This window comes from Diceros bicornis, chromosome 28 (assembly GCF_020826845.1).
Source record: "Diceros bicornis minor isolate mBicDic1 chromosome 28, mDicBic1.mat.cur, whole genome shotgun sequence".
NCBI lineage: Eukaryota > Metazoa > Chordata > Mammalia > Perissodactyla > Rhinocerotidae > Diceros > Diceros bicornis.
In genome coordinates, this window is record NC_080767.1 from 30,826,450 (window position 1) to 30,898,538 (window position 72,089).

At 37.8% G+C, this 72,089-nt stretch overlaps 4 protein-coding genes and 1 pseudogene across 4 annotated transcripts; all 5 read left to right on the forward strand.

Annotated features, from left to right (window-relative positions):
* Positions 1-13,061: 13,061 nt before the first annotated feature.
* On the forward strand, positions 13,062-14,021 carry LOC131393319 (olfactory receptor 1J4-like). Its single transcript, XM_058523965.1, has one exon. The coding sequence runs from the start codon at positions 13,065-13,067 to the stop codon at positions 14,019-14,021; it is 957 nt and encodes a 318-aa protein (XP_058379948.1). The 5' UTR covers positions 13,062-13,064.
* A 19,608-nt stretch (positions 14,022-33,629) lies between these two features.
* LOC131393321 (olfactory receptor 1J4-like) lies at positions 33,630-34,577 on the forward strand. The gene has a single exon (XM_058523967.1). It carries the CDS (start codon positions 33,636-33,638, stop codon positions 34,575-34,577), a length of 942 nt encoding a protein of 313 aa, XP_058379950.1. The 5' UTR covers positions 33,630-33,635.
* A 12,260-nt stretch (positions 34,578-46,837) lies between these two features.
* Positions 46,838-47,837, forward strand: LOC131393315 (olfactory receptor 1J4-like; annotated as a pseudogene).
* A 9,323-nt stretch (positions 47,838-57,160) lies between these two features.
* LOC131393600 (olfactory receptor 1J4-like) lies at positions 57,161-58,163 on the forward strand. The gene has a single exon (XM_058524669.1). The coding sequence runs from the start codon at positions 57,231-57,233 to the stop codon at positions 58,161-58,163; it is 933 nt and encodes a 310-aa protein (XP_058380652.1). The 5' UTR covers positions 57,161-57,230.
* A 10,034-nt stretch (positions 58,164-68,197) lies between these two features.
* Positions 68,198-69,132, forward strand: LOC131393601 (olfactory receptor 1J4-like). Its single transcript, XM_058524670.1, has 2 exons — positions 68,198-68,483; positions 68,534-69,132. The coding sequence occupies exons 1-2, from the start codon at positions 68,198-68,200 to the stop codon at positions 69,130-69,132; spliced, it is 885 nt and encodes a 294-aa protein (XP_058380653.1).
* Positions 69,133-72,089: the final 2,957 nt, after the last annotated feature.

Sequence of the window (72,089 nt, forward strand, 5' to 3'; positions counted from 1 at the left end):
GAAAAGTAAGCTGGGGTAGCAGTACTCATATCAGACAAAATAGACTTTAAAACAAAAACTGTAAAAAGAGACCAAGAAGGGCATTACATAATGATCAAGGGAACAATCCAACAAGAGGATATAACACTTGTAAATATCTACGCACCCAATGTAGGTGCACCCAAATATATAAAGCAATTATAAACAGACATAAAAACAGAAATAGACAGTAACACAATAATAGTAGGGGACTTTAACACTCCACGTACGCCAACGGATAGGTCATCCAAACAGAAGATCAATAAGGAAACATTGGCCTTAAAGGACACACTAGAACAGATGGACCTAATAGATATATGCAGAGCATTCCATCCAAAAACCAAAGAATACACGTTCTTTTCAAATGCACATGGAACACTCTCCAGGATTGATCACCTATTAGGCCACAAAACAAGTCTCCATAAATTTAAGAAGCTTGAAATAATACCAAGCATCTTTTCTGACCACAACGGTAGGAAACTAGGAATCAACTATAGGAAGAAAATCAGAAAAGCCACAAATACGTGGAGATTAAACAAAATGCTACTGAAGAATGACTGGGTTAATGAAGAAATCAAAGAAGAAATCAAAAGATACCTGGAGACAAATTAAAATGAAAATACGACATGCCAGAATTTATGGGATACAGCAAAAGCGGTTCTAAGAGGGAAGTTTATAGCGATACAGGCCTATCTCAACAAACAAGAAAAATCTCAAATAAACAATCTAACAATGCACCTAAAGGAACTAGAAAAAGAAGAACAAACCAAGCCCAAAATCAGTAGAAGAAGGGAAATAATAAAAATCAGAGCAGAAATAAATGAAATAGAGACCAAAAAAACAATAGAAAAAATTAATAAAACCAAGAGCTGGTCTTTGAAAAGATCAACAAAATTTACAAACCTTTAGCTAGACTCACCAGGAAAAAAAGAGAGAAGGCACAAATAAGTAAAATCAGAAATGAAAGAGGAGAGGTTACAATAGACACCTCAGAAATACAAAAGATTATAAGAGAATACTATGGAAAGCTATATGCTAACCAATTCGACAATCTGGAAGAAATGGATAAATTCTTAGAATCATACAACCTTACAAAACTGGATCAAGAAGAAGTAGAGAATTTGAATAGACCAATCACCAGTAAGGAGATCGAAACAGTAATCACAAACCTCCCCCAAAATAAAAGTCCAGGACCAGACGGCTTCCCTGGTGAATTCTACCAAACATTCAAAGAAGACTTAATACCTATCCTTCTCAAACTCTTCCAAAAAATTGAGGAGGGGGGGAAGCTCCCTAACTCATTCTACGACTGACATTACCCTGATACCAAAACCAGACAAGGACAACACAAAAAAAAGAAAATTACAGGCCAATATCACTGATGAACATCGATGCAAAAATCCTCAACGAAATACTAGCAAATCGCATACAACAATACGTTAAAAAGATTATACACCATGATCAAGTGGGATTTATTCCAGGGATGCAGGGATGGTTTAACATTTGCAAATCAATCAACGTAATACACGACATTAATAAAATGAAGAATAAAAATCACATGATCATCTCAACAGATGCAGAGAAAGCATTTGACAAGATACAGCATCCATTAATGATAAAAACTCTGAATAATATGGGGATAGAAGGAAAGTACCTCAACATAATAAAGATCAGATATGAGAAACACACAGCTAATATCATCCTCAATGGTGAAAAACTGAAAGCTATCCCTCTAAGAACAGGAACCAGACAAGGATGCCCACTGTCACCACTCCTATTTAACATAGTACTGGAAGTCCTAGCCAGAGCAATCAGGCAAGAGAAAGAAATAAAAGGGATCCAAATTGGAAAGGAAGAAGTGAAACTGTCACTATTTGCAGATGGCATGATTTTATATATAGAAAACCCTAAAGAAGCCACCAGAAAACTTTTAGAAGTAATAAACGAATATGGTAAAGTTGCAGGATAGAAAACCAACATACAAAAATCAGTTGCATTTCTGTACACTAACATCGAAGTAGCAGAAAGAGAAATTAAGAATACCATCCCATTTACAGTTGCAACAAAAAGAATAAAATACCTAGGAATAAACTTAACCAGAGAGGTGAAAGATCTGTACACCAAAAACTATAAAACATTTCTGAAAGAAATTGAAGAAGACACAAAGAAATGGAAAGATATTCCGTACTCTTGGATTGGAAGATTTAACATAGTTAAGATGTCCCTACTTCCTAAAGCCATCTATAGATTCAGTGCAATCCCTATCAAATTTCCAACAACATTTTTCACAGAAATAGAACAAAGAATCTTAAAATTTATATGAAACAACAAAAGACCCCGAATAGCTAAAGGAATCCTGAGAAAAAAGAACAAAGCTGGAGGTATCACACTCCCTGATTTCAAAATATACTACAAAGCAATAGTAACCAAAACAGCATAGTACTGGCAAAAAAACAGACACACAGATCAATGGAATACAATCGAAAGCCCAGAAATAAACCCACACATCTATGGACAGATAATCTTTGACAAAGGAGCCAAGAACATACAATGGAGAAAAGAAAGTCTTTTCAACAAATGGTGTTGGGAAAACTGGATAGCCATATGCAAAAAAATGAAAGTAGACCCTTACCTTACACCATACACAAAAATTAACTCCAAATGGATTAAAGACTTGAATGTAAGACCTGAAACTGTGAAACTTCTAGAAGAAAACATAGGCAGTATGCTCTTTGACATCGGTCTTAGCAACATCTTTTCAAACACCACGTCTGACCGGGCAAGAGAAACAATAGAAAAAATAAACAAATGGGACTACGTCAAACTAAAATCTTCTGCACAGCAAAGGAAACCATCAACAAAACGAAAAGACAACCTAACAATTGGGAGAAGATATTTGCAAACCATACTTCTGATAAGGGCTTAATCTCCAAAATATATAAAGAACTCATGCATCTCAACAACAAAAAAACTACCAACCCAATTAAAAAATGGGCAAAAGACCTGAACAGACATTTCTCCAAAGAAGATATACAGATGGCCAACAGACACATGAAAAGATGTTCAAAATCACTAACTATCGGGGAAATGCAAATCAAAACTACAATGAGATATCACCTCACGCCCGTCAGAATGGCTATAATTAACAAGACAGGAAACAACATGTGTTGGAGAGGATGTGGAGAGAAGGGAACTCTCATACACTGCTGGTGGGAGTGCAAACTGGTGCAGCCACTATGGAAAACAGCATGGAGATTCCTCAAAAAATCAAGGATAGAACTACCATATGATCCAGCTATTCCACTGTTGGGTATTTATCCAAAGAACTTGAAAACACCAATTTGTAAAGGTACATGCACCCCTGTGTTCATTGCAGCGCTATTCACAATAGCCAAGGCTTGGAAGTAACCTAAGTGCCCATCAAGGGACGAATGGATAAAGAAGATGTGGTATATATACACAATGGAATACTACTCAGCCACAAGAAACGATGAAATCCAGGCATTTGTGACAACATGGATGGACATTGAGGGTATAATGCAAAGTGAAATAAGTCAGAGGGAGAAGGTCAAATACCAGGTGATTTCCTTCATTAAGTAGTAGATAATAACAACAATAAACAAACACATAGGGACAGAGATTGGATTGGTGGTTACCAGAGGGGACGGGGGGAGGGAGGAGGGTGAAAGGGATAATTCGGTACATGTGTGTGGTGATGGGTTGTAATTAGTATTTTGGTGGTGAACATGATGTAATCTATGCAGAAATAGAAGTACAATGATGTACACCTGAAATCTTTACAATGTTATAAACCAATGTTACTGCTATAAACAAAAAATTAAAAATAAATAAATAAATAAATAAATAAATGTAGAGATACACTGTGATCATGGGTAGGAAGACACAATATTGTTAAGTTGGTAATTCTCCCTAAATTGGTCTACAGATTCAGTGCAGAAACATTCAAAATGTTATCAGACTCTTTTTTTGGTGGAAATTGATGTGCTAATTGATTCTAAATATTTTTGGAAATGGAAACAACATGGAATATCCAACACTGCTTTGAAAAGGGGAACTAAGTAGGAACATTGCCTGATTTAAAACTAGATCATAAATTTATAGTAACTGAGACAGTATGACACTAGAATAAAGGTAAAAAGCACATCAATGGAACAGAACAGAGTCCATAAATAGATCCACTCTTGTGTGCACAATGGATTTTCCACAAAGGAGCAAAAGTAATTCAGTGGAAAATATACAGTGTTTCAGCAAATGATGCTGAAAGAATTGAATATCCATAATCAACAAGATGAACTTCTAGCCAAACCTTGCACTGTATACAAAAAGTAACATAAAATGGATAATCCACCTAAATATAAAATCTAACACTATAAAATTTTTAGAAGAATATATGGAGAAAATCCTTATGGTCTTGGATTAGGCAAGGTTTCTTATAAAAACACAAATATCACAATTCATGAAGGAAGTTATTGAAAATTGGACTTCTTCAAACTGGACTTTGTCATGTTTTTTTGAATAATACTGTTAAAAGAATAGAACCATAAGTCACAGATGGAGAGAAAATATTTGTAAGTAATATATCTGATACAAGATTTGAAACTAGAACATAAAAAGAAATCTCAAATACATAGTAATGTGTAAAAACCAATCTAATATAAAAAAATGGGCAAAAGATTTGAATAGATGCTTCACAAAAGAGAATATGCACACATGAATGCATGCTTGACATTATTAATCATTAAGGATATGCAAAATTAAAACCCTAAAGAGATATCATTTTAGCATAAGAATGTTAAAATTAAAAGACTGATCATACAACATGTTGACTGTTTATATCAGAATGTTAAAATTAAAAGTCCTCATCACAAGAAAAAACAAATCTTTTGTAACTATACATGGTTACAGATATTAACTAGACTTATTGTGGTGATAATTTCACAATATATATAAATATTGAATCATTATGTTGTACACCTGAACTAACATAATGTTATATTTCAATTATACCTCAATAAAAACCAAAAAAAAACCACAACAAAAAATCACTGACGATACAATGTGAGGGAATTCAAATTCTCATACATTATTTGTGAGAGTGAAAAATGATATGACAACATTGAAAAACACTGTCAGTTTCTTACAATGTTGATCATATACTTACCATATGGTTCATCTATTCCCCTTTTAGATGTTTATCCATGAGAAATGAAAACATATGTCCATTCAAAGACTTATTTACAAATATTCAGCTTAATTTTGATAGATCCAAACTGGAAACACTCAATGTTAACCAACAGGTGTATATAGAATGACTATTACTCAGCAGTAAAAGGAATGAATTAATGATACACATAACAACCTTGATGAATCTCAAAGTAATATGCTAAGTGAAAGAAGTAAGAAAAAAAAAGTGCGTACTCTATATTTCCATTTACATAAAATTCTAGAAAAGGCAAACTAATCTATGGTGACAGAAAGTAGATCAGTGGTTGCCTGTTTACAGCAAGGGGGTAGAGAAGGGTAGTATGGGAATGGGAGGTTACAAAGTGAGACAAGGCAATATTGTGTCGTGATAGATATTATCTCTATTTTTATTGATGTGATAGTTTCATAGACGAATACATATGTCAAAACTTATCAAATTGTGCATTTTAAATATCTGTTGGTTTGTGTCAATTATATACAAATAAAGCTGAAAAAAGAAAAAGGATAGTTAACTTGAATAACCCTATCTCAATTACACAAGATTAATTTTTATTTTTTACAGAAGAGTATTTATAAAATTTAGAAAGGCATGAAAAAAATAAATCAACAAATATTCTGCCATCAAGTATTCTCATTAATACTTGGATTGTAGTCTGGTTTTTTCTCTGGATCTAATTTTTTTTTAACTTTTTTTTTATTGACGTCTTAATATTTTATAAAATTGTGAAATTTTGGTTGTACATTGCTGTTTGCCAATCACCATATACACGTCTCCCTTCACTCCTTGTGCCAACCCCCTAAACGTCTTGCCCCTGGTAACCACTATACAGTTTTCTCTGTCCGTGTGTTGGTTTACATTCCACATGTGAGTAAGATGATGTGGTGTTTGTCTTTCTCTCTTGGGCTTATTTCACTTAACATAATACCATCCAGGTCCATCCATATTGTTGCAAATGGTACGATTTTGTCTTTTTTATGGCTGAGTAGTATTCCATTGTTTATATATACCACAACTTCTTTATCCAATCATCAGTTGATGGACATTTGGGCGGCTTCCACTTCTTGGCTATAGTGAACAATGCTGCAATGAACATAGGGTTGCATAAGCCACTTTGGATTGTTGATTACAAGTTCGTTGGATAGATTCCTAGTAGTGGGATAGCTGGATCATAGGGTATTTCTATCTTTAATTTTTTGAGGAATCTCCATGCTGTTTTCCGTAGAGGCTGCACCAGTTTGCATTCCCAGCAGCTGTGTATGAGGGTTCCCATTTGTCCACATTCCCTCCAACATTTGTTGTTTTTTGTCTTGGTGATTATAGCCATTCTAATCAGTGTGAGGTGATAGCTTAGTGTTGTTTTGATTTGCATTTCCCTGATGATTAGTGATATTGAACATCTTTTCATGCGCCTATTGGCCGTCTGTATATCTTCTTCGGAGAAATGTCAGTTCATTTCCTCTGCCCATTTTTTAATGGTGTTGTTTGTTTTTTTGTTGTTCAGTTGTGTGAGTTCTTTATATATTATAGAGATTAACCCCTTGTCAGATATATGTTTTGCAAATATTTTCTCCCAGCTGGGAGGTTGTCTGTTCATTTTCATCCTGGTTTCATTTGTCTTGTAGAAGCTTTTTAATTTGCTGAAGTCCCACTTGCTTATTTTTTCTTTAGTTTCCCTAGTCCGAATAAACATGGCATCCAAAAAGATTCCTTTATGACCAATGACAAATAGTGTATTGCCTAAATTTTCTTCTAGGAGTATTATAGTTTCAGGTCTTACTTTCAGGTCTTTGATGCATTTGAGTTAATTTTTGTGAATGGCGATAACAGACGGTCTACTTTCATTCTTTTGCATGTGGCTGTCCAGCTTTCCCAGCACCATTTATTGAAGAGGCTTTCCTTTCTCCATTGTATGTTCTTGGCTCCTTTGTAAAAGATTAGCAGTCCATAGATGTGTGGTTTTATTTCTGGGCTTTCAATTCTGTTCCGTTGATCTGTGTGTCTGTTTTTGTACCGGTACCATGCTGTTTTAATTACATTGCTTTGTAGTATGTTTTGAAGTCAGGGATGGTGATGCCTTTGGCTTTCTTCTTTTTTCTCAGGATTGCTCTAGCTATTCGAGGTCTTTTTTTGCCCCATATGAATTTTAGTATTCTTTGTTCTATTTCCATGAAGAATGTCATTGGGATTCTGATTGGGATTGCACTGAATCTGTAGATTGCTTTAGGTAATATAGACATTTTATCTATGTTTATTTTTCCAATCTATGTCCATGGGATATCTTTCCATTTCTTTATGTAATCACGGATTTCTTTCAATAATGTCTTATAGTTTTCATTGTATAGGTCTTTCACCTCATTGTTAAGATTTATTCCTAGATATTTTTATTGTTGTTGTTGCAATTGTAAATGGTATTATCTTTTTGGGTTTTCTTTCTGTTAGTTCATTATTAGCATACAGAAATGCAACTGTTTTTTGTAGGTTGATTTTATACCCTGCAACTTTGTTGTAGTTGTTGATTATTTCTAATAGTTTTCTGATGGATTCTTTAGGGTTTTCTATATATAAAATCATGTCATCTGCAAATAGTGAGAATTTCATTTCTTCATTGCCTATTTGGATTCTTTTTATTCCTTTTTCTTACCTAATTGCTCTCACCAAAACCTCCAGTAATATGTTGAATCAGAGTGGTGAGAGTGGTCACCTTTGTCTTGTTCCTATTCTCAGAGGAATGACTTTCAGACTTTCCCCATTGAGTATGATGTTGGCTGTGGGTTTGTCATAAATGGCCTTTATTACGTTGAGGTACTTTCCTTCTATACTCATTTTGATGAGAGTTGTTATCATAAATGGATGTTGGATCTTGTCAAATGCCTTCTCTGAATCTATTGAGATGATCATGTGGTTCTTATTCCTCATTTTGCTAATGTGGTGTATCACATTGATTGATTTGCAGATGTTGAACCATCTCTGTGTCCCTGGTATAAATCCCACTTGATCATGGTGTATGATCTTTTTTAACATATTGCTGTAGTCGGTTTGCCAATATTTTGGTGAGGATTTTTGCATCTATGTTCATCAGCGATAACGGCCTGTAATTTTCCTTCTTTGTATTGTCCTTGTCTGGCTTTGGTATCAGGGTGATGTTGGCCTCGTAGAATGATTTAGGAAGTGTTCCATCTTTGTCTATTTTTTTTTTGACTAGCTTGAGAAGAATGGGTATTAAATCTTCTTTGAATGTTTGGTAAAATTTACCAGATAAACCATCTGGTCTGGGACTTTTATTTTTTGGGGAGGTTTTTGATTACTGTTTCAATCTCTTTATTATACAAGATTAATTTTTAATAAAATCTTCTCACAAAGAAAACTCCAAGCACAGATGGCTTCCCTGGAGAATTTTCTCAAACATTTTTAACGAAGAAATATTTCTAATGTATTATGTTTAGCAATTGGTCTAAAAATTACTCTGTGATTATTATTTCCTGGTTAATTTCTTACTTTACTTATCTTTTAGTATTGTTGGATGAACATTTGTAGAACTGGTCATTTGACTAATTTATCTTTAATGAATTACTCTGGTTCTATGTAAAGAAAGCAGTCAGAGTCTTGAACTGGGAAATATCCTTAATCTCTATTAGCGCCCTCTTTCCCTAACCCAAGAGTTAAAAGATGGAGAAAGAAAGGTATCTGTGAATGAGGTATTAGTCTTGGGGAGACTTAAGTAGACTTTCTGTCTGGAGGAAAGGGTCTGGGAATCAGAATCTGATATCTGAGGAGACCCTACTGTGTATCCAGACCTGTGCTAGGCTCTGAATGGTTAAGTAGAGTGGAGAAGTAAATTATACAACCTCTGCCATAAAGGTCCTATAACTTTGGAGGACATAGGAAAGAAATGTGTCCTAAATTGCAAGGCAGATTGTGTGTATAATAAAAACTGGAATTTGGGGCTGAGGTGGGCAAGGTGTATAAGAGGGAACTTTGAGATGATCCTGTCAAAATGGCCACTTTCTGAAGAGTCTGAGAGAAGCTTGGCAGCCACCCAGGTTTTCAGGGTGTCTGTTAACAGGTGTTAAACATAAAGGGAGTAAACTTGGATTGGTTGGTCTGTTGAATTTGTGTTACATAGTGGTGTTTTCCTGAGGGGACAGATTAGGTTTTTCTCAGGGAGAAAGTAGGTCTTTATAAGTTTGGATGAGTTTATAAACTCAGCTTACCTGTTCAGGGCAACAATGAATGACTGGCAGAGCCCCGCATCCAGTTCTGTCTGACCAGCGCATTGGCAACAACAGTGATGGAGGATGACTAAGCCATTTCTCTTTCCCAGCTGGAACTATGGTCAGACAGAGAGGAGACCAGGGTGTCCTTGACATCAGGGACACACTCTCAGATGGTTCCCACAGCTCAGTCCCTCCAGCCTCTGCACAGACGCCTCCCCAAGGTCTGATAGGAGTTGGAGGCAATTAGTCTACTTTGATTTTTTCCTTAACCAGGAGCTTAGGGACTTTTTCTGAGTCCTCTCTGTGGTTTGTAAGATGGCATCCTCCTGCTCTGGAGCTCAAGGACAGACATAAGAGCTCAGGAGGTCATGGGCTCACAGAGACTTTCTTCTTACATGTTTGTTCCTGGTGTTCTCAACAGAAGATGAGGACTCAGGAAACTGTTTGGATTAGAAGGTGCCTGAGCTCACCAAAGACGGGCACAGGTCTGAGTGAGCTGAGAATTCTAGGTGGGAAAGGTGTGTCTCTGTGTCTAGAGGTCTGCATATGTATTCAACGTGGGTCTGTGTGGTGTTCTTTTGTTCATATAATGTGGTTATAATGTATGTTTCCTTCATGAATTTGTCTGTGTGTGTGAGATATACATATATACATATTTTCACAAGTTAATTCTTTTCGTCTCTGACACAGAGCACACAGCACCAAATAAGACTCCCTTAAGCAAGTGCAGAGCATTTCTGCATGTGATTTTGGGTCTCCTAATCAGTCTTTTGATCATAATTATTTGCTGCACTCTCCTTCAACAACCCCCACATTTTCCTCCTTGAAAAGACTTCACAGTTAAATACATGAGAGTTTGGAGTCTGAAGAGAGACAGATGTGCTCTCCAGTCTGAAGCAGACATTTCCTGAATTGACATATGACCAGCATGAGAGAGTGGGCTTTAAATCTCTATTAAGTGATGTGGCCATGGGTGATTTTGAGTTTTGTTTTGGGCTTATATTGGCTTGTGATTCCATAGGTTTAAAGAACGTCCTGTTTGTGTGTGTGTGTGTTTACTTGATAATGTTTTATTTGCAGGTAGTGTTTGTGTTGTGTTTCCTACGAGTGAACAGGGCCCAAGGGCCTCACGCACTGACCACTGTCACCTATGTTGGGTGCAGGTCAGAGGGGACTGGATGACTCCTTCTGCAATGAGAGTGTACATGGGTGACCATGTGTGTTGTTTGTTGCTTGACTGTGAAGAAGTATGTATGTGCAATGGTGTGTTTCATGTACACTTTTTGTGTGATATATGTGACCCTGTGTGTTTTTGTTTTGTGTGTGTGCTTGCATGTGTCAGTCTAGACTCAGAATATGAGTTATGCACATGTGATATATGATTTAGATGTGTTGCTGGGTGTTTTATGTTTGTGTTGTACTGCGCACGCGTTTGTGTTTGTGTGTAGTTGCATGGATTATTTTCGTGTTGTGTGTCCAATCTGCGGAATTACTTGCAATTTGAGTTTATGTGACTGTACAGGTAAATGAATCACACATTTACCATCTCTTACTTACAGTTGCTGTAGGTCACAGTTGGCAAGAAATCACAAATCAAGAATTTAACAGTGCACACATGTATGTGTGTGTGTTTCATGTACTTGTTTTAGGGCCTTCTAGTTGGTTGCTATGACCTCATATGATTCCTTAGCTGTCTTTCCACAATGGCCGTATTACTGCCTTGAGCAGGCAGGTTCACGTGTATTTCCACTGTCGGGAAGGTGTCATACACTAATGGACACGGGCTCAGTGTCTGCAGTACGTCATACTGGGGCCCAGTCCTCAGTCTGGCCCTTATATGTTCTTGTGACTTTGGGAAATGACTTCAGCTCTCTGAGGTTCAGATTCCTCACTGGAAAAGGAGGGGTAACTATTCCTACTTCACAATGCTCTTTTGAGGATTAAATGAGGCAATGCATACAAATCATTCAGCACCATGCCTGGTGCATAATTGGTGCTCAGTAAAAAGGAGGAATTTTATTATCTTTCCCCACATCCAGTGTTTGTGTCACGGAGGTTCCTTACCTCACCATTGTCTGGGGCAGGACAGGCAGAAGTCAGAGAAAACAGGCCCATTCAAAGGCTCCCTCTCACACTTCAAGGTCACACATGACGTCTTTTCCACGGCTCATGGCCCAGCTGCCTCTTTCAAGAAGTCCTGCCGGAATCAAGGTTCCTGGTTGATTCTTGCCCTTTTGTTTTCCTGTTGTTTCTCAGTGGTGACTGACACAGCATATGTCAGTGAGCAGCCAGACCTCCCCATAAAGGTCAGCCACTGTCCTCCTTGGTGAATGTGGACGGAGATAACCACTGCCCATCAGCAAGTTCCAGGTCCCTGAGGAGGGCTTGGTGTCTTGCTCGTGTACCTGAGTGAGAATGTCAGTCTTGACTCCCTCTTCAGGGGCATGTAGTTGGTAACCCTTACCTCTAACTTTACTTCCAAAGAAATGTTAAATCTGGAATTCACTCTCAAACAGCTCAGTGACCTCAGGCTGGTCATTTATCTCTTTGGTCTGACATCTTTCACATCTATGAAATGAAGGCCATAATATTTGCCTTATGCATCTACTAGGCAGTCTCTAAATATATATTTATTATTTGCAGTTAAAGTGTGTGTAAACTCTTTGTAAATTGTAAGATCTATAAGTATGAGTGGTGACTCTTCTGGACAAAGGTGGCTGACATCATACTGCATATCTCCTTATTCTAATCAGGGAAGTGACTTCTATGTAGAGAGGTTACGAGATGGATTCTGGTCAGATATATGTCATGATTTCACCTGTTTTACTTGTGAGCAATGTATCTTTCCACGTTTAAATAACGCATCTTTTTGTTTTTCATAGTTAAAATGGGTATATAATACCTATTCATTAGGGTTATGGTGAGAATTTAAATAGAAAGTGCATGTACTACCCTTGGCATAGTGTCTGCCACAGTATATGTTAATTAAGATGAATAACTGGCCTTATTATTAATGTTGGTTTGGGACCTGGAAGGACACTTTTGGTGACAGGAAACATTAAATATCTCTTATTAGTTAGGATCCATCCAATTCCACTGTAAGCCTGCAACAAATCTCTAGTTATTCTATTCCAATTTAGACAGTTTCAGATCTCTTTTAAGAGGAAATGACTGATACCTGTCTCCTAGTGCCCATCTCATGTTTTACCATAGTAAATTCCTGAAGTTTGACCTGGCTTGGTGTGAAGGTGTAAACTCCTGAATGTAGAGACTCTGCATTTCTTGTTTGCTATTACATACTCTGTGCTTTGCATAGTACCCGGGACAAGGCTGTTGTTCAATAAACATTTGTGGAATAAAGGAAAAAATGCCTTCTTGTTCCCATGGAAGTAAACCTTCTCAGGCATTGTGAAAGTATGATGCATCATCGGAGTCTGAATGAGACAGACTTGTGATTCATGCATCAACAAGTGTGAGAAATAAACAGAAGTCTAGTTTAAAATTAATAATTTAAATATAAGAAGAACATTATTACAATGTTATGGTTAATTCGAGGTTCCTGACTTTTCCCACTTTCCTTTATTCCCAGCAGAGACAGGAGCAGCATGAGGAGGGAGAACGAGAGCAGAGTGTCCCAATTCCACCTCCTGGGGATCCCCATCCCCCCAGAGCAGCAGGGCATTTTCTTTGTCCTGTTCCTGGGCATGTACCTGACCACGGTGCTGGGGAACCTGCTCATCATCCTGCTCATCAGGCTGGACTCTCACCTCCACATCCCCATGTACTTCTTCCTCAGCCACTTGGCCTTCACTGATGTCTGCTTCTCATCTGTCACTGTCCCCAAAATGTTGATGGACATGCACATTAATCACAAGTCCATCCCCTTCACAGAGTGCATTTGCCAGATGTATTTTTTCATATTGTTTGGTTGTCTTGACAATTTCCTTCTTGGAGTGATGGCATATGACAGGTATGTGGCCATCTGTCATCCACTCCACTACACCACCATCATGAGGCAGGAGCTGTGTGTCTCATTAGTAGTTGGGTCATGGTTCTTCTGTTGTACTCATGCCCTGTTGCACACCCTCCTCTTGGTCCAACTGTCCTTCTGTGCTGACAATACCATCCCCCACTTCTTCTGTGACCTCACTGCTCTCCTGAAGACGAGCTGCTCAGACACTTCCATCAATGAGCTGGTCATCTTCACTGAGGGAGGAATGCTTTTCATCTTGCCTTTGATTAGTGTCTTGGGCTCTTATATCCAGATAGGGACCACCGTCTTGAGGGTTCCCTCTGTGAAGAGATTCTTCAAAGCCTTTTCTACCTGTGGCTCCCATCTCTTTGTGGTATCTTTATACTACGGGACCATTGCAGGTGTTTACTTTTTCTCCTCATCCTCCATCTCCAATGATAAAGACATAATTGCTTCTGTGATGTATATGGTAGTCGCCCCCATGCTGAATCCCTTCATCTACAGCCTGAGGAACAGAGATATGAAACATGCCCTAGAAATATTTGCTAATAGGGTTAATTTCTTTAAATTGCAATCACTAAATCTATAACAATTGCACATTCAAATGAATGAGAAAACTGTTAAACCTGGGCAGACATTTTAAGTATCTGGTTGAATCTGGGCTGCACATTAGCTCAGGGAGTTTGGCCTTTCCCATGTCCCTCTCTGCTGACAAGTACAAGCTTGCATTACAAGATGGACCTCAATTATTCTGCCACATAAAAATAACACTTAGAACATGTGATGCCTTATTCCAACATGAATAGGGCTTGGTGAGTATAGGGGGACAATGAGAATTCCAACTGGTAGGAATGAGGAAAGAAGCTCCTCTATTCTCCCCATCTCCAAGAGAATCCTGCTTTACTTCCCTTTGCTTCCCAGGGTCAAGGTAAGGAGCAGTTAAAAAGAGTATCACAGAAAATTTTGCTTACATAAATCAAATTTCCAATTTTTAAAAAGCTAGCATTCTCACAATCAACTTTCAATGACTACTTCAGTTTTAAGTAACTTAATTTACTTAAAAGTTTTGGCTCATATGAATTTGTTTACCTTTAATAATTGTGTAGAAATGACATAATTTTGAAAATGTGTTGTTTTATTCAATATATTAGTTACCTCTAAGAATAGAATGTGAGGAAACCTTCTGAGGTGCTAGAAATGCTCTATATCTTGATACAGACGGTAGTTACAATAGATGTACATGTAGGCAAACATTCATCAGACCAAACATTTCAGATTTATGCACTTAGTTTATGTATGTTAGTCACTAATACAAAAAGGGAAGAGGGAGGAAATATCAAAAACTGTTCAGAGGAAGTGAAAAAATATATATAACTAATGTCTGAATGTCTATATATGTGTATCCATATATTTACACATGTATATATATATATAGAAGATGAATGGCATTGTCTTGGTGAGGAGATGCTCCCATTTTACCTGTTTTCTTCTTTCCTCTCTAAATTTTTCTGTATTTTAATGAAATCACAATTCACTTAAACAAAAGTCTTCTTTTTTCTTGTATTACTCTCATACATTTACCAGCAGGTCCTCTCCAAATCCATCATCTTGGGGCTTTCAGAGGGGCACAGGTGTGGGTGTTGTGCAGAATGTGGTGCTGAGTTATCAGCGCCTACCTAGGATGCTCGGAAGCTGGAGGAGTTGGAATAGTAAATGCAACCAAGTTTTTGAGGGAGAGCTGAGGATCCAGAATGAGAAGTGACTGTATACACACAAGCATCACACTCAAATAAGCCCTAATAAGAATGAGAACTGACGTTTTAACAAGAGCAGCAACAAAGAGTGAAGGAAATCAGAGGACAAATGAGTGATATCTTTAGTAGAGTGAAAAAACAAAAAAAATCTGCCAACCTAAAATACTATGTTAGCAAATATATTCGTCCAAACGGAAGGTGAAACAAAGATATTTTCAGAAAAAAAAAAACTAAAAAAAAAAAAAAAAAAAACTGGCCAGCAGAACTTTATTATTAGAAACACCAGGGGAATTCTTTAGTCAGAAGGAAAGTGATTATACGACAAATTGAAAATTTGAAAATTGAGACATATGCAAAACTCAAACATATTCATAAGACTGGTAAATATAAAAATGAATATTGACTGCTCTAAAAAACATCAACAATAACAATATCCTAAGGGGATGATCTGAATATTCCTAATGTCATATTTCTGTGAAAATAAATTTGGAAACTCAATTGAATTAGATAATTTTCCAGGGAAATACGTGTTACCAAAATTGACTCTGTATCATATAGAAAGTCTAAACACTTCAATTTCTGTAGAATAAATGGAGAAAGCTATTAAGCAACTACTCCATAAAATAGAACAAGGCCCATATGGTTTCAAGGGGAATTCTATCAATGGTCAAAGACCTAATAGTCTGAATGCTGCATGAATTGTTCCAGAACATTGAAAAGAAAGGAAACCATCTTAATTTGTTTTACAGGTGAAACAAATTCAACATTGATGTGTAAGCATGATAAAGAAGTACAAAAGTAAAGTTTCAAGTTGATACTATTTGACTATTCATACAAACATAGTCAATAAAATATCGGCAAATAGAATCCAACGCCATGTTAATAAAATAATATATATAACCAAGTGGGATTTTTCCAGATATTTGAAATTAGTTCATCATTAGGAAATCCTTAATATAACACAACATATTAATAAATCTTAGGTTAAAAACCATATAACTGTCTCCACAGATGTGGAAAGAGATCACAATAGAATCTGATGAGAAAAAATAATTGGTGGGTCCTCTCAATAAAATATATATTACATGAAACCTATATGATATATAAAAATATATTTCTATTCTGTATAATGTTATATTACATTATTGTTATACATAATAAATTTATATTTATACATCATATATATATGATGTATATATATATTGTTTCACCTCTCAAAGACTAATTACTATCCATCACCATGCACATGTGCTTTCACCCTCCACCTTCCCTCCTTACCCTCTGGTACCTACAAATCTAATCTCTGTATCTATGTGTTTCATTGTTGTTGGTGGTGCTGTTTTTATATTTTATTTATGAGTGAGATCATACAATATTTGACTTTCTCCATCTGACTTATTTCACTTAGCATAATACCCTCAATATTCATCCATGTTGTCATAAACGGCAAGGTATCATCTTTTTTTATAACTAAGTTGTATTCCATTGTGTATATATACCACATCTTCTTTATCCATTCATCCCTCGATGGGCCCTTATTTGTTTCCAAGTCTTGGCTATTGTGAACAATGCCACAGTAAACACAGGGGTCCGTACATCTTTACACATTTGTGTTTTCATGTTCTTTGGATAAATACCCAGCAGTGGAATAGCTGGAACATATGATAGTTCTAGTCTTAATTTTTTGAGGAGTCTCCATACTGTTTTCCATAGTGGCTGCACCAGTTTGCATTCCCACCAGCAGTGTATGAGAGTTCCCTTTTCTCCACATCCTCTCCAACATTTGTTATTTTTTATCTTGTTAATTATTGCCCTTCTGATGGGCGTGAGTTGATATCTCATCGTGGTTTTGATTTCCATTGCCCTTATAATTAGTGATATTGAACATCTTTTCATGTGACTGTTGGCCTTCTGCCTACCTTCTTTGGAAAAATGTGTGTTCAAATATTTTGCCTCTTTTTAAATTGGGTTTTTTGTTTTTTTTGTTGTTGAGAAGCATGAGTTTTTGAGATATTTTGGATATTAACCCCTTGGCAGATATATGGTTTGCAAATATGTTCTCCCAATTTTTAGGTTGGCTTTTCACTTTGTTGATGGTTTCCTTTGCTGCATAGAAAATTTTTAGTTTTATGTCGTCCCATTTGTTTATTTTTTCTTTTGTTTCCCTTGCCTGATCAATCATGGTATTTGAAAATATGCTGCTAAGACCAATGTCAAAGAGCATACTGCTTATGTTTTTTTCTAGAAGTTTTATGGTTCCAGGTCTTACATTCAAGTATTTAATCCATTTTGAGTTAATTTTGTGTATGGTGTAAGATAATGGTCTACTTTCATTATTGCACATGTGGCTGTCCAGTTTTCCCAACACTGTTTGTTGAAGAGACTTTCATTTCTCCAATGTGTGTTCTTGGCTCCCTTGTTGAAAATTAGTTGTCCATAGATGTGTGAGTTTATTTCTGGCTCTTGATTCTGTTCCGTTGATCTGTGTGTCTGTTTTTACGCCAGGACCATGCTGTTTGGATTAGCTTTGTAGTATATTTTGAAATCAGGGAGTGTGATACCTCCAGTATTGTTCTTTTTCCTCAGGATTCCTTTGGCTGTTCTGGGTCTTCTGTTGTTTCATATAAATTTTAGAATTCTTTGTTCTATTTCTGTGAAAAATGTCATTGAAACTTTGATAGGGATTGCATTGAATCTGTAGATTGCTTTAGGAAGTATGGACATCTTAACTGTGCTAATTCTTCCAATTCAAGAGCACAGAATATCTTTTCATTTCTTTGTGTCTTCTTCAATTTCTTTCAACAATGTTTTATAGTTTTCTGTGTGCAGGTCTTTCATCTCTTTGGTTAAGCTTATTCCTAGGTATTTTATTCTTTTTGTTGCAATTGTAAACGAGATTTAATTCTTAATTTCTCTTTCTACTACTTCATTTTTAGTGTACAGTAACATAACTGATTTTTCTATGCTGATTTTGTGTCCTGCAACTTTACTGTATTCATTTTTTACTTTCAAGAGTATTTTTGTGGATTCTGTGGGGTTTTCTATATATAAAATCATGTCACCCACAAGTAGTGACAGATCCACTTGGTTCTTTCCAATTCGGATCTCTTTTATTTCTTTTTCTTGCCTGATTCCTCTGGCTAGGAGTTCCAATACTATGTTTAATTAGAGTGGCGAGAGTGGGCCTCCATGTCTGGTCCCTGTTCCTAAAGAAATAGGTTTCAGTTTTTCTCCATTTAGTATATTAGCTGTAGGTTTGTCATATATGGCCTTTATTATGTTGAAGTACTTTCCTTCTACACCCATGTTATTCAGAGTTTTTACCATGAATGGATGCTGTATCTTGTCAAATGATTTCTCTGCATCTATTAAGATGATGATGTGATTTTTGTTCTTCGTTTTGTTAATGTAGTGTATCACGTCGTTTCATTTGCAGATGTTGAAACATCCTTGCATCCCTGGATAAAATCCCACTTGATAGTGGTGTATGATCTTTTTAATGTATCATTGTATTTGGTTTGCTAGTATTTTTTTGAAGATTTTTGCATCGATGTTCATCAGTGATATTGGCCTGTAATTTATGTATGTATTATTATATACAATAAAATCTATATTCTTTAGTTATACAGCCAAAATCTTACTAATAGGGAACAATTAGAGGAATTTCCTTTAAGATCAGGATCAAAACCAGAATGCTCACTAATCAGCATTCTGGGGAAAATATTTGCCAATGCAAGTAGATTAATGACATCAATCAAAGTCAGAGTAATCAAGAAAAAAAAAGTAAAATCTTCGATGACTTTCTGCATACTTTAAAAACAGGGAAAAAAGACATTCTGAAAGCACAAATTATATCGAGGTACTGTAACTGCATTGTCAGTTCAAGAGCATGCAAGTGGTAATTAGGAGTTAGACATTTGTCAATCCTGCCTCATTTTCCCCGGTTCTCTCTTCACCAACAAATGCACATCTTGCCAGACTAAACTCCTCATTCACCAGTTTATCCTTTTTTAGAATTCAATCTGAATATGAAATGGATTATACCAAAACATATCCAGCCATCTCCAATCCCCTTCCACAAATGGACAATTGTGTGTCATTTTCAGAATTAAATTGATTTCTGTTCAATACCCTAGTTTCGTGTTCCTGTAATATAATCCAATTTGCAATATCTCTCCCATAATCTGCCACATTCACACAGTGCAATTACTGTTTTAAAATCAGGTTTTACTTTATTTCCTTGTTTAGGCCCTCATTCTAAGTTTCTACTTGTAGTACCTTATTGAGTTAACTTTCTACCTAGACTCAGCCCAACATTACTATTCAATTTTCCCTGCAAAAATATTCGCATTCTGACTCGAATTCAAGCTCATGCCCTGCTTCATTGAGGTAAGTAAATCTGCAGGTGTGAAATATTTCACTGTTTTCTTTTTAACCTTTTTTTAAACATAACAGTTTTTATGCCACACTGGGCATGGTATTGGGACCTGGATGCCAACTGTGTTTCTGAATTAACATGAGAGATTTCAGTCATCTTTGTAGGCCATTCCTGTTGCAGAGGAGTCTCTGCTACAATGAGGCTGCCTCTCCTACCTGTCAATAACTATTCCCAGGCCTCTGGCCCTTCTTTTCTCTCCTCTCTTGTCTTATTTGAGTAAACTTCCTTCAAATCTCCGGATAAGGCATGAAAACTTTTAAGGAATATTCTTCCTTATGGTGTTAATAATTAAAATCAATTAATTCACACCAGTCCATAATCTAAAGAAATTAATAGATTCTACTTTTATAATTTAGCATTTTAGCTCTTATATTGTTCTCCAGGTGGCAATGATATCTGTGAACTGTTATGGAATGATCTCCAGGATATATTGTTAATATAAGAAAGGAGTGTGTCCAAGAGTATCTGTAACATGCTACCCTTGTGTAAAAAATGAAGGAGAAATAAGAAAATCTATTTGTAGGTGCTCATTTGAGCAAAAAGGAGCACAGGGATAATTCAGAAACTCAGTTTGTTTTCCTATGAGGGCTGAGTGGGAATGTGTGGGAAGGATGGGGAGACGGGTGTACCCGTTTGTATGTTTTGACCAGGCTGTCTTTTACTTTCTCAGGAATAAATAAATAAAAAGAATGGGAAACAAAAAAAAATAGAATAAAAGCAAAATAAATTAGCTTAACCACATTTCAAATGAATAACAGGATTAGACAGAAGGAGAAATTAAAATAACTAACCCACATAATTCTTGAACACAATATTTTGTCTATAGACCCTCACAATAAAGAAGAAAACTAGAAAAAATATTGAACTGTAGTTAGAAATTTTGTCATTCACAGTGATATGTGTTCAAGTTTCTGAAATTACTTAGCATGTATTCCAGGATTCAGGGAATAAGTAAAAATATTGTTGAAGAAGAGAATGACTCATCACTATCAGGGAAAGGTGTCACATTCATGGAAAAGAAGAGGCTGGGAAGAACTCTGTGGTGTCAAACTGGAATTGGAGGTGTCAATTTGAACTCATGGTTTTTAATACATATGTAAATAGGTTAAAATTTATGTATTACATATCAATATTTATTTTATTCTCATCCCCCATTCTTCTCACCGTATTCACAACCCATGTCCTATGAGTAACCATTTCTACTAGTTTATTAGTTTCTTGTTTATATTTCCTGTTTATATATATATATATCACTCTTCTTTAAAAGGAACTCAAATTACTTTGAAAAATGGCTGATACCAGGGCGAAGGCCAGGAAATACAAAGATTTTGGAAAATTTTGCTGAGCCTGAGAGGAAGAAAGTGCTCAACGAATCATGGGGACACAAGAACGAGCTCAAAGGGGCTCCCGAATGCTTAATCTTGAATAATTTGAGTTTCAGAAAGAATAACAATGAACAAACACATAGGTGAGGCAAATTGATTAGGGGTTACCAGAGCAGAAGCGGGTGGGGCGAGGGTGAAATGGGTAAAGGGGCACATATGTATTGTGATGGATGGAAGCTAGACTATTGGTGGTGAATGTGATGCAGTCTATACATAAGCTGAAATATAATAGTGTACACCTGTAATTTACACAATATTATAAAACAATTTGACCTCAATAAAATAATTTAAAAAGAAAGAATAATAACCCTAATGGATTATGACTCAGAGATTAAATGAAAATCTATGAATCCATAATGATATAAATTAATTAATTAAAAAAAATGGTTGAGAAGAGAAAAGTCTCTCTTAACAGAGAACCAATACATGTAGAACAATACATGGAATGAGAAAAATCACCATTTGACAACCACAATTACAATAATTGTTTCAGGCAAGAATCACTTGATTTTTATTAAGTATGATGTTATATATAGTGGTTGCAATTTTAAAGAAATATACCATGTTTATATAACTGCAAAATATGTACACAAGTTATCTTTATTAATTTCAAAGATAAAAATAGTAACTTTGCTGGTCTATCTCTCAATTTAAATTTGGCTTCCAGTCATACAATTATGATCTTCCAAAATGTTCTCCATGTAGCCCCTGTCAGAGATAAAATATGAACTGCTGCACTATGGGCAGGGCACAGGAAGATAATTCTATAAAATGTCATCCCTGCTCTTTAAGAGATTAGTCACTATAATGAAACTGTAGAGACAATTTTACATCGAGAAAAGAACCATGTCTGTAGAATAAAACGTATCAGCATATGTCCCGTCCAAAACTGGTACACAAATGTGTAACTAGGAAATGTTGTCTATACCAATGTGTGCTAGATGGTCCCTATTTGCCCCTCCAGGTACATTCTCCAGCCGTTTCCAGCCTGTTTTCTCTCGGGAGTCTGACCTTTATAGACTGCATCAATTGGGCTCCCTGGCCCTTTGGATTTGGCCACTGGAAACACCAGCAAGAGATCATATGCAGAAGGAGAGAGAGGTTGAGGCATTTATTCTGTTTTCCTTCCTGCTGGGTGGTGGGTTGACAGTGGCTGTCCACAGTTCCTTTCAGGGGTCCTTTCCTATCCCTACAAGTCTCACCATGTTCTCATAACCATTCCTTCTCTTTGAACCTGTTTCCCGCTGCTGCTAGCACTGGGTGCCTCACCATCCTTTAATACTTTCCCTTAAACTCGCCAACACCCTTGTGAATAAGCCATTGTTACATCTCCTTTTAAAAAATTCTCTTCCAGGGGCCGGCCCGGTGGCGCAAGCGGTTAAGTGCGCGCGCTCCGCTGTGGCGGCCCGGGATTCGCTGGTTCGGATCCCGGGCGCGCACTGACGCACTGCTTGGCAAGCCATGCTGTGGCGGCGTCCCATATAAAGTGGAGGAAGATGGGCACAGATTTAGCCCAGGGCCGTCTTCCTCAGCAAAAAAAGAGGAGGATTGGTGGATGTTAGCACAGGGCTGATCTCCTCACAAAAAAAAAAAAAAAAAAAAATTCTCTTCCAGGCCAACCCAGTGGCGTAGTGGTTAAGTTTGCAGGTCGGATCCTGGGCGTAGACTGACGCACAGCTTGTCAAGCCATGCTGTGGCAGCGTCCTGTATAAAGTAGAGGAAGATGGGCACGGATGTTAGCCCAGGGCCAGTCTTCCTTGGCAAAAAGAGGAGGATTGGCAATGGATGTTAGCTCAGGGCTAATCTTCCTCACACACGAAAAAAATCCTTTCCATGCTGGAATCATGCCCAAGAAGAAAGGTATACCTGACATCAGAGACACCATCCCCTAGGACTCCAGTCCCCTCTGGCTTCTGGACACACAGCTCCCCAAAGGGCGGAAAAAACTTGGCCAATTAGCCTATGGTGGATCCTCCCTTACCTAGAAGCCTGGGAATATTATTTCTGTCCTCTTGCTGGTAATTAAAACATTATGTTTTTGCTCATTGCTCCAGAGCTGATTAAGGAATATGAAACCCTGTAGAAGTGCTAAGTCCACAGATATTTCTTCTATTTGTCTAGATACTGACTCTCCTGAAGAGCAGCTGATGATTTGGGCAGCAGTCTGGAGCAGAAGATTTCTGAGGTCACCAACAAGGAGTACAGGCCAGAGAGAGCTGGAAATCTGCGCCTCGTGATGGATCTGCCTATGCGCTTGTGGGTTTGTGTGTGAGTATGTCTGTGTTTATGTGTGTGAGTTTATTCCTTTGTTTGTGTTGTTTGATAGTTGTAGGGGTGTGTGTGTGTGTGCGCACATGTGTGTGTGTACTGTGTATCTGACTCACAGCCTGATTCTTTTTCTGAATTTGACTCAATTGGGCTGTTTTAATGAGTGTAGATCAAGCTTTCAGCCAGAGCAGTGTGTCTGATTTCCTCTTCCTTGGGCTACCCATCCCCCTGTTATCATCATTTAAATTTCACATTCACTTTTTTTTCTACCATATAGAAGTATAGTTGATTTTCTGTGTCAAAGTCAATATATCACTTTGCTAAATTCACTTTTTAATTCTTATAATTTGTCTGTATATTGTTTTGATATTTTAGGTAAATCATAATATTTTCAGTGAATAATAAAATTGATTTGCCCTCTCAGGGCTTGGATTCTTTATTTCTTTTTATTCGCTCAATGTACTGGTTAAGATTTCTGATACAATCTTTTATTTTTGCAACTTTATATTACAAAATTAATCTGAATTATTTTTAGTAAATGTCCTGAGTTGTTACCTAGAAGAAACTCATAAGTTCCCAGAAACATACAACCTACTAAGATTGAATCATGAAGAAATAGAAACCTTGAAGAGACCAATAACAAATCAAGAGATTGAAGCAGTGATCATAAACCTCCCAAAAAAGAAAAGCCCAGGACCAGTTGATGTCACTGATTAACTTTAGCAAATATTTAAAGAAAAATCAATGCCAATTATTTTTAAATTCTTCCAAAAATTGAAGAAGAGAGAACTCTTCCAAACTCATTTTACGAGACGAGCATTACCCTGATACCAAAGCCAGTCAAGACACTACATGAAAAGAAAATGAAAGGCCGATAATCTGATGAGCACAGATGTAAAAACCCTCAACAAAATACTAGCAAAATAAATTCAACATCACATTAAAAGGATCACACAAAATGGTCAAATAATATTTATTCCTGGGATGCAAAGATGGTTCACAACATGCAAATCAATTAATGTGATATACCACATTAACAGAATGAAGAATAAAAAACACATGATCATATCAACAGTTACAGAAAAATCATTTCACAAATTCAACATTTTTTTTATGATAAAAACTCTCAAAATCTGAGTATAGAAGGAATTTACTTCAACATAGTGAAAGTTATATGTGAAAATCCCAGAAGTAACATCATACTTAACAGGGAAAATCTGACAGCTTCTCCTCTAAGATCAGTTACAAGACAAGGATGCCCACTATCGCTACTTCTAGTCCAAATAGTACTGGAAGTCGTAATCACAGCAATTAGTCAAGAAAAAGAAATAAAAGGCATCATTGTTAGTGTACAGAAATGCAACTGATTTTTGTATGTTGATTTCGTATCCTGCAACTTTACTGTATTCATTTATAATTTCTAAAAGTTTTTTGGTGTGTTCTTTAGGGTTTTCTATATATAAAATCATGTCATCAGCAAATAGTGACAGTTTCACTTCTTCCTTTCCAATTTGGATCCCTTTTACTTCTTTTTCTTGCTTGCTTGCTCTGGCTAGGACTTCCAATACTATTTTTAATTAGAGTGGTGAGAGTGGGCATCCTACTCTGGTTCTTGTTCTTAGAGGGATAACTTTCAGTTTTTCACCATTGAGATGATATTAGCTGTGGGTTTGTCATATATGGCCGTTATTATATTGAGGTACTTTCCTTATATACCCATTTGTTTCAGAGTTTTAGTCATAAATGGATGCTGTATCTTGTCAAATGCTTTCTCTGCATCTATTGGGATGATCATGTGATTTTTATTCTTCATTTTACTAATGTGGTGTATCATGTTGATTGATTTGTGGATGTTGAACCACCCCTGCATCCCTGGGATAAATCTCAGCTGATCATGGTGTATGATCTTTTTAATGTATTGTTGTATGCAATTTGCTACTATTTTGTTGAGGATTTTTGCATTGATGTTCATCAGTGATATTGGCCTGTAATTTTCTTTTGTTGTTGTTGTCCTTGTCTGGCTTCGGTATGAGGGTAATTTTGGCTTTGTAGAACAAAGCAGCAGAAAGAGAAATTGAGAATACAATCGCATTTACAATTGCAACAAAAAGAATAAAATACCTAGGAATGAACTTAACCAAAGAGGTGAGAGATCTGTACACTGAAAACTATAAAACATTGCTGAAAGAAATTGAAGAAGACACACAGAAATGCAAAGATATTCTCTGCTCTTTGATTGGAAGAAGAATCAACATAGTTAAGATGTCCATACATCCTAAAGCAATCTATAGATTCAAGGCAATCCCTACCAAAGTTCCAACAACATTTTAGAAATGTTGTTGGAACTTTGAAATAGAAACAATAATCCTAAAATTTGTATGGAACAACAAAAGAGCCCAAATAGCCAAAGGAATCCTGAGAAAAAAAGAACAAAGCTGGAGTTATCACACTTCCAGATTTCAAAATATACTACAAAGCTATAGTAAACAAAACGGCATGGAAGTGGCACAAATACAGACACACAGATCGATGTAACAGAATCGAGAGCCCAGAAATAAACCCACACACCTACGGACAGCTAATTTTCCACAAAGGAGCCAAGAACATACAATGGAGAAAGGAAAGTCTCTTCAACAAATGGTGTTGGGAAAACTGGATAGCCACATGCAAAAAAAGTGAAAGTAGACCATTAACTTACACCATACACAAAAGTTAACTCAAAATGGATTAAACACTTGAATGTAAGACCTGAAACAATGAAACTTCTAGAAGAAAACACAGGAAGTATGCTCTTCGACACTGGTATTAGCAACATATTTTCAAGTACCATGTGTGACCGGGCAAGAGAAACAATAGAAAAAACAAACAAATGGGACTACATCAAACTGAAAAGCTTCTGCACAGCAAAGGAAATCATCAATAAAATGAAAAGACAACCTAAAAATTCGGAGAAGACATTTGCAAACCATATATCTGATAAGGGGTTAATCTCCAAAATATATAAAGAACACATACAGCTCCACAACAAAAAAACTAACAACCCAATTAAAAAATGGGCAAAATACCTGAGCAGACATTTCTCTGAAGACGATATACAGATGGCCAACAAGCACATGAAAAGAAGTTCAGCATCATTAACTATCAGAGAAATGCAAAGCAAAACTACAATGAGATATCACCTCACAGCTGTCAGAATGGCTATAATTAACAAGACAGGAAACAACAAGTGTTGGAGAGGGTGCGGAGAGAAGGGAACTCTCATGCACTGCTGGTGGGAGTACAAACTGGGAAAAGAGTGTGGAGATTCCTCAAAAAATTAAGAATAGAACTACCATACAATCCAGCTATTCCACTGCTGAGTATTTATCCAAAGAACATGAAAACACCAATGCATAAAGATACATGCACCCCTGTGTTCATTGCAGCATTATTCACTGTAGCCAAGACTTGGAAGCAACCTAAGTCCCCATCAAGGGATGAACAGATAAAGAAGATGTGGTATATATACACAATGGAATACTACTCATCCATAAGAAACAATGAAATGCAGCCATTTGTGACAACATGGATGGACATTGAGGGTGTTATGCTAAGTGAAATAAGTCAGAGGGAGAAGGTCAAATACAGTATGATCTCATTCATAAATAGAAGATAAAAACAACAAACAAACACATAGAGACAGACTTTGGATTGGTTGTTACCAATAGGTAACAACCAATTGGTTGTTACCAGGAAGAGAGGAGTGTGAAAGGGATGATTAGGCACATGTGTATCTTGGTGTACTGTAATTAGTATTTGGGTGGTGAACATCATGTAATCTATTCAGAAATAGAAGTATAATGATGTACACTTGAAATTTATACAATGTTATAAGCCACTCTTACTACAATAAAAAATAAATTAAAATGGAAAAAAAAGAAATAAAAGGAAACCAATTGGAAAGGAAGATGTAAAATTGTGCCTGTTTTCAGATGGCATGATCTATATGCACAATACTCTAAGATTCCACAAAAAAACTGCTAGAACTAATATACTAATTCAGTAAAGTTGCAGGATACAAAGTCAATGTATAACAACTAGTTGCATTTCTATATCTGAACAAAAAACTATCTGACAAAGAAATTAAGCAAACTATCGTTTACAATAGCATCAAAAAACAATTAAATACTCAGGAATAAACTTAAACAAGGAGGTGAAGGACTTGTACATTGAAAACTACAAAACAGTGATGAAATAAATTAAACACAAATAAATGGAAAACATCTCATGTTCATCGATTGGAAGACAATATTGTTAATGTCCATATTATACACATGATCTACAGATTCAATGCAATCCCCATAAAAATCTGAATGGCATTGTTCACAAAAATAGAAAAAAAATCCTAAAATTCATTTGGAAACAGAAACATCCAGAATAACCAAAGCAGTCTTAAGAAAAAAGAACAGAGTTGGAGGCATCACACTTTCTGATTTCAAAATATATTAAAAAGCTACTCTAATGAAAACTGTGTGGCGCTGGCATAAAGACAGACACATAAACCAATGGAACAGAATAGAGAGTCCAGAATTAAACCCACATGTATATAATGAACTGATGTTTGACAAGGGTGCCAAGAATAGACAATGAGGAAAGGATAGTCTGTTCAACAAACGGAAAAAGTGGATTTTCACATGCAAAATATTACAATAGACAAGACATGGAAATAACCTAGGTGTCTCTCGATGGATCAATGGATAAAGAAGATGTACATATATACAAGTGAATATTATTCAGCCATGAAAAGAAGGAAATCCTGCCATTTGCAATGAGATGGATGAACCTGGAAGATATTATGAAAAGTGAAATAAGCCAAACATAGAAAAACAAATATTGTATGGTATCACTTATAACAGGAATATAAAAAAAATGAAATTCATAGAAATAGAGTTTCAGGGTGGTTGTCACAAGCTGGGGGTTGGGGAAATGGGGAGACAGTCAAAAATTATAAAATTTTAGCTATAACATGAATACATTCTTGGAATCTAATATACAGTATGTCGACTATAATTAATAATACTGTGTTATATACTTGAAATTTTCTAAAACAGTAGATCTACATGTTCTCACCACAGTGAAAAAAAAAAGAAAACAATGGAGGTGTTGGATGTGTTAATTAACTTAAAGAAGAGCAAAGTGAGAGAAATTTCACTTCTTAATTTAAAAATTCACGGTAAACCTACAATAATCAAGAAAGTGTTGCACTGGCATAACGACAGACATTTAGACCGATGCAACAGAATTGAGGGTCCAGAAAAAACCTTATAAGGAATAAACTTTATGTTTGTGGTCGATTGGTTTTTGACACAGACATGAAGGCAATTCATTGGGGGGGGGTAATCTTTTCAACATATGGTGCTGGGAAATTAAATATCCTTATGCAAAATCTTAAAGTTAGACCATTGCTCCATACCATATACAAAAGTTAACTCAAAATGTATCAAAGAACTAAATATAATAGCTGAAACTATAAAACTTTTAGAAAAAAATAGGAGAAAATCTTTGTTTCCTTCAGTTAGGCAAAGACTGCTTAGATGATCCACAAAAGAAAAAATGATAAACTGAACTTCATCAAGTACAAAAATCACAGTACGTGATGTCAAAACAGGAACAAGACCAAGTGTATACACAGTGAGACATGGCTGTCAGAGAACAATTTGTGAGTGAATGGAGTTCACATGGCTTCCGCAATCTCCTACGTACCAGACAGCCTAGGTCACCTCCTCCTCTGCTTCTTCCTCAAACTTGCCCTCCTCCTGGGCCAGCCATGGCCCCCTGAACTGTTGGTACTCTGAAACCAGGTCTTGCATGTTACTCTCAACGTAGGTGAACTCCATCTTGTCCACACCCTTACCTGTGTACCAGTAACATGGCACGAACTACTCCAAGATACAATTGAATAACTCCTGCATGGTCTGCTGTTGTCAATGAGAGTGGCAAACATTTTTAGCTCCTGGGTTGGGATGTCACAGACAGCTGTTTTCACGTTGTTGGGGGTCCACTTTCATTATTTTGCATGTGGATATCCAGATTCCCAACACTGTTTATTGAAGAGACTAGTCTTTCACCATTGTGTATGCTTGGCTCCCTTGTCAAAAATTAGTTGATGGTATGTGTGCAGGTTTATTTCTGGGCTCTGTATTCTGTTCCATTGTCTATATGTCTGTTTTCATGCCAGTAATGTTCTGTGTTGATTACCACAGGTTTGTAATATACCTCCAGGTATCATTTGATGCCTTGAGTTTTTTCCATTTTTTTCACGATTGCTTTGGCTACTGTGGGTATGTCTATGAATGGAATGATTAGTGGCAGTAGAATGTGTGCTCTAATAGAGTTAGGCTTAGTGATGCGGTAATCTTCAAGGGCTGGTACTACCCTGCCAGGGCCTTTCTGTGATGTATGAAGAGGTAGATTCCACTGCTGTGTTCTTCTGAAGTCAAAGGTGTTCATGGCCTCTCCTCTTGCTCATGACCAGGCAGAGGGGAGATCAACATGCCACTAACATTAGGGACACCTACTCCTGGGACTCCTGTTGTTCAACTCCTTTGGCTCCTACACAGGATCCATCTCAAGAGGAAGGAAAGAAATTGGGCAATTAGCTGTACTGGCTTATTTTCTAACCAGAAGCTTAGGGTTGTGTTCCCATGGGTCCTGTTGATAAATGTGGGTCATCCTGCTCATTGTTCTAGCACTTGTAAATAGGTATGGAAGGTGCTACAGATCCTTAGGCCATGGAGGCGTAAGAGATGAGTATTCAGGTAGCAGCCTGGACCAGTAAGAATTGGCATTGATTAGAGCAAGGTGGGGAACCAACAATTAGCCTACATATGTGCTTTTATGTTAGGACTAGGAGAGAGAAAGAAGATGTGTGTTTACATTGCTTGTATAACCATGTGTTTTTAGTGGATTCCTGACTCACACCCTGACCTGTATGAATCTACTAGCCATATGTGGTCCTGAAATTAAAAGTAACTAAAATTAAAATTTTGGTTCCTTGGTTACACTAGCTGTATATCAAGTCCTCAATAATCACATGAGGCTAATGCTGCTGTATTGGACAGTGCAGATATAGAACATTTCCATCATTGTTGAAAGTCCTATTGTATAGTGCTGATAATAGACTACAGAGAGCTGGAAATCTCTTGAAAATGCACAGGTGTGTACTTGTATTGGCCTGATTATGTCGCTCCTTTTTACGTTATATGTGTGTTGTGTTTGACTACATGTGATTCTTAGTGTGTAGAGTGGTGTTTGTGTGTGTGTGTGGTTTGTGAATTGTCTGGGTGACTTGATGTGATGTCCGCATATTTATTTAAATAGCTTCATTGAGGTGTGATTGGTATACAAAAAACTGTACATATTTAATGTAGACAATTTAATGAGTTTGGACATGTGCATACACATGCAAAACTATCACAGAAATCAATGTAATAGACATATCCATCACCTCCAAAAATTCGTCTCTTTTGTGTGTTTGGTAAGAAAACTTAACTTGTGATTTACCACCTTAATGAATGTTTAAGTGCACAATATAGTATTGTTGACTATAGACACTGTGCTGTATAGCATGTCTCTAGAACTAATTTATCTTGCATAACTGAAATTTTATACCAATTGACTAAAACTCTAGATTTTCTCCTCCCCCTAACCCTTAGTAACCACCATTTATTTTCTGCTGCTATGTGTTTGACTCAGATACCTCATAAAAGTGAAATCATGCAATATTTATTCTACCGTGACTACCTTATTTCACTTAGCATAATGTCCTCCAGGTTCACCCATATTATCACAAACAACAAAATTTCCTTCTTTTTAAAGGCAGAATAGTATTCCATTGTATCTTTATAGCACATTTTCTCTATCTAATCATCTGTTGATGGAGATCTGGGATGTTTCCATAAAATATCTATTGTGAATAGTACTGCAGTGAACATGGGAATAAAGATATCTCTTCAAGATCCTGATTTCAGTTCTTTCTGGTACATACCCAGAAGTGAGATTGCTAGATCATGTGGTAGTTCTATTTTTTAATGTTTTGGAGCACCTCCATACTGTTTTCCATAGAGACTGCACAATTATACCTCCCCATAAACAGTGTAGAAAGATTCTTGTTTATTTTTAATTAAAGTTGTGTGTGACAAAGTGTTTCATTTTAAAGTTGTAAATAAGTTGGTATGAATCCATGCAAATATCTACACTTTCAACCACAATGAATATAGGTCAGAGAGGGCCAAAAAGTAGCACCTTGTGTTTGTTCATTTCTGTGTCACTCTGTGTGTCTGCTGTTGTGTACAACACACTCACATTCTAATTCTCTTCACCTTGGATGGGTGTAGAGCAGAGGGCTAAGTGAGTGACATAGCAATATGTGTATGCATTTGACCTGGTGAAACAGCCTCACAGCCTGACTCTTCTCTTATATCAGCTCTAGACATAAACAGGCAGCTCTTAGAGTCCTCTTTATGCAAAGTTGGTGGAGATTTGTCCTTGTGGTTTGAAGGGCACTGAACTTCTCTGGGGGCCCAAATTTTCTTCATTGACTTTCAGTTATTTCTATGTTTCCACTCTGGGAAACATGGCGTAGTCAATTTTGGAACTTTGTCTGGTTGATCAGATGACTGTGATTTCTGATGTAACTCCTCAGTCCTACAGCTTCTGTAATATCTCAGTTCTCTGGTCACATCATTGGGCAGATTCTCATGTTACTCATGCTCAGAACTCAGCCATTTTGAAGCTTTGGAGATGGAAGGGGAGAGAGAGACAATGGCAGATATAAAGTAAGTTATTTATTGTCAAATTTATTGAAAATGTCGTGATTCAAGTGCTGTGGATGTACTAATCTTCATAGGCCATTGTCTGGACCCTTTCTGTTTCCCTCGATATGGGAAACAGACCACAGAAGTAAACACACATTCTCAGGAAGCTACTTGATCTTCCCTCATGGCCTCCTCATACCTTTGTTATCTGTAATCTCTCATGTGTGATCTATGGTCTGTCATCCTGCCAAAATAATGAGTTTATTTTTATTTTTTGGTCATTCTCTTTTTGACTGTTGATTTTAGTTAATAATTTATTAACTTTTGTTGATGTATTTTTTAAATTAAAAAAAAATTATTGTGGTAAAATATACGTAACATAAAATTAATCATTTCAATGAGTTTTAAGTGCACAGTTCTGTGACATTAAGTATATTCGCATTGTTGTACAACCATAGCCACCATCCACCTCCAGAACTTTTTTATCTTCTCAAACTAAAACCATACCCAATAACAATAATGCCTCAATATCTTTTCCCCAAGCCCCTGGCAACCACCAGTCTATATTTTATCTCTATGAATTTGAGTATTCTAGGAATCTCATAAAAGTTCAATCGTACAGTATTTGTCTTTTTCTGACTGGTTTGTTTTGCTCAGCGTAATGTCTTCAAGATTCACTCATGTTGTAGCATGTGTCAGGATTTCCTTCCTTTATAAGGCAGGTAATATTCCCTTGTATATATATGCTACATTTTGTTTATCCATTCATCTGTCAACAGACATGGGTTGCTTCCATCTTTTGGCTACTGTGAATAATGCTGCTTTGAAAATGAGTGTACAGATATCTGTTTGAGACTTTGCTTTCAATTCTTTTGAACATATACCAAGAAGTGGAATTGTTGGATCATACGATAATTCTATGTGTAACTTTTTGAGGAAATGCCATAATGTTTTCCACAGTGTCTGCACCATTTTACATTTCTACCAGCAATACACAAGGGTTCCAATTTTCCCACATCCTTACCAACAATGGCTATTTTCTCTCTTCCTTGTTGATAACAGCCAGGTATGATGTGAGTTTGCATGTTGAGCACTTATTTTGCACATGGTACACTTATTTAATCCTCCCAATAGTGCTGAAAGTGGCATGTATGTGTGTGTGTGTGTGAGAGAGAGAGGGGGAAGGAGAGAGAGCAACAATTGGGATAAGCGAGCATCAGACGCAAGCACATAAGCAGTCTGGCTGCAGAACCATGCTCTTCATCAGTACTCGATGAGGTTGCTCACTAGGATCTGAGCTCCCTGAAGGAAGGGACCATGTCTTATTTACTACTCTCTCCTACTGTCTATCATAGTGTCTCCACATGAGTTAAAAAAGAAGCAAAGAAAAATGAGTCATTCTTGATTTCTATTGAAGATAAAGTAACGCAATGAGATTTGTGTGTTCAATGACACAGTCACTTGGAGAAAGAACATACGTGACCATACAGTAGTTGTGATGCTCAGTGTTTCTAAGTTCCTGATGTCCCATTTCTCTTCATTCTCAGAAGACAGAAAAGGAGCATGAGGAGGGAGAATCAGAGCAGTGTGTCTGAATTCTTCCTACTGGGGCTCCCCATCCCACCAGAGCAAAAGGGCATGTTCTTTGCTCTGTTCCTGGGCATGTACCTGACCACAGTGCTGGGAAACCTGCTCATCATCCTGCTCATCAGGCTGGACTCTCACCTCCACACCCCCATGTACTTCTTCCTCAGCCACTTGGCCCTCACGGATGTTTCCTTCTCATCTGTCACTGTCCCAAAGATGATGTTAAACATGCAGACTCAGCACCTATCCATCTCCTATCCAGGGTGTATTTCACAGATGTATTTTTACATACTTTTTGGGGGTGTGGATAATCTCCTTCTTGCAGTGATGGCATATGACAGGTACGTGGCCATCTGTCACCCCCTACACTATACCACCATCATGAGGGAGGGGCTGTGTGTGCTGCTGGTTGCTGGCTCCTGGATTCTCTCCTGTGGCAGTGCCCTCCTGCACACGCTCCTCCTAGCCCAGGTGTCCTTCTGTGCTGACAACATTATACCCCACTTTTTCTGCAGCCTCCCCCTTCTACTCAAGCTGTCCTGCTCAAATACCTCTCTCAATGAGCTGGTTGTATTCACTGCAGGGGCTGCAGTTGTCGTTTTTCCATTGAGTGGTATCCTGGTCTCTTATGGCCACATTGGGGCCTCTATCCTGAGGGTCCCCTCTAACAAAAGGATCTGCAAAGCCTTGTCCACGTGTGGCTCCCACCTCTCTGTTGTGTCTCTATTCTATGGAACAATTATAGCACTGTACCTTTCCTCCTCATCGGGCAACTCCAATGACAGAGACATGATTGCCTCACTGATGTATACAGTGGTGACCCCCATGTTGAACCCCTTCATCTACAGCCTAAGAAACAGAGACATGAAATTGGCTCTGGGATTTCTTTTCAGAAACAATAGCCTTTTTGCCAAGTGATTATTACCTAATCACGTTCTTATTTCAGCCACTGACCTTGTCAGAGATGCTTTCTTGAAAAATTCTGTGTTGACTACCCATGTCTCTAGCAGCCTCCCAACAGTCCTTCAAATGAGCAGTTACGTTATTGGACCCTACGCCTTTCACTTTTGTCACATCTGTGGTCCATTTATTCTTCCTTAACCCTAGATATGGCATTGACCACAACACAATTCACCTTTGTAGTCTTCCAAGTGCCAAACTCCTTATTAGTTGGCTGTGTGATTGATCATTCTGAATAGTTTGCACTACTGTTTTATCTTTCTGAAGAGAGATGAAAGACTTGCTACGATAACAAAGTACATCAACCTCCTCTCTCAAAAGAAAAACATGACAATGACATTTTATGCTTCTTTCTTAAAGATAAACCAGTTTTGTTTTAGGCCAATGTCAGAGGTATGAAATGTGATTGTCTTTTGGACTAAGCTATACCTTCTCACACCCTGAGTTTCTGACTCCCAGGTGGTAGAAGGTCATAATTCTCAACTGTGTTGTGGTGCCTTGCTTTATCTATAATGAAGTGTACATTTGGACCCTCAAACAGAGCCAGTTTAAGTTTTGTGGAACATTGTTTTGATAGGTTAAAAAAATTCTACTCAGCAATAGGTAATATAGATTTTAATTATCACTCAAAGTTTCTATCTGTTGAAGTAAATGAGATATATATCAGCTGCTCATTTCCTCTTTCTTGTTTATTGTTTTCCAAAGCTACATATATTCAGTAAACTTTGTCACGTTTAGTTTTAGTAAAGTCCAGGTGTGTCTTATGTCAAGTGTGTTGATGTGCATTGTGAGTGTGTTTGTGGGTGAATGGTACATCGTTGTGTCTTGTATATCTCACTTTGTGTGTTATTTATGACCTTCATGTATGTATATGACGTTTAGGACCTGAACCACATATTGGGTATCCTTCCCTTAGGAAGGGAACTGGTCACAGGTGACCAGAATCTCTAAATCAGTAATGTGTGTGTGTGTGTGTTTATGTGTGTCTGTGTGTGATTTGTATGTGTGTTTTGGGGCTTCTGATTTTCCCCAAGACTCAAATATTTCCTTCATTACTTTCCTCTGGAGCATTATTGATAGAGATAAACTTAGTTCCAAGCAACTCCCCTTTTCTGAAATGGATCTGCATTGATTTTCATATACCTTAGTGTGACTGAGTCAATCAGAGTGTTTTAAATCTTCACTTAATGCAACAGGCAAAGGCACATTAGGTGTCATGCTGTGTGACATTACAGTGCAGAACCCCCAGCAAATGGCATTGAGAACTTGAGAAAATCACTGCACTCCTTGGCATTGAGAACTTGAGAAAATCACTTCACTCCTTGGCCTCAGGTTTCAATCTAAAAATTGGAAGGAATTATACTTGCCTCATGAAAGTTACAGGTCCTCCATAAATATTTATTGTTTCAATAAATGATATTGAATTTGAGAGTCTTTTGTCAATTGCAAAATAGATCAATATCAATTATAGGAAATAGGCAGAAATCTAAGAACATTTTGAATGATTTTGGCTTCTTTGCAGCCATAAATCAACACATAGTGTCTGGCCCTCCTCACCAATGATGGGGGAAGTTTTCCTGTGTAGATTTAATCAGGAAATGTAGATAAAGTCCTTGGCCTAGTCCTCAAATGTTCACCAAAATATTTAGAATTCTTGTAAAAGATAGTACGTGGACAATTCTGGTTTGGGAGATATTCTGGCATCAAACAGTTTTAAATGATCAGCCACTTCTAGAGTGACCATGAGTTTATAGCTCTCAGTGATGGGGACCCAGCCAAATTCACACGAGGGAGTGTGACAACCCTCCAACAATGCTGTCTCAGCACTGAAGTCCCACGTTACTTTAAAGCAGAAACAAATGATACCAGTTTGTGGAGGCTCATCTACTATTTCTGCCACAGTGAGTTATTATGGTTTGGGTCTGTCTTGATGTTGTAAATTATCCCTCTATGCTCATCAAGATCTACAGTCACAGAGGGCAGGGACCATGACTTTCTGTTCACTGCTGCACTCTCAGTCCCTAGTAGAGGTCCATGTTCAGACTCAATATTCAGTAAACAATGGTTGAATGAAACAGTGAACACCTTCTTTTTTTTGAGCAGCGAGATCTTGTTGGCTGCTTCTGTGTGTGATGTTTCCCTGAAGCCAGAATGGGATAGAGCAAAGATGCATGCATCCACAGGTGTGAGAAATTAATGAGTGTATTTAAAAATTCATTGTTTCACCAGAAAATCACAGTATGACATGTGATGGTCCTGATCATCCTTTCTAGGTTTCTGAGAATCCAAAACCTTCTTCATCCTCAGCATATAGAAGAGCAATATGAGGCCTGACAACCAGAGCAGCATGTTTGAGGTCCTCCTTCTGGGGTTCCGTATCTGGCCAGAGCAGCAAGGCCCGGTCTTCACCCTGTTCCTAGGCACATACCTGACTGTGGTTATGCGGAACCTACCCGTCATCCTGCTCATCAGGCTGGACTCTTACCTCCACACTCCCATGTATTTCTTCTTCCTCAGCTGCTGGGCCTTCTCTGGCGTTTCCCTTTCAACTACCATGGTTCCAAAGATTCTCACAAACATGCAGAAATCCATCCCCTATGTTGGGTGCATTTCTCAGATGTATATTTTCATAGATTTTGGTTGTCTTGACAATTCCTTCTTGTCGTGATGGCATATGATAGGTATGTGGCCATCTTTCAGCCTCTCCACTACACCACCATCATGAGGTAGGAGGTATGTATCTTATGAGCAGCTGGTCTTGGTTCTTCTGTTGTATCCATGGCTTGTTGCCCATCCTCCTCTTGGCCTAATTGTCTTGTGTTCACAATATCATCTTCCACTTCCTCTGTAACATCCCTGCTCTCCTGAAGATGAGCTGCTCCGACATCTTTCCCAGTGCACTGATCATATTCACCATGAGAGGAATGCTCCTCATGATGCCTTTGATTAGTATCTTGGGCTCATATATCCATATACGGACTGCTGTCTTGAGGGTCCCCTCCACCAAGAGATTTTTTAAAGCCTTTTCTATCTGTGGATCCCATCTCTTTGTGATGTCTTTATACTATGAGACCCTTGCAGGTGTTTACTTCTTCTCCTTATCATAGGAATCCAATGACAAAGTCATAATTGCTTTGGTCATGTATGCAGTAGTTACCCCCATGTTGAAATGCTTCATCTTTAGCCTGAAGAATAGAGATATAAAACAGGCCCTAGAAATATTTGTCAATAGGGCTAACTTCTTTAAGTGGCAATCACTAAATCCTCTTATTACAGTCATGAGCACTTTGAGATGTATCTCCTAAAATTATCATATGGTTGACAACTCCATAGAACTTTAAAAAATATGCTTTCTATTGCTATGTATAGCCTTGTTAATATGTCAACTAGATCAAGTTTGCTACTTGGATTGTTAAATATTCTGTATCCCTAGTTAATTGTTTTCTGTGTGCTTATCATCTCTTATAAGATATTTGCAAAATCTTATGCAAAACATCTCACACACTCATGATTGTGGATTTGTGTTTTTCTCCTTTTAGTTATGTCAGGTTTTGCTTACACATTTTTTATACTATGTTATTGAGGACACACAGATTTAGCATCATAATCTGCTTCCAGTGGACTGATTCTTTTACGTAGTGGTTTGCTGAAGCTGGCTTGCATTGTTTTGAAGCTGACGGTGCACATTTCTTCCCAACTCTACATTCAAAGACATCATGTTGGTAGACTGAATTCACCACAATGGGAATACTGAAACTATGGAAATTGGCAAATGCTACAAAGCAAGACTTTGTAAAAAAAAAAAAAAAAGAGAGAGAGAGAGCCATTTTTTATTTCTTTAGTGGCACACCACTGAACTTATAATTAGGAGATTATAATTAGGAAATATTTCTCATTATCTCTATCCATGACTCCTCCCTTAACATCTCATCTACTTCTTCTGATGTTAGTATAGATATACAAGCTTTCTTTCGGTTAGTGTTTACATGGTGCTTCATTTCCATCACTTTACTTTAAAGTTTTCTATGTCCTTATATTTTTGAGCTGTCCATGGTTAACAGTGTAAACGTGGGTTTTGCTCTTTGTATTTGGATCTACAATCATTACATTTCTGGAGAATTTGATCTGCTTTCATTTAATGTAATCATGATATATTTGAATCTATATTTTCCGTATTACTATACAGTTTCTATTTGAGACATCTGTTTAATTTTTATTCTCTCTTCTCTTTCTCCCTTTTGATTAATTAAATATATATTTCATTATTCCATTCACCTTCCTTCAACTTATTAATCATACATTATTATTTTATAATTCTTTTCTGTGCTTTATGTTGAGATTACTTCTTCCTTTCTGTTTAAAACTTTTTTATTGTAGAATAGTATACATAACAAGAAATTTATAGTTTTAACCATTTGAGGTATACAATTCAGTAGCATTTAATACATTCATCACCACTACCTCATTCAAGGACTCCAAAAGGAAACTCTATGGAACGTCAATTCAATTGAGTGTTTTGCAGCTGTGAAAAAATAATGACAAATATATCTATGAATCAATATGGAGGAATTCCAGGTTATTTTGTTAAAGGCAATAAAACAATGTTATAAAGCATCTATAGCATGCTACTTTTTGTATAAAAGTGAAGGGGAAAGAAAATATACATATATCTGCCCATTTGAGCAAAAAGAAACAAGAAGAATAAATCAGAAACTAGTGAGATTGCTTACCTACAGTAGGTGGGTAGAATGGGGTAGAAAAGATGAGATGAGTGCATTTAATGGTATAGTTTGGCTATGTTTTCTTTTACCTACTAAAAATAAATAGAAGAGGGTGGGGAATAAAGCAAAATAGAATAAAACAAAACAAATGAACCTAACTATATTGCAAAGTTAATCCCATAATTAGACTAAATGGGAAAATAAAATGACAAACCTAAGTAATACTCTTGAACACAGAATTTTGTCTACGTACAATCACAATAAAGAAAAACTGTAAACAAAGTGATTGAGCTGCAGTAAATGTGTCATTAACAGTGGTATGAGTTTAAGATTCTGAAATTGCTTGACATGTGTTCAAAGATTAAACAAATAAGTAAACATATTGTGGAAAAGGGAATAACTTTTTACTATCAGTGAAAGGTGCCATGTGCATGGAAAAGGAGAGGCTGGAAAGGACTCTGTGGTGTCAAACTAGAATTGGATATGGCAACATGAACCATGGTTTTTCAAATGTATAAATAGAGGCCAGTCCGGTGGTGCAAGCAGTTAGGTGCGTGCACTCCACTCCGGCAGCCCGGGGTTCGACAGTTCGGATCCCGGACGCGCACCGATGCACCGCTTGTCAGGCTACGCTGTGGCGGCGTCCCATATAAAGTAGAGGAAGATAGGCATGGATCTTAGCCCAGGGCCATTCTTCCTCAGCAAAAAAAGAGGAAGATTGGCAGATGTTAGCTCAGGGCCGATCTTCTTCACACAAAAAGAAGTATATAAATACATTAAAACTTACGTGTTGTATGTGCCAATATCTATACTCTTCCCTTTCCCCATTCTTTAAGACCCACTCCTAACCCACCTCCTTGGGTAAGCATTCCTTTCGTTTATTAGTTTCTAATCTCTACTTCCTGTGTTTCTTTTATATATATAGCCTAGCTGCATCCTCTGAGATCATTTAGAAACCTTGAAAGCAATGAACACACATAACGCCAAATTTGCTCTTTACCCCTCTCCTCTTAATGGAACCAACATACTTAGAAGAATGGCTGATTCCGGAGCCAGGACCAGGACTTCCCAAGATTATCCAAGAAAATTTTGCTGAGTCTGAAAGTAAAAAGTGTTCAATGAATCTTGGGGACACAATGCCAACTCGAAGGGGTTCCCACTGGCCAAATCTAGAGTAATTTGAGCTTCAAAATGAATAACACCAGGAATAGATAAATGTCTCAGATAAATATGTCTCAGATAAATAAGAACCCATGAGTCCATAATAATATAATTAAATCAATGAAAAAATAAATGAGTGGAGGCACTGATGGAAAGTTCCTTCTTAAAGGACAATACGACTGGTAAACGTAGAGGAAATGACAGAATTATAAAATCACCATTTGGCCAACACATTTGCAATAATTTTTTCCTATAAGAATGACCAATGGATGTGAAATATAGTGGGTGAAATTTTAATTAGAAAAATAGGTTATAGTTATATATTCTCAAAATAACTACTGAAATGATACTTACTAATCACAAAGTTTAAAATAGTAACTCTCCAGTAGAGACCCTGGCAGATACCACCTTATCAAGGATAAAAGCGCTAGTAATTGGAAAAATTGATATCATGTGCCTTCTGATAAAATGCACTGTGGTAGACATGTTGAAAATCTAAGCCTAAAATACACACACATAAGTAAACAGAGTAAAATGTTAGTCATTGGGGAAACCTGGGTGAAGTGTGTGCAAGAATTCTTTGTATCATTTTCACAACTTTTCTATAAGTCTGCAATCATTTCAAAATAAAACTTTTTAAAAATCCTTTGTTCCAGCTGGGACCATGCCCAAGAAGAAAGGGCATTGCTGGCATCAAGAGCACTATCCCCGGGGACTCCAGTTCCCTGGGGCTCCTGGATCCATAACTCCCTAAAGGGCAGTAAGTAATTAGGCAGAAGCTTGGGGACTTGGTTTCAGCTCTCTCGCTGGTAATGAAAATGTTTTCTTTTGGCTCATTGCTCTGTAGCTGGTTAAGGAATATGAAAGTGCTGAGGCCTCAGATATTTTTCTTTTTTTTATAAGGAAGATCAGCCCTGAGCTAATACCCATGCCAATCCTCCTCTTTTTTGCTGAGTAATACTGGCCCTGGGTTAACATCTGTGCCCATCTTCCTCTACTTTATATGGGATGCCGCCACAGCATGGCCTGACAAGCAGTGCATCATGCGCGCCCAGGCCGCCAGCAGCGAGCCCGCGTACTTAACCGCTACGCCACGGAGCTGGCCTCTCAGATATTTCCTTTATTTGTCTGGGTACTGAGTCTGCTGAAGAGAAACTGAGGATTCGGGCAACAGTCTGGAGCAGAAAGTGTCTGAGGTCACCAAAGATGAGCACAGGTCAGAGGGAGCTGGAAATCTGCTCTTGGCGGTGGATCTGTCTGTGTGCTTGTGGGTTTGTGTGCCTTTGTGTTCACAGATGTGTGTGGGCGTGTGTGCATGTGTGTATGTGCACGCTTGTATTTGCATTGTTTGATAGTGGTGTGTGTATGTGTGTGTGTGTGTGTGTGTGTACTATGTATCTGATTCACAGCCTGATTCTTTTCCTAAGTTAGACCCAATTCGGGCTGTGTTGTAGCACTTGTAGACCAAGTTATCAGCCTCCTAATGTGTGATGAGAGACCTGTGACTCATGCCTGTGATCTTAAATGCTTTCATCACAGCTGAGTGGATGAGAGCTCAACATCAGGAGTGAGATTGTTGTCTCCGCTCCTGAAGAAGATGCCCAACCTCACCAAGGATCCCAAGTCAGAGAGGGCTCAAACCTCTGCTCAGCAGTGTGTGCCAGTTTATGTGTGAACTGTGTTTTTAGGTGACACACTCTTGTGTGAGAGCAAGAGTGTGTACTGTTTGCTTTGTCTGTGTATATGTTACTATGTGTATGTTACTCACGTGCATCGGTTGTTGGCGGTGGTTTATTGACTGTGCCTGTGACTGAATAGGCTTCACTGCCCGCCACTGACTGCCTTCCCCTGGGAAGCGGATGAGTCAGAAGGGGCCAAAGCATGCCTCTCAGTAGTGAGACTGTGAGTGCTGCTTGCTGTAGTGAGTGTGTGGCTGGGTGTGCACGTGTGTTTGTGGGCATCTGATTTGCACCCGTGATTTCAAACGTTTCCTTAAGTGCCCTCCTTCCCGGGCACATTTGGCTGAGATAAGCAGGCTCCAAGGACTCCTTGTTTCCTGAAAAGGATCTGCTATAATTTTCATATAACTGAACATGACTGAATCACACAGAGTTTTGTAACTCTTTACTTTCACTAAACGTTTCAGGCAAAAACTTTAGGCATCATGCTGTGTGAAGTTAGAGTGCAGAATTACCATCAAATAGCGAAGAGAGCTTGGGAAAGTTACTTAAAACCTTGGCCTCAGTTTCCATATCTATGAAATGGAAAGAATTATTCTTGTCTTGTGAACCTTACAGGCCCTCAGTAAATATTTATTGTTTAAGTAGAACTTAAAGTATGTAAGAATACTCTGTCATTTGGAAAATACATTAATTTGAATGAATGAAATTACATAGGCAAGGACTAACAAAATTTTCGACAACTTGGGCTTCCTTGCAGCTCTAACCAATGAAAGGGAAAGTTTCCATGTGTAGTGGTTAGGAGCACAGGCTCTGATCACACAGTCCTATTACATTGACAACATGAAGTAGCTAATGCTAGACAATGTTTAATTTACAGAAAATGGTAATATGCATACAGTAATGTATGACTCCAGTGCTGAGGAGATGTTGTTGGAACATGGTCACTTTCCTCCATAGAACCTGGCCAGGTCCCAATGACCTAGAGCTGGAAATTCATTAGCACTCTAGAAGTGGCTGGTCATTTAAAACCACTTGATTGCAGAATAGCTCCCAAAATGGAATAGTCCTATTTTTCATAAGAATGATAAACATTTGTGTATGTGGCTAAGGACTTTGCCTACATTTCTTAATTAAAAGCAGACATCTCCCTTAAATTCCTAGTTTTAAAAAAATCTTCACAGTCGTGATTAGAATTTGTGTTGTTTCACCAATTTTAGCTTTTAAAAAATAAAAACATAAGTGATATAAATTCTGTAGGCCTACAACCATACAGTAGGGGACAGAGATGGCACAAATGCACACATGTGTGTATATAATATACAGGATATATAATCATGTATATATGTGTATATATACATATATATATATATATATACACACACACAGGATATGTAATCCACATAATATATAATATATATAACTTGATGTACATTAGTCCCCTCTTATTCATGGGTAGTAACTTCCAATTCCCTCAGTGAATGCCTGAAAATGTGGATAGTACCAAAAGCTATATACAATATATTTTTTGCTATACATACGTACCTATGATAAATTTTAAATTATAAATTATCCACTGTAAGAGATTAATAACAATAACTAATAAAAGGAGAGAGGAGGGGAGTTAAAGAGTAGAGCTTTGAGACAGGGGTCAAACTAAAGAGACCATCAATTCTGTATAGAAGAAGAAAGGAACAGAGAAGGACTGCTAAAACACTGAGGAAAAAAAAAGTTAAAAAATGGCAGTAAGTACATACTTATCAATAGCTACTTTAAACGTCAATGGACTAAATGCTCCAAGTAAAAGGCATAGGGTGGCTGATTGGATAAAAAAACAAGACCCATATATATGCTGCATACAAGAGACACACTTCAGACACTCACACAAAGTGTGAGTGACACACAAAGACACTCACAAACTGAAAGTGAAGGGATGGAAAAAGATACTCCATGCAAATGGCAATGAAAAGAAAGCTGGGGTAGCAGTACACATATCAGACAAAATAGACTTTAAAACAAAAACTGTAAAAAGAGACCAAGAAGGGCATTACATAATGATCAAGGGAACAATCCAACAAGAGGATATAACACTTGTAAATATCTACGCACCCAATGTAGGTGCACCCAAATATATAAAGCAATCATTAACAGACATAAAAACAGAAATAGACAGAAACACAATAATAGTAGGGGACTTTAACACTCCACTTACACCAATGGATAGATCATCCAAAGAGAAGATCAATAAGGAAACATTGGCCTTAAATGATACACTAGAACAGATGGACCTAGTAGATATATACAGAGCATTCCATCCAAAAACCGAAGAATGCACGTTCTTTTCAAATGCACATGGGGCATTCTCCAGGATTGACCACATGTTAGGCCACAAAACAAGTTTTGTGTATTTTTGTTTTGTATGTGCTTGCATGCATCAATCTAGACACAGAATATGAGTTAAATACATGTGATATACAATTCATATGTGTTGCTAGGTGTTTTATTTTTGTGTTGTACAGTTCATGTGCTTGTGTTTCTGTGTGGTTGCATAGAATATTTCTGAGTTGTGTGTCCAATCTGTGGTATTACTTGTAATTTGTGTTTATATGAGTGTGTGGGCAAATAAACCACACACTTACCACCTCTTACTTAGGGTTGATATAGGTCACAGGTGGCAAGAAATCGCAAACCATCAGTTTATATGTGTGTCTGTGTGTGTTTCTGGGATGTGATTTAGGGGCTTCTGATTGTCCCCTGTGAAATCATATGTTTCCTTAACTGTCTTTCAACAGTGGCCATATTACTGCATTGAGCAGGCAGGTTCATGTGCATTTCCACACTGGGAAGGTCTCATATTCTAAAAGATATGAGCTCAGTGTTGGCAGTATGTCACACTGGGACCCAATCCTCAGTCTGGCCCTTATATGTTTTTGTGACCTTGGGCAAGTGACTTCAGCTCTCTGAGGTTCAGATTCCTCGCTGGTAAAGGAGGGTAATTATTCTGACTTTGCAGTGCTGTTATTAGGATTAAATGAGGCCACGCATACAAATCTTTCAGCACCATGCCTTGCACATAATTTGGGCTCAGTAAAAAGGAGTATATTTATCTTTCCTCAAACCCAATGTTTGTGTCATGGAGGTTTCTTATTTCACCATTGTCTAGGGCAGGACATGTAGAGACACAGAAAACAAGCCCATGCAAAGTCTCCCTCTCACTCTTCAAGGTCATGCATGGCCTCCTTTCCACGGCTCATGGCCCCGCTTCCTCTTTGAGGAATTTCTGCCTGAATCAAGATTCCTAGTTGGTTCTGGTCTATTTGTTTTCTTCTGGTTTCTTGGTGAGGATGGACACAGCATATTTCATTGACCCCACAATGGCCAGTCAGTGTCCTCCTTGGTGACCATGGATGGAGGTAACCAGTGTCCCTAAACACATTTGTGGTCCCTGAGGAGGTCTTGCTGTCCTGCTCCTAGTCTTGAGTGAGATGTAAGTCTTGAATCTCTCTCCAGTGAACCAATGTGTCTGGTAACCCTTACCTCTAACTTTATTTCCAAAGAAACACGAAATCTGTAATCCATTGTCAAACAGCTGAGTCACTTCCAGTTGGTCATTTATCTCATTGGTCTGAAGTTTTCCACATCTGTGAAATGAAGGACATAATATTTGCCATAGGTACAATATAGCCTCTAAATATATATTTGTTATTTGAAGTTAAAGTGTGTGGAAACCCTTTGTAAATTGTATGATGTATAAATACGATTGGTGACTCCTTTGGACGAAGTTGGCTGACCTCACACAGCATGTCTCCTATTGAGAAGAATGACTTCTATGTAGAGAGGTTAAGAGATGGATTCTGGTCAGATATACGTCATTATTTCACCTGTTTTACTTATAAGCAATATGTCTTTGCACATTTAAATAATGTATCATTTTGCTTCTCATAGATAAAATGGGTAAAATAATACCTATTTATTAGGGCTGTGATAAGAATTTAGATAAAAAGTGCACATAATACTGTTGGCATAGTGTCTGCCATAGTGTATGTTAATGATAAATATCGGACATCGTTGTTAATGTTAATTTTGGACATAGAAGGACTTTTGGTGACAGGGAACATTAAATATTTCTGATCAGTTAGTATCCAGTCAATTCTACTGTAAGCCTGCAACAAAGCTTTAGTTATTCTATTCCAGCTTAGAGAGATTCACATTTTTTCAAGAGGAAATGACTGATAACTGTCTCTTAGTGCCCATCTCAAGTTTTATCATAGTAAATTACGAGTTTGACATGGCTTGATATGAAGTTGTAAACTCCTTGCATGCAGAGACTTTGCATTTATTTCTTGCTATTACATACTCTGTGATTTGCATAGTACCTGGGACAAGGCTGTTGATCAATACATATTTGTGGAATAAAGGAAAAAATTCCCTCTGGTTTCTATGGAAGGAAATATTGTTAGTTATTGTGAGGATACAATGTATCATTGGATCCAAAATGGGACAGACTTGTCATTCATGCATCAACAAGTGTGAGAAATAAACAGAAGTCTAGTGAAAATTAATAATATTCAGATAAAAAAAGACCATAATGTTATGGCTAATTCTAAGTTGCTGACTTTTCCCACTTTCCGTCATTCCCAGCAGAGACAGGAGCAGTATGAGGAGGGAGACCCAGAGCAGCATGTCCAAGTTCCTCCTGGGGCTTCCCATCCCGCTGGAGCAGTAGGGCATGTTCTTTGCCCTGTTCCTTGACGTGTACCTGACCACAGTGCCAGGGAACCTGCACATCATCCTGCTTATCAGGCTGGACTCTTGCCTCCACACCCTCATGTACTTCTTCCTCAGCCACTTGGCCTTCACTGATGTCTCTTCTCATCTGCCACTTTCCCAAGAATGTTCTTGGACATGCACACTCATCACAACCCCATCCCCTGCATAGGGTACACTTCCCAGATGTATTTTTTAATATTGTTTGGTTGTCTTGACAATTTCCTTCTTGGTGTGATGACATATGACAGATATGTGGCCATTTGTCACCCACTCCACTACACCACCATCATGAGGCAGTAGCTGTGTGTCTCATTAGTAGCTGGGTCTCGGTTCCTCTGTTGTCGACATGCTCTGTTGCATACCCTCCTATTGGTCCAACTGTTCTTCTGTGCTGAAAATACCATCGCCCACTTCTTTTGTGACCTCCTTGCACTCCTGAAGATGAGCTGCTCAGACATCTCCCTCAATGAGCTGGTCATCTTCATTGAGGGAGCAATGTTTGTCATCCTGCCTTTGAGTACTGTCTTGGTTTCTCATATCCAGATAGGGACCACTATCCTGAAGTTCCCCTCTACCAAGAGATTATTCAAAGCCTTTTCTACTTCTGGCTCCCATCTCTTTGTGGTGTCTTTATACTATGGGACCATTGCAGGTGTTTACTTTCTCTCCTCCTCATCCATTTCCAATAATAAAGACATAATTGCTTCTGTGATGTATATGGTAGTCACCCCCATGCTGAACCCCATCATCTGTAGCCTGAGGAACAGAGATATGAAGCATGCCTTAGAAATATTTGTTAATAGTGTTATGTTCTTTAAGTCACAGTCACTCAATCTATAGCAATTACACATTCAAATGAACAAGTAAACTGTTAAGCCTGAGCAAAAATTCTGAGTGTCCAGTTAAGTCTGGGCTGCACGTACAGCTCAGGAAGGTTGACTTTTCCCATGTCCCTCTCTGCTGACACATACAAGCTCTCATTACCCAGACTGATTTTAACGATTATGACATTTTCTTAACAGGTTTTATAGAACATGATATTGTATCCCATCATGCATAAGGCTTGGTGAAGGGAGGGGTCAGTGAGGATGTCAACTGGCAGGAGTGAGGAAGGAAGCTTCTCCAGTCCCATCATCTCTAAGAGATTTTTGCCTTTCTTCCCTTGGCTCCCCAGTATCAAGGCTAAAAAGAGTATCATAGTATCCCAGTGGCATAGCAGTTAAGTGCGCGCGTTCCACTGTGGCAGCCCGGGGTTCGGATCCCGGGCATGCACTGTCACACCACTTGTCAAGCCATACTGTGACAGCATCCCATATAAAGTAGAGGAAGATGGGCACAGATGTTTGCCCAGGGCCAATCTTCCTCAGCAAAAAGAGGAGGATCCATGACAAATGTTAGCTCAGGGCTGATCTTCCTCACGCACACACACAAAAAAGAGTATCACAGAAAATTTTGCTTACATAAATTAAATTTCCAATTTTTAGAAAGCTAATATTCTCACAATAAACTTTCAATGACTCAACTTCATTTCCTTTAAAGTATGGGTTCATATGAGTTTGTCTACTCTTAATAAATATGTAGAAATGATATGATTTCGAAAATGTGCTGTTCTATGCAATATTTAAGTTAATTCTAAGAAAGGAAAGTGAGGAAATCTTCTAGGGTGCTAGAAATGTTTATATCTTGATCCAGGTGGTAGTAACAATGGATGTATACATATGGAAAAATTCATGAGGCCAAACATTTTGGATTTAGGTACTTAGTCTAGGCATATTAGACAGTAATACAAAAAGGGAGGAGGGAGGACATACAACAACCCGTGACTATTATTTTCTGAGGAGAAGTGAAAAAAAATGTATATATAATGAATGTCAAGATATATATATTTACAATTAATATAACTGTCCTAGTGAGGAGATGCTCCCATTCTTCCTACATGTTTTTTTCTTTCCTCTCTAATGTTTTCTTTCTTTGCTTACATCATAACTCACTTAAACAAAAGTGTCATTTCGTCTTGCTTATACTCAAACTTTTACCTGCAGGTCCTCTCCAAATCCATCATCTTGGGGCTTTCAGGTAGGCACGGGTGTGGGTGATGAGGAGAACATGGTGATAAGTTATCAAGTCTTACCTAGGATGTTCAGAAGCTAGAGGAACTGATGAGTTAATGCAACCAAGTTTTTGGTGGAGAGCTGAGTATCCAGAATGAGAAATGACTGTATACAGAAGCATCACACTCAAATAAGCTCTAACAAGAATGAGAGCTGACTTTTTAACAAGAGCAGCAATAAAAGATTGAAGGAAATCAGAAGGCAAAGGAGTGACAACTTTAGTAGAGTGGAAAAAAATATTCTGTCAACCTCGAATACTGCATCAGGAAATATACCCTTCAAATTGAAGGTGAAATAAAGATGTTTTCAGAAAATAAAAACAAAAATTTGCCAGCAGACTTATACTAACAGAAACACCAAGGAGAGTTCTTTAGGTAGAAGGAAAGTGATTATTGGAAAAACTTTAAAATTGCAAAGAATGAGAACAATAGAGATATTCATAAGATTGGTAAATATAAAAATGGATATTGACTGAACTGAAAAACATCAATAGTAACAATATCCTGTGGGGATTATTTGAATAATCCTAAGGTCACACTTGTGTGAAAATAAATTCGGAAACTCAGTTGAATTAGGTAATTTCCTAGAGAAATACATATTACCAAAATTGTCTCCATATCATATAGAAAGTCTAAATACACCAATTTCTGTAGAGTAAACGGAGAAAGCTATTAAGCAATTACTCCATAAGATAGTACCAGGCCCATATGTTTTCATGGGGAAATTTATTAATGGTCAAAGACCTGATAGTCTAAATGCTGCACGAATTATTCCAGAGCATTGAAATAAAGGAAAACATTTTAATTTGTTTTATTGATGAAATAAGTACAACATTGATGCATAAGCATGATAAAGAAGTAGAAAAATAAAATTTTAAGCTGACAGTACTTATGAGGATTAATGCAAATATACTCAATAAAATATCAGCAAACAGAATCCAACACCATGTTAATAAAATAATACATATAACCAAGTGAGATATTTCCAGGAATTTGAAGTTGGTTCAATATTGGGAAATCCTTAATAAATTACAACATATTAATAAATCTTAGCTTAAGAACTACGTAACTCTTACCATAGGTACTGAAAAAGATTTCAACAAAATTTGATAAAACTCAATAAAAAAAGAATTGGTGTATTCTCTTTTAATAAAATATATATTTTATATTAATTATGTGTGATATATATAAATATATTTATTATGCATAATGTTATTTTATGTATATTATTATACATAGATATATGTTTGTATATCATATATATTTCATGTAAAATATATTATATATTATATTATGTATATTATTATACATAATAAAATATATATACCTTAGTTATACAGTCAACATCTTACTTAACGGGAATCATTAGAGACATTTCCTTTAAGGTCAGGATCAAAACCAGAATGCTCACTAATCAACACTTTGGTGAAAATATTAGCCAATGCAACTAGATTAATGATATCAATTAAAGTCATAATAATTGGGAAAGAAGATGTAAAATCTTCTGATGATTTAATACATACTTTAAAAACAAGAAAAAAAAGACATTCTGAAAGCAGTATTTGTATGGAGGTACTGTAACTGCTTAGTCAGTTCAATAGAATGCAAGTAGTCATCAGGAGTTAGATATTTGTCGATCCTGCCTCATTTACTTTTGATCTTTCTTCACCAGTAAACTCACACCTTGGCCGACTAAACTCCCTGTCCACCAGTTCCTCAATTTTTAGAATTCAATCTGAATATGAAATGAGTCATACCTTAACAGACCCAGCCACCTCCATTCCCCTTCCAAAAATAGACAGCTGTGTGTCATTTTCACAGTGAAATTGGTTTGGGTTCAATATCCTAGTTCTGTGTTCCTGTGATGTAATCTGATTTGCAGCCTCTCTCCCCTAACCCACCACATTCACACAGTGCAATTACTGTTTTAAAATGAGGTTTTACTTTATTTCCTTGTTTAGACCCTCATTCTGTTTCTATTTGTAGTACCTTATTGAGGAAATTTCTTGCCTAGACTCAGCCTGACATTATTATTCAATTTTCCCTGCAAAAATATTAGCATTGTGCTTTGATTTGAAGCTCATGCCCTGCTCCATTGGAATAAGCTTCCAGGAGTGAAATGCTTGAGAGAGCCCTTTTTGTTTTTTTAACTTCTATAACCCTAGTCATTATGCCATGTGCTGGGCATGGTATTTGACCAGGATACCAATTGTTTTTCTGAAGTCACATGAGAGATTTCAATCTTCTTTGTAGGCCATTCCTGTTGCAGAGGAGCCTCTGCTACAACGAGCCTGCCTCTCCAACCTGTCGATAACTATACGCAGGCCTCTAGCCTTTCCTTTCTCTGTTTTCTAGTCATATTTGAGGAAACTTCCTTCAAGTCTCTGGATACGGCATCTGAACTTTTAAAGAATATTCTTCCTTATGCTGGTAATAACTAAAATCAATTATTTCACATCAGTCCATAATCTAAAGCAATTAATAGATTCTACTTTTATAATTTATAGTTTTAACTCATATTATTATTCTCTAGGTGACAAACATATTTGTGAATTGATATGGAATAATTTCCAGGATATATTTTTAATATACAAAAGCAATATGTCCAAAAGTCTGTATGATGCTTACCTTTGTGTAAAAATGAAAGAGAAAAAAGAAAATATATGTGTATCTGCTCATTTGAGCAAAAAGAACACAGGAAGAAGTCAGACACTAATGAGTTTGGTTTCTTGCAGTGGCTGGGTGGGAATGTGTGGAAGGGATGGTGAGATGGATATACCTATTTGTGTGTTTTGACCAAGTTATATTTTACTTACTCAAAAATAGACAAAAAAAGAATAGGAAGAAAAAAATAAAATAAAACCAAATAAACTAACAACTATATTTCAAATGGATAACATGATTAGACTGAAGTAGAAATTAAAATAACTAATCCAACGAATTCTGAAATACAATATTTTGTGCATATACCTTTAGAAAGAAAACCACAAAGATATTGAGCTGCATTTAGTAGTTTTGTCATCCATGGCGATATGGGTTCAGAATTTTGAAGTTACTTAACATGTATTCCAAAATTCAGTGAATAAGTAAAAAATATTGCTGAAAAATGGAATGACTCTTCACTATCAGGTAAAGGTGTTACATGCATAACAAAGGAGAGGCTAGAAAGAACTCTGTGGTGTCAAACTGGAATTGGAGACGTCGGTCCAAACTCATGGTTTTTAATACATATATAAATAGATTGAAATTTATGTTTTATATGTCAATATTTATACCATTCTCATCCCCCATTCTTTTCACCTGATTCCCAACCCACCTCCTATGAGTAACCATTTCTATTAGTTTATTAGTTTCTTGTTTATACTTTCTGTGTTTCTTTCGTATATATATGTATATATATGTAAGATATATATACATATATATACATATATACATATATATACATATATACATATATATATATGTGTATATATATGTGTGTGTATATATGTAAGAAGCCTTATAAGCAATGAATACACCTAACAAATTTTCTCTCTAAATACCATCCTTCCCTCAAAGGAACCCAAGTTACTTAGAAAGATGATTAATTCCAGGGCTGGGCCAGGATATACAAAGATGACCTGGGAAAATTTTGCTGAGCCTGAAAGTAAGGAAGTAGTCTACGAATCATGGGGACTCAGGAGCCAGCTCAAGTGGCTCCCATGGGCAAATCTGGAATAATTTGAGCTTCAAAAAGAATAACAACTGTAGTGGATTGTGACTCAGAGGTTAAATGAAAATCAACGAATACATAATTATATAAATAAATTGATAAAAATTAAACTGTAGAGAAAAGAAATTTCCCTTATACAGAGAACTAACACGTGTAGAATGATTGATGGAATGAGAAAAATCACCATTTGGCCACCACAATTACAATAATTGTTTCAGGCCAGAATCACCTGATTCTTATGAAGTATAATATTACATATAGTGGTTGAAATTTTAATGAGAAATAGCATGTTTATATAACCTTTAAATATCTACCCAAGTTATATTTATTAATTTCAAAGATAAAAATACTAACTTTATAATAGAGAAACCTGGCAGACACCACCTTAATCGATTGACCAAGTTTAAAATTACCAGTAATTGGAAAAATTGATGTCAGTTTCCTCCTGATAATATGCGCTGTGGTGTACCTGCCAAAGATCTATAGCCTGAATCTGAGATATATGTGTACCTCCATAATAATACAGCACATGTTGTTAAATATTAACTATGGGGGATCTGGGTGAAATCTACTTGATAATAGTTTGTATAATTTTTACTTTTCTGTAAGCCTCAAATGGTCTCAAAATAAAAAGTTAAAAAAATCCCTTGTCCATAATCACTCAGTAAGAGAGAATAGAATATCCTACAGGTCTATTACTCAATTTAAAGTTGGCATCCAGGCAGACATTTATGATCTTCCAAAATATTCTCCTTGTATCCCATATCAGAGACAGGATATGAACCGCTGAACTATGGGCAGAACAAGGAACATAATTCTATAAAATATCATCCCTCCTCTTTAAGAATTTACAGTCTCTATAGTGAAACCATAGAGGCAATGTTACACTGAGAAAAGAAGCATGTCTGAAGAACAAAACATATCAGCATATTTGCAGTCCACAAATTGGCACACAAATGTGTAACTAGAAAATATTATCTATACCAATGTGTGCTAGATAGTCTCCATTTATCTGTCCAACTACATTCTCTAGCCATCTCCAGGCTGTTTTGTCTCAGGAGTCTGACCTGTATGGACTGCATCAACTGATCTCCCTGGACCTTTGGATTTGGCCAATGGAAACACAAGCAAGAGATCAAATGCAGAAGGCGAGAGAGGTTGGAGCATTCATTCTGTTTTCCTCCCTGCTGAACTGTGGGTTGACATGGCTGTCCACAGTTCCTGTCCAGGGGTCCTCTCCTACCCCTACATGTCCCACCAGGTTCTCACAACCACTCCCTTCCCTTGCACCTGTTTCCCACTGCTACTAGCCCTGGGTGCCTCACCATCCATTTAATAGTTTCCCTTAAATTTGGCAGCACCTTTGTAAACAAGCCATTATTACATTTCTTTAAAAAAATCCTTTGTCCAAGCCTGAACCATGCCCCAGAAGAAAGACGTTGGTGGATTCAGAGACACTGTCCCCTAGGACTCCAGTCCCCTCTGGCTCTTGAATGTTCAGTTCCCCAAAGGGCAATAAGAAATTGGCCAATTAGGCTGCAGTGGCTCTTCCCTGACCCAGAAGCCTTGGGGGGACTTTGTTTCTGTCCTCTTGCTTGTTCTTAAAATGTTACCTTTTGCTTATTGCTCTAGAGTTGGCTAAGGAACATGAAAATCTGTAGAAGTGTTGATGGCACAAATATTTCTTGTTTTCTTCTGGATACCAAGTCTCCTGAAAAGAAGCTGGGGATTTGGGCAACAGTCTAAGCAGAAGGTGCCTGAACTCGCTCAGGACAACGGAGGTCAGAGGGAGCTGGAAATCTGCGCTTGGCAATGGATCTGTCTGTGTGCTTGTGGGTTTGTGTATGAGTATCTCTATGTTCATGGGTGTGTGTATGTGTGTGTGTGTATGCTTGTGTCCCTGTTGTTTCATAGTTGCATGCATGTGTGTGTCTTATGTATCTGACTCACAGCCTGATTCTTTTCCCGAGTTAGTCCCAGTCTGGGCTCTGTTTTAGCATGTGTAGACAAGTTATCAGCCTCCTAACATTTGATTTAGGGGCTCCTGATTCATGCCTGTGATCTTAAATATTTGCATCCTGTTATTATGTTGGGACATTTCCCCCACGGAGTGTGCGTCACAGCTCAGCAGATAAGAGCTCAGCATCAGGTGTGAGATTGTTCTCTCCGCTACTGGAGAAGAAGCCTGACCTCACCAAGGAACTGAAGTTTGAGAGGGCTCAAACCTCTGCTCCACAGTATGTGTAGTGTATGTGCAAACTATGTTTGTGGGTGACACACTTGTGTGCGAGGGCAAGAATGTGTATTGTTTGCTCTTGTTTGTTTGATTTTACCATATGTATGTTACGACGTGCATGGTTTGTTGGTGGTTTAATGTCTGTGGCTGTGTGAATAGGCTTAACTGCCCCTTGCTGGCTGCCTTCCCCCAGGAAGGGTATAGTCAGAAGGGGCCAAATCATGTTTCTCAGTAATGGGAGTGTGTGTGCTGCTTGTTGTAGTGGGTGTGTACCTGAGTGTCCATGTGTGCTGTTGGTGTGTGCTTCTTGTGAGATTTTTGCATTGTGTGTGGCCTTGTGTGTTTTCGTGATGTGTGTGTTTCTAGTGATGAGTTATGTATATATGCTGAGTTGAGTGTTTACCAGGTGTGTCATGCGTCAGATGTGTTGAAGTGCATCATGAGTGTGTTTGTGGGTGAATGATACATCATTGTGTGTTGTTTATATCTCACTTTTCTTGTCATTTATCCCTTGTATGAATGTATGTGTTCATGACCTGAACCACACACTGGCTATCCTTCTCTTAGCATAGGAATTTGTGACCGATTTGATAGAATTCTCAAATCAGCAGTGTTTGTGTGTGTGTGTGTGATTTGAATGCATTTGCGGGACTTCTTATTTTTCCCCATGACTCAAATATTTCCTTCAGTACCTTCCTCTGGGGGACCATTGACTGAGATAATCTAAGCTCCAAGCAACTCCCTATTCTTGAAATGGATCTGCTATGATTTTCATATACCTGAGTGTGACTGAATCACTCAGAGTTTTTTAACCCTTCACTTAATGTCACAGGCAAAGACACATGAAGTGTAATGCTATGTGAAGTTAGAGTGCAGAACCCTCAGCAAATGGTGGTGAGACCCTGGGAAAATCATTTAATTTCTTGGCCTCAGTTTTAAATTTATAAAATGGAAGTAATTACAGTTGCCTTATGATACTTACAGGCCCTTAATAAATATTGTTTGAATAAATGATAATGAAAGTGAGAGTCTTTTGTCAAGTAGAAAATAGATCAATATAAATTAAGGGAGCCATCTAGGCGGGGAACTAAGAACATTTTGAGCTACTTTGGCTTCTTTGCAGCCCTAAAGGAACACAGGTTGTCTGGCTCTCCTAACGAATAATGGAGGAAGTTTCCATGTGTAGTGGTTGAGAGCATGGGATCTGATCACACACACATATTATATAGAGCTACATGAAGGAATCAATATATAAGTTTTAACCTACAGAAATGGCAATATTATGTTAAATATATATATGGAATTTATATCATTTATGTTTCTATATCCCAAGAGCTAAAATAGGTGAAGGAACATTCATTCTTAGTGCAGCTTGAAATATTTTTTTAAATCTAGGAATGTAAAGCCGATGTGTGGATTTAATTAGGAAGTATAGGTAAGTCCTTAGCCTACTACCCAAATGTTCACCAAATGTTCTCCATTCTTATGAAAGGTAGTTTGTGGACTATTGTGGTTTGGGAGCTATTCTAGCATCAAATGGCTTTAAATGACCAACAACTTCTAGAGCGACTGTGAATTTAATGCTGTAGGTCACTGGGACCCAGCCAGATTAAAAGGAGTGTTACAATACTCCAACAGTGCAATTTCAGCACTGAAGTCTCACATGATTATAAAGAAGGAAAAACTGATCTCACTTTGCTGAGATTCATCTACTCTTTCTGCTACAGTGAACTATTATGATTTGTCTCTGTCTTGGTGTAGTGAATCATCCCTCTATGCTCATCAAGATCTATACTCACAGAGAGCAGCAACCTTGCCTTTCTTATTCACTGTTGCAATCTCAGTCCTTAGTAGAGGTCCATACTCAGCCTCAACGTACAACAAATGTTGGTTGAATAAACCAATGAACCCTTTCTTGCTTCTGTCCAATCAGGTCTTGTTGGCACCTTTTGGGTGTGATGGTTTCTGGAAGCCTAACTGGGATAGAACAAAGTTGCATGCACCCACAGGTGTGAGAAGTTAACTTAAAAATTAATAGTATTTAAAAATTTAAAATTTATTTAAAATTTTAAAATTGGTTGTTTAAAATTTAAAGTTCATCATATTTAAAAATTCATTGTTTTCCCAGAGAATTACAGTACTACATGTGATGGTCCTGATCATCTTTTCTAGGTTCCAGAGATTTCCAAACCTTCTTCATCCACGGCATATAGAACAGCAGTATGAGGCTTGAGAACCAGAGCAGAGTGTTTGAGTTCCTCCTCCTGGGGCTCCCCATTCCACCAGAGCAGCAGGGCATGTTCTTTGCCCTATTCCTGGGCATGTACCTGATCACAGTGCTGGGGAACTTGCTCATCATCCTGCTTATCAGGCTGGACTCTCACCTCCACAACCCCATGTACTTCTTCCTTAACCACTTGGCCTTCTCTGACATTTCCCTTTCATCAGTCACAGTTCCAAAGATGCTCATGAACATGCAGACTCAGCAACAATCCATCCCCTATGTGGGGTGCATTTCTCAGATGTGTTTTTTCTTAGTTTTTGCTTGTCTTGACCATTTCCTTCTTGCAGTGATGGCATATGACAGGTATGTGGCCATCTGTCAGCCACTCCATTACACAATTGTTATGAGGCGAGAGCTGTGTGTCTCATTAATAACTGGGTCCTGGTTCTTTTCTTGTGCACAAGCCTTGTTGCACACCCTCCTTTTGGTCCAACTTTCCTTCTGTGCTTACAATACCATCCCCCACTTGTTCTGTGACCTCACTGCACTCCTGAAGATGAGCTGCTCTGACATCTCCCTCAATGAGCTGGTCATCTTCACCAAAGGAGGAATGCTTTTCTTCTTGCTTTTGAGTAGTATCTTGGGCTCTTATATCTGTATAGGGACCACAATCCTGAAGGTCCCCTCCACCAAGAGACTCTTTAAAGCCTTTTCTACCTGTGGCTCCCATCTCTTTGTTGTGACTTTATATTATGGGACACTTGGAGGTGTTTACTTTTTCTCCTCATGTTGGGGCTCCAATGACAAAGACATAATTGCTTCAGTCCTGTATGCAGTGGTTGCCCCCATGCTCAACCCCTTCATATATAGCCTAAGGAACAGAGATATAAAACAGGCACTAGAAATATTTGTCAACAGGCTAACTTTTTAAAGTGACATTCACTAAATCTTCTTATTGCAGTCACGAGCACAGTGAGATGTGTCTCCTAAAATTATTGTGTGATTGACAATTCAATATAACTTCAGAAGCATGTGCATTTTGCTGTCATGCATTGTGTTGTTAAAATGTTAACTTGGTTAAGTTTACTACTTGGCTTGTTAAATATTCTTTATTCTTATTTAACTTTTTCTGTTTGCTCATCCTGTCTTATAGATATGTACAAAATCTTATACGAAACATCACACAATTATCATTTTGAATTTGTCTTTTTCTCCTTTTAGATATGTCAGTTTTGACTTATGTATTTTTTTATGTTATGTTATTGAGGACCCAGAGATTTAGCATCACAATCTGTTCCTGATGGACTGATTATTTTAATTAGTAGTGTGCTGAAGCTCTCTTGCATTGGCTTCAAGCTGATTATGCATGTTTCGTCCCAGCTCCACATTCAATGGCATCATGTTGGTAGATTGAAATCAGCCATTATGGGAACAATGACACTATGGAAATTGGAAAATCCTACAAAGCAACGCTTTGTAAAAAATAGAGAGAGAGAGACAGAGAGTCATTTTTATGTATTTAACAGCACACAACTGCATTTATAATTAGGATATATTCCTCTTTATCTCTACAATGGCTCCTACCTCAACATCTCATCTACTTCTTCTGATATTAATATAGATATAACTCCTTTCTTCTAATTAGAGTTTACGTACTATTTCTTTTCCATCGCTTTATTTCAAACTCTTCTATGTCCTTATATTTGTGAGGTTTCCGTTGTTAACAGTGTAAAGTTGGATTTTGCTCTTTTTATGCGGATCGCTAACCATTATATTTCTGGAGAATTTGATCTATTAACATCTAATGTAATCATAATATATTTGATTTTATATTTTTCATATTGCTAGATGTTTCCTGTTTGAGACATCACTTTCATATTTATTCTCTCTTCTCTTTCTTCCTTGTATTAAATAAATATATATTTTGTTATTCATTTCTACCTCTATTACCTTATTAATCATATATTATCATTATTTTATAATTCTTTTCTGTGCCTTATGTAGAGATTACTTCTCACTTTCTTTTACATTTTTTTTTATTGTGATATAATATAAAACACATGCAGTTTACCATTTTAACCATTTGAGCTATAGAATTCAGTGGCATTTAGTACATTTATCACCACTACTTCCCCCTAGGACCACAAAAGGAAACTCTGTGGAACGTCAATGCAATGGAGGACTTTGTGGCTGTGAAAAAATAGTAACAAATATATCCATGAATCAATATGGAGGAATTTCCAGGTTATTTTGTTCAATAAAAAAAAAAAAACAATGTGTAAAGGAGCATGTACAGCATGCTACTTTTTGTGCAAAAATGAAGTAAAACATACATCCATCTTCACATTTTAACAAAAAGAAACACAAGGAGAATAAATCAGAAACTAATGAGATTGCTTGCCTACAGGAGGTGGATAGGAATGGGGTAGAAAAGATGGGGAGATTAGTGTATTTATTTGTATAGTTTTGACTATGTTATCTTTTACCTACTAAAAAATGAATAGAAGAGGGTAGGGAATAAAGCAAAATAGAATAAAAGAAAACAAATAAACCTAATAATATTGTAACTTAATCTCATAATTAGACTACAGGGGAAAATAAGATAACTAAGCTAAGTAATTCCTGAATACAGATTTTTTTCTATATATTATCACAAGAAAGAAGAAAATTTTATTTATTTTATTTTATTATTTTATTTTAGTGAGGAAGATTAGCCTGGAGCTAACATCAATCACCAATCCTCCTCTTTCTTGCTGAGGAAGATTGGTCCTGGGCTAACATCCATGCCCATCTTCCTCTACTTTATAGGTGGGACGCTTGTCACAGCATGGCTTGATAAACGGTACATAGGTCCACGCATGGGATCCAAACCCATGAACCCCAGCCCGCCAGTGTGGAGCGTGCAAACTTAACCTCTACACCACAGGGTCAGCCCCAAGAAAAAAATCTTTAAACAAAGTTTTTGAGCTCCAGTTAGTTTGTCATTAGAAGTGGTAAGAGTTTGAGAATCTGAAATTACTTAACATGTGTTCAAAGACTCAGCAAATAAGTAACAAGGCTCATACAATGCCCCCTCAGCTCTGGAGTCTCAAGTTGCTTTAAGGCAGAAACAACTGATACCAGTTCGCTGAGGCTCATTTACTATTTCCGCTGTAGTGAATTATTATGATTTGTCTCTGCCTTGATGTAGTAAATCATCCCTCTATGCTCATCGAGATATACTCTCCTAGAGGACAGGGAATTTGCCTTTCTCTTCACTGCTACATACTCAGCCCTTGGTAGAGGTCCTGATAAAGATCCAATGTTTAATAAACAAAGGTTGAATGAAATAGTGAACACCCTCTTGCTTCTGTGCAATGAAGTCTTGTTGACTGCTTTTGGGTGTGACGTTTTCCTGGAGCCAGACTGGGATAGAGGGGATATTCATGAATCCACCGGTGTGAAAAATTACTGAGAGTGTAATTAAAAATTGATTATTTTCCCAGAGAATTACAGTATGACATGTGATGGTCCTGATCATCCTTTCTAAGTTCCAGAGATTCCCAAACCTTCTTCGTTCCCTGCATATAGAAGAGCAGCGTGATACCTGAGAAGCAGAGAAGCATGTCTGAGTTCCTCCTCCTGGGGTTCCCTATCCCGGAAGGACAGCAGGGCATGTTCTTCACCCTATTCTTGGGCATGTACCTGACCATAGCACTGGGGAACCTACTCATCATCCTGCCTTTCAGGCTGGACTGTCCGCATCCCCATGTACTTGTTTCTCAGCCACTTGGCCTTCTCTGATGTTTCCCTTTCATCAGTCACAGTCCCAAAGATGCTCATAAACATGCAGATTCAGCAACAAGCCATCCCCTATGCGGGGTGCATTTCTCAGGTGTGTTTTTTGTTGTATTGACCATTTCCTTCTTGCAGTGGTGGTGTACGATTGGTATGTGGCCATCGGTCACCCTCTCCACTACTCCATCATAATGAGAGATGAGTTCTGTGTCATCCTGGTGGCTGGGTCCTGGTTGTCCTCTTGAACTCAAGTCCTATTGCACACCCTCCTTGTGGATCAGTTGTCCTTCCGTGAAGGGCTATCATCCCCCACTTCTTTTGTGATCTTAGTGTTGTGCTCAAGTCCTCCTGCTCAGACATCTTCCACAATAAGCTGCTCATTCTTGCTGAAGGAAGACTGATCGTCATCCTGCCATTGAGTGTTATCTTGGGCTCATATATCCTCATGGCAGTCACCGTCCTGAAGGTCTCCTCCTTCAAGAGAATCTGCAAAGCCTTATCTACATGCGGCTCCCCACTGTTTGTAGTATTTTTGTACTATGGGGCAATTGCAGGTGTTTACTTTTTCTTCTCATCAGGCAACTCCAACATCAAGGACATAATTCTTTTTTTTTTCCCTTCTTTTTTTCTTCTTTTTTTTTTCTTGTTTATTGTGGTAACATTGTATAAATTTCAGGTGTACATCATTATACTTCTATTTCTGCATAGATTACATCACCTTCTCCACCCAAATACTAATTACAATCCATCACCACACACACGTGCCTGATTATCCCTTTCGCCCTCCTCCCTCCCCCCTTCCATTCTGGTAACCACCAACCTAATCTCTGTCTCAATGTGTTTATTTGTTGTTGTTATTATCTACTACTTAATGAGTGAGATCATACATAATTGTTTCTGTGATGTACATTGTTATCACCTCCATGCTGAATCCTTTCATCTACAGCCTGAGGAATAAGGATATTAAATATGCTCTTCGGAAAATATTCAGAGCCAAGGACACCCCTTGGTGTCGTTAATTCAATCTCACTGTCATGGGCCTTTATGGGGGCTGTAAAATGTGTCTCCTCAACAGTTGTAACTTGGCCAGCTCTTATCGACAACACTTTAACTCTTAGCAGCTCTGCTCTTGGTCTCATTTTACATACCTTCTCATCTTTATGTCCACCAGATTGTTCTTTTTTCCCTACCTTCCCTCTGAATTCTGTATATTAACGCTCTGCAGTGAAACTGCAAGCCCTCCTATACTCTGATGATGTCCACTGCAAGCTTGTGAGGTTTTGGAACCACTTCCCTGGGATCTAAGAAGCTTTTTAATCTCCATTTTTTCTTTATAACCCTCCCTATCTGCCACTGATACCAACACATATTAATGTAAGTTTTCAAATTAACACTCAACTTCATTTACTTCATGTGTGAGAAATTCAGATGTTACCCAACTGTTATATCTATGAAAGAGATGAGTAGTTATCACAGCTGGTATTCATTAAGCATTTAAATGTATATTTATTACTCTTCAGTACAAGGCTCTTGTAAGGGTGTTAATATTGTCCATACTTACAGAGAATTAAACTAAAGCCCAAGGAGACCAGTTAAGCAGCTGCCTCAGGACTTAACCTCAGACATGCACCACTTCAAAGGATCATGTGTTTAACCATATTACTCTATTGCCATTATCCTGATTTCATATAGGGGATTTGCCAGTTTGGCTGTTTTATATATAAAGCATAGAGTATGTCTTCTTTTGTGTTCCCATTTTGTTTTGTTCTGTGTAGTTGTGGTTAACTCAGTCTCATGGCTTTATAGTTTTCAGTTGTGTCTGTACTCTGTAATGTTTCATCCATTCCAGTTTGGACTGTCATTTGGTTGTTCTCACTTTGGGGCTTGTGTATATACCCAGTAATGGAATTTTTGGATGAAAATTTATGTATATTTCAATTAATTAATAGATAATTTTTAAAAAGTTAGACAGAGTGCTTGTAATAGTTTAGCCTCCTCTCAGTAATATATAAAAAGATGTCGTCCATTTACTCACCAACACTTATACCGTCCATTTTTTCCATTGTACACATTCTTATGGATTTTTAGAAGTACTGTGTGGGTTTTTTTATTTGCATTTGTCTTATAACTCGTGTGGTTTATCTCCTTTGTCCATGCTTATTGGGTATTTGGGTATCCTCTGTTGTAAATGCACTGTTCCTAGTCAATTGCTGCTGTTTTATTGGGTAGGCCAGTTTTTTGTATTGATTTCCAGGAATTCTTTATGTATCCTGGACATAAGCCTTTTGCTGGATGTAGTATTGAGATTTACTCTTTCATCATGGGGCTTTCTTTTTCATAATCTAAATTGGTCTTTTGATAAACAGTTTACATATCTTAATTAGTCATACATATAAATTTATTTTTTCCTTTGTGGCTAACTCTGTGTCCTATTTAAGAAATTTTTATCTACTAAAACCTCATAAAAAATAAACCTTATATTTGTGATCATCTGGTTTTTGATACAGGCATGCAGACAATTCAATGAAGAAGGGATAATCTTTTCAGTACAGGGTGCTTAAAAATTGAATATCCTCGTGAAAAACCTTAAACTATACCCTTACTTCATACCACACTCAAAAAGGATCATAGGCCTAAATATAAGAGCTAAAACTATAAAACTATTAGAAAACAAAAAGATCAAATCTTTATTTCTTTGGGTTAGGCAAAGATTACTTAGATGATCCATAAAAGAAAAAATCATAAATTGGACTTCATCAAACTAAAAAAATCACAGCATGTGATGTCAAGAGTGGAAGAAGAGCAAGTGTGCACACAGTGAGACTTGGCTGTCAGATAATAGCTTGTGAGTGAATAGAGTTCACATGACTTCCATGATCTACTGGGTACTAGACAGCTTAGGTCACCTCCTCCTCTCAAACTCAACCTCCCCCTCAAATTCAACTTCCTTCTCTGCTGGCCATGGCATCCTGGAACTGCTGGTACTCTGACACCATGTCTTTCATGTTGTTCTTGGCCTCAGTAAACTCCATCTTGTCCATACCCTCACCTGTGTACCAGTAACATGGCAGTGAACTGCTCCAAGATGCAACTGAACAAATCCTGGATGGCTGTGCTGTTGCCAATGAGAGTGGCGGATATGTTTAGCCCCTGAGGTGGGATGTCACAGAGAACTGTTTTCACATTGCTGGTAGCAACTTTCATTCTTTTGCATGTGGATATCCTGTTTCCCAACACAATGTATTGAAGATACTGTCCTTTCCCCATTCTGCATTCTTGGCTCCCTTGTCAAAGATTAGTTGATGGTAAATGCATGGGTTTATTTCTGGGCTCTGTATTCTGTTCCATTATCTAAATGTCTGTTTTCATGCCAATAACATGTTGTGTTGATTGCCATAGGTTTGTAGTATACCTCCAGCTTTGTTCATTTGATAACTCCAGTTTTGTTCATTTTTCTCAAGATTGCTTTGGCTTCAGGGGATCTTTTGTGGTTCTCTATGAATGGAATAAATGGTGGCAGTGGAATTTATGCTCTAATGAAGTTCAGGGCCAGTGGTGTGGGAATCTATAAGGGCTGGTACTACTTTGTCTGGACCTTTCTGTGATGTATGAGGTTCCATTGCTGTGTTCAGAGGCCAAGGATGTTCATGGCCTCTCCTCCTCCTCATGATCAGGAAGACAGGAAGCCAAGATGCCACTGACATTAGGGACGCCTTCTCCTGGGACTCCTGTGGCTCAGGTCCTTTGGCTCCTGCACAGGATACATCGCAAGAGGAAGGCGAGATGTTGGGCAACTAGCTCTGTTGGCTTCTTCTCTGACTAGAAGCTTCGGGTTGTGTTCCCCTGGGTCTTAGTCCTGTTGGTGAATGTGGATTTTCCAGTTCATTGTTCTAGTGCTTGTAAGTAGGCATGGAAGGTGCTAAATATCTCTAGGCCATGGAGGCATAAGAGATAAGTATTCATGTAGCAGCCTGAACCTGCAAGAACTGACATTGATTAGAGCAAGGTGGGAAGCAATCACCTAGCCTACATATGTGCATTTATGTGAGGACTAGGAGAGAGCAAGAAAAGATGGGTTACATTGCTTGTATAACCATGTGTTTTTACTGGGTAACTGACACACACTGACCAGTATGATGCTACTAGCCACATGTGGCCATGAAATTAAAATTAACCAAAATTAAAATTTTCATTCCTTAGTTTCACTAGCTGTATTTCAAGGCCCTGGTAGTTCTCTGTTAGTAAGAGGGAGAATCCAGAGTCTTTTTTCTAGAGCTTATAGACTTAAGCTCCCACTCTTGAACAAGGCACCGTCACTACCCTACAGCACCTTACAGAGGAGTAGAGAGACTCGTAAATATTTAAGGGACTCCGTGTTCTAATGGAGGCCTGTGTAGTTGTTGTGGGGGCCTGCAGAAGCCTGCTGAAACCCTTACATTACCTGGGCCATACATTTTGCTGTGCAGGGAAGCTGAACTCATGATGCAGAGGCCATGGATGACTAGGGAACCTCCTGCTACCCATCTGGAGACTTGAGCCAAAGCCCAAGGTATGACTGACACTGGGGACACTTTCTCCGGTAATTCCAGTTGCAGCGCAGTCCCTCTGAACCCTAAACATGCCCCTTCCTGAGGGACCAGGAATAAGTTGGGCAATTAGCTGTTAGTTCTCAGGGACTTGGGGATGTTTCCCTCTGGGGTCTCTTTTTGATGGCTGAAAGGAAATCTTCTTGCCCATTGTTTTGAAGGTGGTGAACAGACATGAAAGTCTGTAAAGGTTCTCGGGCTGGCAAAGTTTGCTCTTTTTCCTTGGATCCTGGGTTTTCTGGAAAGAAAGTGAGGATTCAGGTAACAGCAGGAAGCAGAAGGTATTGCTTCTCATAGCACTGGTTTAGATCAGAAGGAGCCCAGTAATCTCCATAGTTGCCTGTGAGTGGTCTGTGTATGCGTGTGTGTGACCACTTTCCAGCGTGACAGCTTTATGTCCTTGGGTTTGACTTCTCTGATGCTCAGCATCCTCCACTGTCAAATAGGAATAATGATAATTGCTGTAAGATCTCATCTGCAAGGTGCTTAACAAGTGCTAGGCACATCATAAGCACTTAGTATGTTGTAGCCTTGTGGAGGCTGGGACACCTGACTCTCCATTTCCTACTGCTCAGGAGACAATATTTGGTGTGAAGACAGGAATATTAGGCCCATCCAAAGGCTCTCTCCCAACACTCCAGGTCTCAGCTTCTCCTCTTCATTACTGAGCATTTTCCTAGCCACTGATTTCACACGTGGTACTGATGAAATCAAAGTGCCATTTCTGTACTGTACCTTTCCCTTCAAATTACAGCTCTATAGTTTTATTAGGTGCTCTGGTTCTCCTCCAGGAAATGTTTGAGATCCTGGGTTAAGTCTGATCTAGTAACCTTAAGCAAGAAGCCAGTCCTTGACAGAGGGTGAAGTACTTGCCCCCTCCTCATGCCCCATGAACTGAGCCAACCACTGACACCAAGCAACTCCCTGGCCTGAAACAAGCATCTACAGTCAGGTCCTTACATAACAACGTTCATGTCAAGTTCCTCTCCAAAACATATGGGTATTTCAATGTTTAACCTTAGTTTAGCCTCTCCTACCTCCCATGGAAAGAAATGAGTGGATTCTCTCTCTCATGGAAAGATTATGAGAAGATCTACCTTTGAGACCATGTTCCGCTGGCCTCAGATCTATACAGTACAATACAATGTCTATGTGATATTTTGTAAGTGATTTCACTACTCCTGTTAGAAAGATGGAAGAAAAAAAAATCACTGTCTTCTCTATTTTCCAGATGCAATATAATCATTGCTGGATTGAATGAAATTGAAGGTATATGAAAGCCATTTGCAAACTAAAGGACTGTAGGAATCTGAGTGAAACAGTTATCTGAGCAGGAGGTCTCCTTCAAATCTTGAAATAATATTTCTTAAGGTCCTGGCCCTTTTGTCTATTTAAGGAGAGAAAGAAATGTTAGGGTCACAGGAGCAGAGATTCCAACTAATTAAAGAAAAAAAAACATGAAAGAGAACTGTGCTAGTTTCTCACTCCTTCTGAGTATGTATATAATAAAGTTTAATAACACCTATATCCTGGAACTGTTGAAAAAATTTAATGAGGCAATAACACAAAAATGTATTTGTCTGAGATAGTGTTCATTAAATTTCAACTATTACCAGTGTGAATCAGTATTAGGAAATAGTGATGGTGAATCAGGTAATTGTGGATTCTAATAGACACCTCCAACCCTTCAGTATCTCTTTGTTCTCGGATCTCAGATCTCAGGAGTCTTCCTGCCTATGAATACCCAGATCTGAGCCAACTTGAAGAACCAGATATAGATGGAAATGGATGGAGATATATGAACTGAAGTAAAGTTTATTTCTTGGCAGAAAGATAAACATGCACTAAAGCTAGTTCCACCAAGGAATTCACCCCAGTGATAGGATGAGCTAGAGAGTGTGAGAGCTCAGACAGGTTAAGCCTAACTTTAGGTCAGCTACTTGGTCCTTAGTGGTGACCATCTCACAAGGCTGTTTTATTAAATTCCTAAATTTGATACTGCTTTTATTTGGATACTTATCCTGTCATAAAAATAATCGCTAAAATTTTGTGTTCATTTTATGCAGGACGCTGTTCTTAGATTTTAATATGCATTGAATGAGAATCCTCTTATTAACTTTATGAACGTGTGATATTGGTGTCTTCACATTATAGAGGCACAACATGAGGCCAAGAGAGATTTAGCTCTCCAAGTCATATAGCTAGAAAGTAGTGGGAACAGAATCTCAACAGGAGCAACCTGGCTGCAGGTCCATATCTTTGGTCAACCCTCTGTCAGGTGTTCCCTAGAGGGTCAGTGTCCTGAGGGAAGATGGCCTGTGTCCTACTTATTCTTGTATCTCCAATTAGTAGCAGTGCCAGGAACATGGTTGATTAAAAAAATAAGAAGAATAAATTTGCTCTGGTTTCCACTGGAAGGAATCATATTGAGCATTGAGGGTATGTCACTTACTTTGGCACTACTAGGTTATGATGGAAATTCAGGCAGTTATCCTTTTTCTCCAGGAGAAAGTAAAAGACCCCATTGTGGTGGCCATAATCACACTTTCAAAGTCTTTGACATTTTCCACTTCCCTTCATCCCCAACAGACAGAAGAGGACCATGAGGAGGGAGAATCAGAGCAGCGTGTCTGAGTTCCTCCTCTTGGGGCTCCTCACCCAGCCAGAGCAGCAGGGCGTGAACAGGCCAGTTGCCCTGTTCCTGGGCATGTACCTGACCACGGTGCTGGGGAAGCTGCTCATCACCCTGCTCATCTTGCTGGACTCTCACCTCCACACCACTATGTACTTCTTCCTCAGCCACTTGGCCCTCACTGGCATCTCCTTTTCATCTGTCACTGTCCCTAAGATGCTGATAAACATCCATACTCAGGATCCATCCATCCCCTGTGCAGGGTGTGTCCTATTTTTTGTTGTATTGATAATCTCCTTCTTACAGTACTGGCCTATGACAGCTACATGGCCATTTGTCATCCTCTCCACTACACTGCCATCATTCAAGAAAACCTGTGCATCTTACTAGTGGCTGTGTCCTGGTTATTCTCCTGTAGCAGTGCAATGTCCCACACTCTCAGCCTGGCCCAGCTGTCCTTCTGTGCTGAGAACACTATCCCTCATTTCTTTTGTGATCTTGCCGCTCTGCTCAAATTGTCCTACTCTGACACTTCCATCAGTGAGCTGGTCATCTTCACTCTGGGGGCACTGGGAATCATCATACCACTGACTGGCATCCAGGTCTCTCATGTCCACCTTGGGGTCTCCATCCTGAAGTTTCCCTCTACCGAAGGAATCTGGAAATCCTCGTCCACCTGTGGCTCTCACTTGTCTGTGGTATTCCTTTCCTATGGGACAATTATGGCTCTGTACATTTTCCAATCATCAAACAACTCCCATGACAAAGACATAATTGCTAGAGTAATGTATACAGTAGTCACTCCCATGCTGAACCCTTTCATCTACAGTCTGAGTAACAGAGACATGAAGGGGCCTCTGGGGAGATTTTTCAGGAGGAAGATCTTTTTCTCTAACACAATCTAAAACAATCACATTACCATCTCAGTTCTTAATTCACCTAAAGGCTCTATCAGTGATTCCTCCTTGAAAACTATTCAGAGGACCATCCTTATTGCTAGCACCCACCCCACCTCCCTGTTTTCAGTCACTTGCTTTGACTGTTCTTCCTGTGTGCTCCCCCTGAACCCAGTGAGTTCATTCATACCTCCAGGCACAGACACACCAGGTGATATTTGTGGTAACCATCTGTGTTCTTTGAACCAACCTCTTTTTGCTTTATTTTTATTTTATATATTTTATGATTTATTTTTATTTTATGTCTATGTTTTCATAAGCCTTGGGATCTGGCACATATAGCAGCAGCATTATCTCAGTCGTCTTCAAAGCACCAAACTTCTTTTAAGTCATGAGAAGGAATTGTCATCCTTAACAATTACAGTATTGCCTTGGGGTCATGAATAGACCAAGAAAAAAATCCTTGCTTTGATGCTTGTGTTTCCTCTTTAAGGAAAAAGAAATTTTGACTGCAAATTTATTTGCTATTTGTATTTTTAAGGCATTTTTATAAGCTGTTATGTTCTTATTTTTAAGTTTCTGATTCCTATGTTGAAGAATATTAGAATTATCAAATGTGGTGTGGTTTGGAAATGGCAATCTTTTGTAGTGTTTATGCAGACCTCTTATATGAGTTTGTACCAATGTGAAACTTAACGGTGTAGAGAATTAGAACCCTCTTAAAATGCTTGTATGAAAATTAATGATAATCTATATTTTAGCAATCACCCCCTTAGTTTCACTCTTAATTTTTAAAATATTTTTTTCCTAGAGTTCTAAATCTCAACTTAACTCCAAAGTTTAAGGTAAGGAAATTCAGAATTCAGGCTTACCTAACGGAGTAGCTGACTAATTAAGTGCTTCTTATGGTTTCCTAAAATGTAAACATAATACGTAATTTCTGGCAGGTGATTCTAATATGCAGCTGAGGTTGAGAACACCTGGACTAACTAACTAAGAGCAACATATGCAACTGAATCAAGATGCATATCTTGAAAATAAACATCCACACCTACACTGGGAATTGCTCTAGATAATTGATATGCCATAACCCAGGAGGAAAATTCTGCCAAATTTTGCAATACAGCTGAAAGAACCTGTGATCCTTGGGAGCCTTGTTGACAATGAAATGTGGTCCAAACATCAAGAATCATCTCTTGATGAGGCTTTGGAATAAGGTGGATGGAACTCTGATGTCCCATCCTTTAGATAGTGACTGGGTGGAAAAAGCTTAATCTTTCAAAGGAATCTGCTCTGAAAAATGAAAATAGAGAAAAAAATATGTCCATGTTAAATTTGGCTGTGAAATACATTTATGTGGAAAGTCTTCCCTGGTGTGAAAATTGTGTTAATCATGATAATGGGAGGGAGGTCTCAATGGAAATGTCTCTGTTGTCCAAGCTGACTCCTGATTATTTCTTATTTCTTCATTTTCATTTACAGTTTTATTGTGAAGTAATTGACATACAGTTTTAAAATGTCAACTTAATGTATTTTGACACATACATGTGAAACCATCACTATAATCAAGATAATGAACATATCCATCACACACAAAAGTCACCCTGAAAAGTTTCCTCATATGCTTTTGTTAGCCTGCCCTCCTCCTCTTATCCCGATATTAGTAATTTGTATCTTTTCTCTTTTTTTCTCCATCAGTCTGGTTTATCAATTTTATCATTTTTCTCAAAGAACCAACTTTTGGTTTTACTGCTATTATGTATTGTTTTTCTGTTTTCTATTTCACTGATTTCTACTTTTATCCTTATTATTTCTTTTGTTTTGCCTACTTTGGATTTAATTTGTTCTCCTCTTTCTAGTATCTTAAGGTAAAATCTTACATGACTGATATGGGACCTTTCTTCTTTCTAGTATAGGCATTTAGTGCTATAGATTTCCCTCTAAGGACTCCTGTTGGCTCATCTCACAAATTTTGATATATGCTGTTCTCATTTCCAGTCAGTTGAAAGGATTTTCTAACTTTCCTTTGAATTTTTTCCCTTGACCTGTGGTTTATTTAGAACTGTGTAATTTATCCATTCTTTGCCCATTTGTCCCTTGATGGGCACTTAGGTTGCTTCCAAGTCTTGGCTATTGTGAATAATGCTGCAATGAACACAGGGCTGCAAAGAAGATGTGGTATATACACACAATGGAATACTACTCTGCCATAAGAAACGATGAAATCCAGCCATTTGTGACAACATAGATGGACATTGAGGGTATTATGCAAAGTGAAATAAGTTAGAGGGAAAAGGTCAAATACCGTATGATTTCCTTCATTAAGTAGTAGATAATAACAACAACAGACAAACACATAGAGACAGAGATAGAATTGGTGGTTACCAGAGGGGAAGGGGGAAGGGAGGAGGGCAAAAGGGATAATTAGGCACATGTGTGTGGTTATGGATTGTAATTAGTATTTGGGTGGTGAACATGAGAACGTGATGTAATCCATGCATAAATGGAAGTATAATGATGTACACCTGAAATTTATACAGTGTTACAAACCAATGTTACCACAATAAACAAAAAAAAAAAAAACAAGAAAGAAAGAAAAGAAATCCTTAAAATGACAAAAAAAAAAAAAAGTGTGTAACTTAGTTTCCAAATATTTGGGGATGTTTTCCTGATATCTTTTATTGATTCCTAAACTAATTCCATTTTGGCCAGAAAGCATACTTTGTAGGATTTGAATCCTTTTAAAATTAGTGAAACTCGTTTAGTGGCCCAGCATATGATACATCTTTGTAAATGTTACACATGCCCTTGTAAAGAAGGTATATCCTGCTGTCATTGGGTAGAATGTTCTAGAAAGCTCAATTAGGACAAGTTGGTTGAGTGTTGTTCATGTCTTTTATATTATTACTACTTCCTCTCTACTTTTCTGTTGATTATTGAGAGAACAGTGTTGAAATCTCCAATTA

Coding starts and splice junctions, on each gene's coding strand:
- LOC131393319 (XM_058523965.1), top strand. CDS start 13,065: ATGAGGAGGGAGAACGAGAGCAGAGTGTCCCAATTCCACCTCCTGGGG.
- LOC131393321 (XM_058523967.1), top strand. CDS start 33,636: ATGAGGAGGGAGAATCAGAGCAGTGTGTCTGAATTCTTCCTACTGGGG.
- LOC131393600 (XM_058524669.1), top strand. CDS start 57,231: ATGAGGCTTGAGAACCAGAGCAGAGTGTTTGAGTTCCTCCTCCTGGGG.
- LOC131393601 (XM_058524670.1), top strand. CDS start 68,198: ATGAGGAGGGAGAATCAGAGCAGCGTGTCTGAGTTCCTCCTCTTGGGG. Junction 68,484..68,533: donor TCAGGATCCATCCATCCCCT/GTGCAGGGTGTG, acceptor TCCTTCTTACAG/TACTGGCCTATGACAGCTAC.